Genomic DNA, 72089 nt, shown 5'->3' on the forward strand with positions numbered 1-72089 from the left:
GAGCCTGGGCCCGAGTTCAGAGGGTGACCAGGTGACCAGTGCACAGTGCTTTCAGGTGCACCAGCAGGGGAGAGGAAGAGAGAAAGCAAAAGCAAAAAGGAACGTCTTGAGTGCCTCCAGAACCAGAGGTGATTCTTCTTTGAGAGCAGCGTGGAGGATGTTCCAGAGGGAGGCCCCATCCGAGGAGATAAATCTGCCCCTAACTCTCTGCTTGGAGAAGCGTCTGACCCTCAGAGAGTTGGAGGTGGATGAGTGGAGAGTCTGAGAAGGAAAATATTTTGGAAGAGAGATTTGGAGGTAGCGCAGTCCCAGGCCTCATAAAGCGTTGTGGATGATGCAGAGGGTCTTGAAGTTGATCCTTGCCACCCTGGGGAGCCCGTGAAGAGATTACAGAGCTGGAGATATACGATCCTTGGGCTTGAGGCCAAGGAAAAATCTTGCAGCCCTGTTCTGGATAAGTTGTAAATGTTGAAGAGTAGAAGCAGGAGGATTTAGAAAGGGGCTGTTGTAATAGTCCAGCCTAGAGAGGACCAGAGCTCCGGAGAAAGTGAGCTTCATGGTGAAAGTAAGAAAAGGAAGAAGACCTCTGAGGAGGTACACATCAGAGATGTGAGGAGAGAAGGAGAGGGTGTAGTCAAAGATGGAATCAAAATTATTAGCCTTACAGGAAAGAGCAGGAAGAGAGCCCAGAGTAGGCGACCAGAGAGAAAAAGAGGAAAGGAGGGAGCGAGTGCCCAATGAGGAGGCTCTCAAACTTACTGGCATTAAGGCAGAGATCATTGGCACACACCATTCCTGAATTGTGGCCAGACAGTCTGGTGTTAGAGAAGAAGCTGAGGTGGCTGAGGGGATCATGAAAGGGAGCTGGAAAGAAAGTTGGACTTTAGAGGGTCGGTCGGTGATAAAGGAGGTAAACCAAGCCAGGGCCTGATCAGTAATACCAAGGTTGACACGGAGACGATTGAGCAGGGTGGCATGGTTGACGATATCAAAAGCAGAGGATAGATAAAGGTTCAGGAGAGCAGTTGCCGTGCTTCTGGAAGGTCTGAAGTGAGACTGGTGGTCATGGAGGCAACCAACAGATTCAGTATGTAGATTAAACTTTGAGGTGGCTTTTCCAAGAGTGTAGCCAGGAAAGGATTGATGTAGATCGGGCGATAGTTAGCCGGGAAGGGAGGATCAGATGAGGACTTCTTTAGAAGGGGGTACACAAAAGAGCACTTAAGGGGAGGGAGAAGTTCCAGTTGCAAAGGAGTGCAGAAATCAGCCAAGGCTGGAACAAGGGTGTCAATGGGGTCCTTGAAGGTTCTGGATGAGCACAGGAGAACCTGCTTTGATGAGACTTTCATGGATTGGACTTGTCTAAAAAGATTGTCAGGGGTGAACAGGGGAAAGGAGGAGAAAGTAGGAGGAGAGACGGCCTCAGATGGATCAGGAATGTTAGAGGAGGAAGAGGAGGAAGAGGAGGTAGAGGAATAAAGGGTGGACAGGATGTCCTGAGTTTTAGTGAAATGAGAGGCCAAGGCCATGTGCAGGGCCTGGGAGGGAACAGGAGAGGTAGAGACTGCAGCAGGATTGGCCAGCTCCTTACAGATTTTGAAAAGTTCAGCCAAGCAGAGATGCAGGCTAGGATGTAGGATCTCTTCTTAGAGAAGATATAGAGTTGCTACTGCCTTTGGAGCAGGCAGCAGTCCAGTTTGTCAGAGGGTGCACCCGATGCCCTACACTTCCTCTCCACTGCCCTACACTTGCATTTAAGGGTGATGATGTCGGAATCCTACCAAGAGTTGCACTTGGATTTGGGCTTCAAGCATATCCTTGTGATAGGGGCAGGGACATCCAGAGTGTTACAAGTAGAGAGATGAAGGTTAGAGAGGGCTGTGTCAGGGTGTGAGTCAGCCAAAGGTGGAGAAGAGAATGTAGTGGCAAAAATTCTCAACTGACACACACTTCATGGGTCGGATGACCGAGAAGGTGGGTGGCAGTGCTAGAGTTGACCAAGAGAGAGGAGTGGTGGGTGGGTTAGAGAAGGGGATGTCTGAGGAGATCCAGGATGTGCCCTGCAAAGTGAGTCGGCCAGAGGGAAGGATAGAGAGAAAGAGAGAATCACAGAGGTTGTGAATGAGTCCTGAGGAAGGGCTGGTAGCATCCAGGTGGATGTTGAAGTCTCCAAGGAGGAGAAGTTAAGAGGTAGAGGCAAGGAGCAAGGAGAGGTGGCCTCACTAAGAGAGGAAGAGGGAGACCTCCCAGATGGATGCGGCCTATAGATAGCTGCCACAGTGAAAGAGAGGGCAGGAGAGATAGAAAGCCTGCAGACCAGGCATTCAAAGGAGGAGCAGTGCTGAATTGGAAATATAGAAGCAGGAATCCACTTTGGGAAAATCAAGGTGACACCCCCACCAGGATGGTTGGTTCTGGGTTCATAGAGAATCTTATAGCCATGGGGAAGGAGAGTGTCATAACTTGTGACAGAGCTGGCCATGAACCAAGTCTTGTTGAGACTGAGTACACCCAAATCAAGCTCTTCCAGGAGACGACAGATGTCAGAAAAGTCTTTGGCAGCTGAACAAGAGTTGAGAGTAGAGATGTGGAGCAGGTTGCCACATTTTAAGGAATTCTAGGGAGGGGTACAGGCCAGAGTTACACCCTGTGGAAATGTTGGAGGTGCACAAGGATGGGCAGAGGAGGAAGGAAGAGAAGGCAGGGTAGTCAGAGAGGGAGAAGAGAGCACCAGAGGGGTAGAAGAGGTGGGAGGTAACAGGGTGGCCAGAGAAGCAGCAGGGGAGACATAGAGGTGCCCAGGAAGGAGGTGGCAGAGGAGCCAGAGAGGGTTAGGAAAGTATAGCAGGAGAGGAAAGGAAATTGATAAGGTGCAGGAAGCGTCTATTAAAGAGGAGGTGATTGGCCTGAGGGCCCTGGACCAAGACAGTGCCATTTAAATAGATATTAATGATAGTCTTAGAGGAGTGGAATGAGGCCATGTGGGCCTCCCACTGGGTGCCACTATTAATGGGAGAAGAGGAAAAAGGAGAGAGAACAGAGACCATATGGGGTCCATAGGCCTGGAGAGGGAACGACAAAGAGTATGTTGGTAAGGGTCTTTCTGGAGGAAGCACTGGTATAGGTATAAGCGATAGAGAGGCCTGGGTTGGAGACAAGGATGCCCCTTTTGAGCTTCTTCCTCCCAGACTTAATGAGAGGGATAGGATAGTCGATAGAAAAGCAGTTAAAAAAGATAGGTGAGACAGAGAGCACCATAGAGGGAGTGAAGAGCAAAGATGGGGGTAGGGAGAGGTGAGCTCAAGCAGGGGAGGCGGGAGGGGAGGTCACGCAGGGGGGCAGACCGGAGGGAGGCACAGGGGGGACATGAAAGGGAGGGAGGCACAACAAAGAGCAAGAACAACCAACCTACAAATCAGATGAAGTAGAGAATGCAGATGTAGTACAGAACCAAGGCAAAGTACAAAGCACAACAGGGAACCTGGAAGTTAAGAAAGCGGGTGCAATACAGGACCAAAAGCAAAACACAGAGGTCAGCAGGGAACCTAGAAGTGAAAAATGCACGCAATTGCAACGTGATGCCACAAACCATGGATAGCAACACAATATCATGGAAAAGAATCATGGAAAAGAGACACTCCAAAAAAGAGTTGAAAGAATCATGGGAAAGAGACACTCCGAAAAAGAGTTGAAATCGACGATCATTGAACAAGTGAAATTTTCACCTGGAGGAGGCGACATTAACCTCCTGCTGATGCTACGAGAACAAAACAGGATCTTCAAATTGGTCGTATTGAGGGGATCCCCTGGCAGCATTTACCAACAGCATAGGCATAGGCCTTAACTACAGAAAAATAGGACCAATTTTGTACCTCTGTTTGCTATATGCAGAATAGACCATTGGGGCAACAAGTCTTTCACACCCCAAGGTAGTCAATCAGGCAAAAATATTGATAGACAGTAGATATTTAAGGCGGCTTTCTAAGGACCCAATGGACACTAATCAACAAGACCTGGTCTGTAATGAGAAGGACCAATAGGTAGGATTACGTGCATACAGTGTGAAAAGCCAGAATGATCACAGACAAACCCGTATGAGATAATATCCATAGCACATCCATATATCGTGGTAAACACACTGTTGTATACGGAGACACCCCAAGCCTCTGAACTGGAGACGCTCCTGACCAGCACATCACAAGTGCTGGATGAGGCTGACCAAGAGATCAGGCGGCGGCACAGCTACTGAGAAGCACTCCCCAGATATGATATGATAAGTCATTTATAACAGGCATGCACACAAGTCTTTTAAAGCGCAACAAGACAAGGGAGAGAAGACAGAGGGAGGACAAGACATACCATTTTACTAGGCCTTGTGTCATTTAGATTGTCCAAGTGCAAGAAGGAGAAGTGCAAGGGAAGGGAGGGGGGAGAAGTGCTAGGGAAAGGGATGCAGACAGCAGGTCAGTAATACTCTGAGTAAGTGCAGCACAGGGCAGTGCAGCACTGAGTAAGTGCAAAGGAGGCAAGGGACTGTAGAGGTTCAATGACAGCCCCTAAGTGTGTGGAAATGCACAGGGGCTTTGCAGGGGTGACTGAACAAGGGAGAGCATGGTACCCAGTGAGACGCTGAGGGTAGCCAAGCAACCAGTCGCTGTGGCAGAAAGGTAGGTCAGCAGGGCAGGGAGAGAGAGAAAGCAGAGAAGAGGAGAATTTTGAGCTGCTTCCGTATATTCCAGAGCTTAGTTGCAGATGAGGCGATTAGTGGACTGAGACACACGAAATCAAGGTAAGAGTCAAGAAGACAGATGAGGGCACGTTTTATGTGCAGTTTACAAGCCCTTCCAAAGATAGCGTGAGAATATATATTTAAGTCACAAGCAAGGATCAGTCAGCTTGCATAATCATGGCTAAAAGAAGGGGACCATGTTAAAAGGACTGCTACAAGACAATGGCAAGTTGCGCATTCAGTGCTGCTTACACTTGGAAAACGCCCAGCAGATGTGTTCTTGCCGTCATGAGCACCGTAGACACACAGTATACAGCTAGAGGCTACGGGATTCGAAGTCCTAATACACTACTCAGACAGTGAGTATGTGCCAGATTGGGTTTAAAACAAAAAGGTAAGCTGGCAGGCAATAAGAGCCATGCATAACTTAACACACACCCTTATGGTTTACAATTCATGGCAGAACAGCATAACATGTGTGCTCAGAATTATGTAATATCATAACCTTTCCCAATACTTGTGTGTTGTTCTCTCACCGACACACAGGAAACAAGATCTAGGGCCCCCCCAAAAATTCAGTAGCTTGACAAGATTCCAACAACAGGGAATGGCACCAGTGAACAACAGCACTGGTAGATCTCTATGTAATCTGTGCCGCAACAACAATAAACAAGAATCTTTCTTTTCAAATTACTTTTTAACGGTCGTCTCTCTCCACAAACTCCAGTCTCACCTCTAATTCACTATGAAGCTTATTTAATGTGGTAATGAAACACATGCAGAATGCATTAAGAAGTATGGAGCCCACTAAGTGGTATTAAAAGAGCACTATTTTTGTCTCTGTTTTTGTCTCCTTCAGGGTATGCAATGTCCGGAGCATGAAGTAATCATGCAATGGAACAATGCCAATGGCAAACAGAATAGACAACTAAGGTTGTTCATGATTAATGTGTGAACCGACAGTCCTGAAGAAGGTGGTAACACTCAACTCTATTCCAACGAAACCAGCTGTCCTAACAAACAGGATGTGTTGGCAAAAACACACACCTAGTGAAATTACCGGGATAATATATTTACAAGTGAAGGTTCACCGCACTTGCTTTTTTCTTTTTGCCATAAAGAAAAAAGTTTCTTTTTAAACTCATTTCTTTTAAGTTATTGGTCTAATGGTCGCCAATAGAAATGAAAAATGACTAATTAGGAACCAAGTGTATTTTTAGAACCAGCTCAGATAGGGACAGTACCTCTCTCTGTCTTTCACCTAGATAAGCAGCCGACTACCACAGACTAGGGATAGAACACCCATGAACAGGGACAGTTAGAGTCTGTGCAGGGACAGTTACCTAGTGATACAGGATATCTAAATGAAAGTTAAACGTCCTCTCTCCCCAGTGTTTTCATGATAAAATAGAGCACCAGAGAGGTACCACGCCTTGCCCTACAGCCCTTTTGGTTTGTTTTTATTTTTTTTATCAACCACATCTTTTATCAGTTTGTTGTTCATCTGAATATTGAGTGCATCCAAGGTAATGACTTTGCAAGTAAGGTGATGACTAAGATGTTTGAAAAGGGAATCTGTACATCATCAACCGACCACAGTCTATCAGGGCCAGAGCAATATAACAAGAAAAATGTATGATAATTTAAAGAAATTTGTTTTGGATTCAGGATGCAGTTGGGATGTACAATTACACTGTTTCTGTTGGCTCAGGAATCTGGCCCTATTTCAGCCAACCAAATGTCCCGTTTTGAACTCATGACTGGTAGAAAAATGATATTACCTCAGCATCTGTTATACCAAACACATAGGATAATTCCTCTATTACTAAACTTTTGCAACATCTATTCACATATGCAAATCAAACACATGTGAAGTCTTTGGTTAGTCTGATGACATACTATGAGCTCCAAACCTCACAAAAGAGTGTATGAAGAAGGTGAATGAGTCTATCTTTACAAGTTTCAAAGAAATTAATAAAGGTAAGGATATTATTGCCAATTTGGGATGGAGTCTTTGAAATGATGGACAATATAACTCTGGCACCTGGAAACATAGAATTCAAAAAGCTGACCACATTGAACATCACTGGACACATATTAACCAACTGAAATGTTGCCATCCATAATAAATTAATTAATAGAGGAATCTTCTTAACCTATGTTTGTGGTGACCTCTAATCCAGATTAAATAAGAACAGAAGGAAGAATAAATGGGAGTCTGCATTAGATGGGTCAGTAAGGGTGTTTATGTGAAATGATGAACACTTGCATTATATTACTAAGGTTGGATTATTAATCAATTAAATAAATGATCAAAATGTAGTGTATGATGTCTACCTATTGTGGGATGTATTGACACATTCTGCTATGCTATGCGGCATCACCCTGCCAGTTATGGGGAAAGAAACAGCAACAATGGCAGCAAAACCGTTGTGCATGCCAAAAACCTACAACAACCTACAAAAACCGTGTGCTTCAGCACACAAAAAGAGGGATGCACAACCTGCCACCCATGGTGCATGTTCAGTGGAATGGAGCACACCCTGCAGAAATGTGCCAGTGTGTCCCATGAACAGCAAACAGAGTGCAGAGAGAAAAGCAGCACTTTGCAACGGAAACCCCAAAATGTGTCTACAAATGACATTTGCTTTGTGGCCCAAAACTCCAAAATGCCTATAACACAACACTTTTGAACATTCACAATCTTGCCTGGTGCTAAAATCCATGCATCCAATGAAACATTGTGAAACATACGAAGTCTGAAAACTGACAGCCTCTATGCCAAAATATGGGTGCAGTACCCAGGGCTGCCTGAATGACAGCTGTCAGAGGAGTAATGAGGAAGCTTTAAAATAACCTAAAACTAAAAAGTCTGCTGAATTGGCGAACATAAACAGGATTGTTGCCAAAAAGGAATACAGATTTTAGTTGTGTTTTTGATTCCACAGATTTTAAGGCCAAACAAGAAATGTATTTGCATGTGATGCAGCAAATGTGGCTTTTTCTAAGTTTAAAAGTTGATCAGCTTGGCTGAAGCTGCAAAAAACTGGAAAAGCAGGTTTTTCTCCCAGAAGGAGGGCCTTCCTCTCAGCAGAAAATCACTGGGATGTGTTAATTGCTGGTTAGAACAGAATCTTGTCTACAGAAAGCAAAGGAACAATGACAAAGCTGCAACCCAGGAAATCGGAAGTGTGAAAGGGATTGTAAGTGGCCTCTGGAAGGAACAAGCATGGAGGGGGGTGCCCTAGACAGCAGGGAGGCAAAAAGAGGCAGAGCCAAGTGACCATCTGTTGCTAAACATGAACAAAGAACACATTTTTAAATGACTCATAACTTGCTATTCTAAATGATAAAAAATATAAAAAAAGGACAAAGTTTTTAATTTAATTACTGGCTGCACATGTGAAGAGGCGGCAGCACTGTGTGACATGTTCTGGACAGGAATGGCAAGATATGTGGTTTTATGCAAAATGTATTATTGTTAGAATTGTGAAAATGTACCCGCATATCCCTATGTTAAACACGCACATTTGTGGAAATGTGCATAATAATTTGGAATTGTGTTCATAGAGAAAAGGGTAAAATTCTGTAGAAAGGGGAGACAAGATCTAACCACGGCAGAGTTTTGAAGAATAGCTGCTATGTAACATATGGCATCTTTGTGTGTGATTTGTATGAAGGTGACCAATGTAAAATGTACATTAGTATCAAATTCGATTTTGAGACGAGTGGCTAAAGGGAGGTCTCTGAGGATTGCATAGCAAATCATAAAACATGACATCACCCAGCCTTTATCCAATCACTCAAATTGCAAGGCGGAGATGATGTTTGGTCCAATCCCAGCTCACAGGGGAAAGATTATCTAAGACGGCACACACACACCCTTTGTGACATCATTCTATAGCATAAATAGAGACAGCCGACAACACATAGCGACTCACAGATCCAGCCACTTTCCTGATTCCGGCGAAGCACTCTGATCCAGGTTTCTACATCCAGCTTTAAATACACATCCAGATCCAGATGCCAAATCTCTTGCCAGCAATCGAGACTATTGATTTCCAGCAAGGCCCCACATCCTCAAATATATTCTCTCCACTCAGTAAAGTGCTGTGTTGTGTGAGAAGGCCTTTTGAACCAGTATCCAGAAATTATCTGGCTTGCCACCACTAGGCTTGCCTGAGGAACTCGCCATCCCTGATCCAAATACCCACAGACTGGGAGAGAAGATCCTGTGTCAATCTGGCGACTGGCCTAGAGGATCCAGTCCCGTGCCGGATGTGCTGTCTTTCCTAGACCAGACCCAATCCTGACCAGCGCTGATTGTCCCATTTAAAAACTTATCCTGTGAGTATGAATTGGAAGAGCTGTGGCCCATAGCATATGTACTTTACATAGTTTTATCCCTATCTCAGACCCATCCTATCTTTCATTCAGAACCAGTATTGTTAGGAGTATCTTTGCCTTGTCTTATCTCTATCCAACCCATCCTATCTTTCCTTCAGAACCTGTATTGTTAGAACTATCTTTGTGCTGACCCTTTTCTCAACTGAAGAAGTCGTGTTTCCTTATCAGGTGGGTCACCCTTATCCAGTGACTGTAGTCTCCCTGTGTGGTATTCGCTTCTTCATAGTCATTCTCTAGTGTAAGCATACCCATTTCATTCATCATTTTCAAAAGTGCACTCCTGTTTTCCATTCTTGCGCCTATTTTACAAAAACAACCTGTAGTAAAACCTGCAAATCAGTGTGATTCTCCCATTATGGCGAATATCGCACAATGAAAAGTTTGCCGTGATTTTAAAAATCTGAAAGGTTTACACGTGTAAAATAGCTTTTAACTGCTTCCGACTTGGACCTTAAGATTTCAATTTTTTTGTGCCGACCAAATCATTGCTTGTGCTTGTGTGCAACTGTTCAAAGCGGCTCCTATAGGAACTTATAACAATTTCAGTAATTTTGACCATATTTGGTGTTTTTGCCAGTCCATTCTATAGACAATCTTGAAAACCAGTCTGACAGCTGAAAAGTCAATTCTGTTTTACTCTTGTGTTTGGTGGAGGAAAGTGGGACTGATATTCTGTTTGATTTGTGCCATTGCTGAATACCTGCCCTCTCCTCCCATCTCTTTACATTGCTTATTGGGGGTTGAGGGGTGTTGCAGGGGGAACTTCTAACCATAGTGCTATCTGATCGGAAACCAACACAAAAATATTATTTTCTGTGCTGCATTTGTTTTGCTCATTACTTACTCCTTGTGTATTAAAGATATTATTCAGTATTCTGTCACCCCATTGGTGATTCGTGTTTACCTATTAAAACATATTTTGATTAAATATTAAATACATAAATAAATATTTACCTTTGCAAACCAGCGTGATTCCTGGTTCAGTGGGACCGGGGGGGGGAGGTTCCAGGAGAAGGGTGTGATATGAGAGGTATATTGTTCAGAATATTGAACTTTTAGACAAAAATAAATAAGGATTTCAGTTGTGCACTACATGCTGAGCTTTGACGTGGGTGTGTGACAGATTGAAATCACTTACAGCTTGGGGGCTCGTCCGGGATCCTGAATTAGACATACCACTCGTGACAGTCTAACACAGCGGGCTAGCTGATGGGGTACATACACCTTGTTGGGTTACCATACTGTGCTACACTGTATAAGCATCTTTCAAAAGAAATACTCAAAGGAGTTGGGCCTGTTTGCAAAAGAAAAGTAACCCTGAGAAGCCAGAAGGAAATTCATATTTCCAGAATGGCGACCCCAGTGGAAATCAATATTGCAAGGGAACACGTACAGCACAAATTGTTTGTCAGGGGTGAATGGGTATAACAGGATGAACAGGCATGGCTGTAGGGAATAAAACAAGAAGTCACTGAAACCAACCTTAATATCTGGCAGGACAAGGGGCCATTACATCAAGTACTCAGTGACCTGTACATGACCCCTAACATAAAAGAGGAGCAATGCAAAATTGCCAAAATAGCGGCCTTCCTGTACCTCCACATAGGAGTCATACAGGAAAAGTAAGTAGACCATGTAGACTTCACAAAGAGGCAAGTGGAAGCACTGCAGAAAACCCAGACTAATCTGGACTCTGCAGAGCAAAGGCTCCAGAGTAGCCAAGAAGCTGAAACAGAGGCTAGGCAGTATGCCACCAAACTGAAAGAAGAACTGACACTCTTACTGCAAAATAATGTAGAGCAAAATGCCCAGGTACTGAAACTGCAACAAGAGTGTCAGGAAAGGCTTGACTCTTTAAAACAGAGTCAACAAAAACTGGCGCAGCAATTAACTTTTAACAGAACATATAGTCACCTTAGAAAACCACCTAGAATCCTTAAAAGAGGAAAATAATAAATTAATTATCAAAGACCTAGAACCCCAAACAGAGTTTGATGAGGAGCGCCAGAAAGCTGGTGCCTTTAAAAAACAGAGGGACGACCTGGCTGGACAGAAGGGCACTCTAACTCAGGAATGGGACGCCTTAGGCCAGGAAGTCACCCATTTAAAAACAAAGTTAAAAGGAAATCACCTGGCCCTTCAGGAATCTGGTGAAATCAAAATGGATTATGAAAAGCTGTTAGAGCACACCAGGCGGGTGGAGGAGGCTCTGGGAAAGAATAATCAGACCCGTAAGGACCAAACTCAGGAGGTGAGTCTCCTGCAGCAAAAATTGACCCATTACTCCCAATTCAGGTAGGAAGCACAGAGAGACAATGAGGCTCTCTGTGAAAAAAGAATGACAGGCTCCATAGACAGATAGCCATGCAAGAACAACTCATAGAGACCAGTACAGCCTTAATAGAGGAACAAAAGGGTCAGATTCTGGCATGTCATCAGGGAGTAGGGGCTGAAAGAGATGAGGTAAGATGGGAGTGAGAAACCCCTGAGCATAACCTCAAGAACCCTGGCATCAGGGACTTTAAGCCCTTCAGTTCCATGGACTCTTCCACCCCCATGTCCACTGGCTCATATGAACCAAGGGCCACAGGGATGGTAGACTTCAACACAATGGGACATATGGGACTGACAGGGCAACACCTCCCAGAAATGGATGGGCAGGCATCTATGTACAGGTTCCCAAATACTAGAGCCAGCTTCTCTGATCAGGGAGAATCCAGTCAGGGGAGAATCAGAGAACTGGATCCTCAGAAATATCACCTACCTAGAGATAAGTCAGTAAACGTTGGTGGGGAATTCCATGAAAATAGGCCCATTAAGAGCATCTTAAAAAAAACTCTTCCCAGCTAGGACAGTGGTGAGGGGGGGTACTCAGCCAATCCTGGGAGGAAGGGAGAGTCAGAAGACATTCAGCCAGCCATTCCCAAGCTTGCAGAATCAGGGAGAGCCTAGAATATCAGACAGCCACCTCTGGTAGCAGTGCCACTGAGTCAGAGGATGAGTGGACCATGGTGACCAGAACTAAAAAGGCCAACAAAGTTAAGAGGGCTCTGCTGAAATATCTCCTGAAGCAAATCAAAGCTATTAGGAGCGTCATCACACCCTACCACAAAAATGCCAAACATTCAGTTTGGGAGCACCTCGAATTGTTTGAGCAAATGATGGAGACTTTCCACCTCTGGAAGCAGTATGTCAAGTGGACATTTTCACCTGAATACTCCAGCTTCTTTGCAGGGCTGGAGGATCAGAACCATTCAAGATGGTCCACCTATAGGGCGGCCATCCTAAAGCAACTTTCAATTCATAGAAACCCTCAAGTGGCCCGCAAGGCAGCCTACAACCTGCAATGTGGGGAAGACCAGGCCCCACAAGAATGTGTCCAAGAACTGAAATGTGAATTTGCGCAGACCACCAGGAGTGTGCGCACTGACAGTAGGGAATTTGTCAATACCTTCTTTCATGCTCTCCCTAAATACATTATGACCCAGCTAGTGAGGGACTTTCGGGAGAAAAGATCACTAGACTGGGCCATTGAACAAGCAACTCGCATCTAAGAAGTGCAGAAGCCACTATAAAGTAAAAATACTAACAAAAGCCCAAACAACCAACACCCCTGCTGCTTGCTGCTGCTAAGGTGGAGGAGGTGAAGGTTGCCCTCATGTTGGATCTGAAGATGGGGGCACTAAAAACATCGCTGCACAGAATCCTACCAACCCAAGACCCAAAAGGCCCTCGGGCCAATCCCAAACAGCCCACGTACAAGTGCAACAGACCCATCCTGGGCTATGTGTGGACGCCTCCAGCCCAAGGGTGGGGGGGATCCAACCAGACAGCTGCCAACCCAGGGAACATCCCTCCTCACTTTCCCTAGGAGGGCAGTAATCGTTCAAATGCTGGATTGAATTTCTTTCCCCGGTACCCGCCAAACCTCAACCCCCAAAACAACCCCTCTTTCTTTCCCTACTTTCCTGAGCGCAGACAGCCCAATCCGGGAGAGGGGAGGCCAAGGGTGGAGGGGTACCAAAACTATCCTAACCAAGGGTATTGTGGAGAAGGGATAGTTACCCTTCCCGTGATCAACCAAGGGTAGACCAGAGGACCCTGTACCAGCCAGAGCGGGTGTCCCAACTGGAGCACCAGGTCCATAACATGGCACAGGATCTGGGTCGCATGTTGAGGGCGTAGCAAAACCCTCCCAAGAACATGGCGACTCACAACTCCTCAAATCAAGGGCCTGGTGCTCCCGAACAATGACGAGGGAAGAACCCCGACAACCCACAAGTTCCCAGGGAGAAGGCACAGCGAGAAGGGGGCTTCCTTCCCCACTTGTGAAAAAACCCTGGAAACCCAGGAACTAGAACCAGAATCTCTTGCCCCCGAAAGTCTGCAGCTCCAGAAACAGAGGGTGGGTAGGAGAAATAAAGAACCTAAAAAGGGCAATTTTGTGGAGGAGGTGTGAATCTTCCTATTTGAAGGAGATGGGCCATCAGAGGATTCTGGGAAAAGGATCTTCTCCTTCAGGGATGGGGGAACTCCTCCCAAAGAAAAATGGGTCCCAAGAGATCCTGATCAAGACTAGGTAGATGTGGGGACCGAGTTAAAACCGCCCATCATCAAACCCCAGAATGACCAACAAGAAAATCCCCTTGTTCAAATCAATTCTGGTGACTGCTTCCAAAAAGGGGGCAGGGGGGCAGGCCAGAATCAGAACCAGGGAGCCCAAAACTTCCCAAATATACAATTGCCACCTTTTTCTTACAGGTCCCCAAGATCCCAAACAAAACCCTGCCCAAATCCCCCCTCTGTCAAAATCCAAAGCAAAGAAATTAACCTACCAATTGGCCAAAAATGCACATTATCTTTGCCCCCTTGAGGAAAAGGAGTGAAGATTGTATGCCCCGGTCCAAATACAGGGGCAATGTACATTTTTTGGCACTGGTGGGCACTGGATCTCAAGCCACCCTTCTGTCAAAAGGGCCTTTGATCAGCTGAATTCGGGAAGGGGGAGGAATACCAAATCCCTCTCACCCCTCTTCCTGGAGAACTTCGATGGGAAGGAAATTCCTGTCGAGGGGACTGCGGATTTAGACATTAAAATTGGGCGACACAAGGTGAAGCACCCGGTCATAGTTGTGACTCCAGGGGGCACACCATGTTTACTAGGGAATGACATCCTGCGTAGATTGTCTCCCTCATAGATTGTGTAAACAAGGTCCTCTGGACTAACCGATCAATAAAATTAAACGAGAGTGTCAACCATGTTAGTTTAAATGGCACATGCACATGGTTGAACAAAAACCTGACCAAATTCAATTCCATTTCCAGAACAACCAAATCCCAGACGTGACAGTAATTGCAGCAGGACAACAAACTGGTGATGAGGAGTCCTCTCTATTTCTGAAAATCAACCTTCCTTCCAGTCTAAGGTGGCATTCCACACTGCAAGGGAACACTCTGAAATTCTATACAAATTCACAATCAGAAAATCCTACTCCTATAGTCCAAAATGATGAGAAATCAGCTCAAAGCTTGGCTGATATTCAGAAAATTGGAGAGCAGTTGTTCATCCCTATTCAGTTAAATGAAGGCAAGGACTCTGTTCTCGCCCGAGTATGTGTGAACAACAGTAAGAGCTTCATCAGCTAGGCCATGTTACGCAAACTCCCAAAAGATCCAGCCATTCCCACATTTAAATTGATAGACAAATGGGAAATGGACGTGGAAACACCCAATTCCAAAAATCTCCTGCCTAGCAGGTGTGTGCTCACAATTTCCATAGGTAACAAGAGCATAGTCCATAATTGTTGGGTCATGCGAGATGTCCCTGCTGCGTTTTATTTAGGCAGTGACATTCTCAATCACTTTGCCATTAGTTTAGACCTAATAAACTTCAAAGCCTGGTCCCGATTAGCGGGTAATCCCAAGGACTTTGATGACCCAGAGAAAGCATTTCGGTCAGCTCAACTGCTGCCATATGCCGTTGAAATTCAGATTGGAGAGGAAGCCACCATCTCAGAACCGACCCGACAATTCTCACAGGAAGTAAAAATTAAAAGAGGACAGAAACTAAAAAATCATGATGCCTATGTTCTTCTCAATGCTCATTTCCAACAGCAAGGGTTGGGGGTAAACCCAACACCACTAGTCATTATAGAACACAACACCATTCCAATAGAGGTGGATAACAGCAACCTAACGAGTATCACTCTGGGCGCAGGCACCATTATTGGAATGGCGGTTGATGACCGACATTTTTCCATAGATTTAGGTAACAAACTGTTAGGACCAATCCCCAAGGACTGTTTCAACAGTGATAGCGGAAATGAAACAACCCCAGACAGGATCTTCACCCGGCATGGGGGGAATTTCCTGTTGTGCTCTTCCTGCCCTTATGGCAAGGAAGATGTGACCTGGGACTTCAGGAGGGATGAGGTGATCTTTCAAGTCCACAAGGACTGCCTTCCCCTCCTGAAGCCATCAGTCCAAATCAGTACCAACCCAGGTGGTGGAGGCCACTGAGATAGCCAAACAAGAAGTCTTTCCGGCCTTCAGGAAGATGGTTGAAGAGAGAGTCAAACTAGTTGATGCCTGTGAGACTCTGGAGCAAAAATTGAAACAAGTTTTCTTAGATTTTCAAGATCTCTTTGTGGTGGACTCATAAGATTGTGGTCACACCGACATCCGCACAACAACAATTCCCACAGACCCTGGCATGACTCCAGTGTTTGTGAAGCAATATTGCTTGCCTCTCGCATCAATGGAGTCCCTTACTAAGATAATTAAGAACCTTGAGTCCCGTGGGATAATTCCTCCAGTCCACAGAACCTTCAATAATCTGGTGCTGGGGATTTTGAAACCAAAAGGCCAGTGGAGACTCTGTGCTGACCTAAGGGAGCTCAACAAATGGCTCCATACTTCCCAATGTCCTCTTCCCTACATTGACCAAGGGCTGGCCCAGATCCAGGGGTCGAAGGTATACACTGCCATTGACCTGACCAATAGATACTGGACTGTACCTGTCCGTAGGGAGGACCAATACAAGCTGGCCTTTACCTTCGGGGGGCAGCAGTACACTTGGACCCTAACTCCCTTCAGATACATCAACTCCGGCAATGAATTTAACATCTTTCTGCATAAGGCCAAGCCCGACTAGAGTAAAAGGGTTAACCTGGCCTATGTAGATGATGTCCTAATCAAAAGCTCAACTGTGGAGGAACACATAGTGGAGATCCCTTATTTTCTGACACAGTTGAGGGCTGCCGGAGCAAAACTCTCTTTCAAAAAGGCACATTGGTGCAGAACCTGTGTCAATTTCTTGAGGCATGAGATAACTCCTGAGGGTCTCTGTCCCCAGCAAAAGAAAGTAGAAGCACTCCAGAAAATAAAAGACCCCACAACTCTGTGGGAACTAAGGATCCTACTTGGACTAACTAATTACAGCAGAAAGTTCATTGAGGACTAGGCAGAGATCACGAGGCCCCTGATCCATCTGTTGAAGGGGAGGTCATGTGGGAGTGGGGTCCAGAACAAGCCGAGACAGTTAGACAACTCAAAAGAAGCCTCTCACAAGTGCCTTGCCTAGCTTACCCTGTCAAAAACAAGGAGTTCTTCTTGGAGACAGGGTTCTCAAATACATGCTTGACTGCAGTATTATATCAAAAGCATGACATGGTCAATAAAGTAATCTCCTATGCGAGGAAGACGTTATCCCCTGTAGAGGAAAAATTCAATGATTGTGAGAAGGCACTCCTGGCAACGGCGTCGGCATTGAAGAATTACTGCCCGTTTATCCAGGGGGAACACATCATAGTGGAGACCCCACACCAGCCTTTGCAACATCTTCAAAGTGACAGAATCTGGCCCGGAAATGTGAGTAATTCCCGAATTACTTCCTGGATTGTGTCAATGCAAGGCTTTCCTGTGGAGGTCAGATATGGCCAAAACAAGAAGAGTCCTCTCGCGCAAGGTCTGGCTGACTTGCATGATTGTGCCAGAGAAAACTTTCTCGAGGACGAAAGTCTTAAAATCAAGGACAACATGGAGGCATACCTTAATTCCCCACACAAAGTCCATGAAGAATACAAGTGTGAGGGAATGCCCACTGTCTATGTGGATGGGTGCTCCTACCATGTTGACAACAATGGATAAAAGGAACTTGTGGCTGGTGTAGGGAATGCATGGGTGACTGATTCCCCAGAACCCTCCGCTGGGTACAAGATCGCTCCCCGAAGTAGTCAAGTGGCAGAGTTGATGGCTGTGCAACAAGCCATCCTCACTGCTGTTCAGCACTAACTCCACAAACTGGTCATAATCACTGATTCAGATTACGGACGGAACGGGTTCATCAAGCACCTGGTTAACTGGAAAACCAGAGGCATGCTATGTGCCAATAATAAACCTTTAAAACACGGAAAATTAATACAAAATATTGATGATCTGGTCACCTCGAATGGGATGACCATCTACTGGAAAAAGATCAAGGGTCATTCTAAAGTAGAGGGACCAGACAAAACTGGAAAAGTTCTAGCTGATCAGCTGGCCAAAACCATAGCCATCCAAGGGGATCTACTTGAGATTGAGTCCCTGATGGGGAAAATCCAGGTCACTGCTATCACTAGGTCCCAGACAAATGCTCACAATGAACTCTCAACTGCACAATGGAGTAAGGAGACCGCAGATGCTGATTTTATTACGGCTCAAAAAGGGGATCCAATAATTGATAAGTTTTTTCAACACTTTGAGGCCCTTGAGAACTTTCCCCTGACCGATACTGATTACTTTGGGAAAGAGGACCTCAGAGTGTTGATGAAATGTCCAAAAATGGTCCGAATCCAAGACGGTTTACTGGTGAGGAGATCCATAGCTGGCCATGACCAGTGGGTGGTCCCCACCTCATTCCGAAGTCTGATGCTAAGTCACGCCCATGATGCGACCACAGCCGGTCATTGGGGGTTTCATACGACATTAGAAATATTGCGAGAGGTTGGATACTGGCCACACATGGGGCAGGACCTCGATTAATACTTGAAGGGGTGTCTTGTGTGTGCACAATTTCAGCCAACATCAATCACACACCGTGCTCCCCTCCAAAAGAGGGGGATGCCACTGCCTTGGTCAGATTTGCAAGTTGATTTTATCAGGCCTGTGATTCACTCCTCTAGGGGAACAAGTAAATGATTACCGTAACATGCTTGTTCACTAAATGGGTGGAATGTCTCCCGGCCCCAAATTGCAAGGCAGAAACAGCAGCTGCCCTGATGATCAATAACATCTTCTCACGTGTTGGACTACCCCAAAGGATTGAATCAGACCGAGGTAGACACTTCACTAGTGAGGTGATAACAAAGATGTGGGAGATACTTGGGGTTAAAAGGAAACTACACATTGCCTACCGGGGTCCTCTAGTGGTGGAGATGAGAGGTACAATAAAACTATTGTGAGCATATTAAAAAAGTTTGTGACAGATTCTGGGCCAAGTTGCGTCATTCGATTACCCCTTGTCCTGAAGGCCATCAGATCTACCTCTTCTTCTGCAATAAAAATGTCTCCATTTGAGCTGATGACTGAACGTAGGATGGTGCTACCCCAGCATCTGCATCTACAGAACCCAAGAGCAGACATTGATAAATGCCTCCACAACTCATGAGTATGTTGAAAATCTGAGAAAACACCTTCAACATGCTTTTGCCTACGCTCAGCGGAATCTAGAGAGATCTGCAGACAGTGTGAAGACCCACTATGATCTCAAGACAACTAAAAAGGAATACCAAGTAGGAGACGGGGTCTACTTGTACAATTTCCAAAGAAACCAATCCAAACAGCGCAAATTCCTCCCAACTTGGCAGGGCCCTTTTGAAATTGTGGACAGAATCTCACCAGTCGCCTACAGAATCTGCATCCCCAAGGGCAGTTTGGCAGAAGGGAAAGACAAGTGGGTCCACATAAAGCAGCTGAATAGTTGCCATCCCAGGCATAATTTGCGGCAAATAGAGGAACCAACCGGAAACCCACAGGGGAATAGTGCCAATTATAACCAATGCAAGTGTCTTTCCCACTGCTAACATCCCCAGATGACGTGTTGACACAGTAGTGGGAAAATATCCATAACCATGCTCTGTTCTATTTTCTAGCATCTGGACTAAGAATTATCCAAAGGATTGCAAAGGAGGACCACTCGGGGACCGGGAGGAAAGACCCAAGGAGCCCAGAGTGCCACTCCATACTCCCAACCAGAATCAGCAATACCCCTAACCAGAACCGGCAAGGAGAGCGTGTCGCTTCATCACTGATGGGAGAAGCAGCTGAATTTCTCCACATGGACAAAAGAAAAGAACATCCCAATCTCCTGACTTCCCCTTGACGGGCTGTAAAAATCAAGTCAGGAGGGGGGCTTTGTGGGATGTATTGACCCACTCCGCTATGTTATGCGGCATCACCCTGCCAGTTATGGGGAATGAAACAGCAACAATGGCGGCAAAAACCTTGTGCGTGCCAAAAATACAACAACCTACAAAAACTGTGTGCTTCAGCACACAAAAAGATGGATGCACAACCTACCACCCATGGTGCATGTGCTGTGGAATAGAGCACACTTTGCATAAATGTGCCAGTGGGTCCCATGACCAGCAAACAGATGCAGAGAGAAAAGCAGCACTTTGCTTTTCTCTCTGCATCTCTCTGAGAAAAGCAGCATTTGTAGGCACATGTTGAAACCCCAACATGTGCCTACAAATGACATTTGCTTTGTTGCCCAAAAACTCCAAAATGCCTATAACACAACACTTTTCAACTTTCACAATCGTGCCTGGTGCTAAAAATCCATGCATCAAATGAATGACAGTTGTCGCAGGAGTACTGAGGAAGCTTTAAAATGATCTAAAACTAAAAAGTCTGCTGAATTGGTAAACATAAACAGGATTGCTGCCAAAAAGGAATACAGATTTTAGTTGTGTTTTTGATTCCACAGATATTAAGGCCAAAAAATAAATGTATTTGTATGTGATGCAACAAATGTGGTTTTTGCTAAGTTTAAAAGTTAATCAGCTTGGCTGAAGCTGCAAAAAACTGGAAACGCAGGTTTTTCTCCCAGAAGGAGGGCCTTCCTCTCAGCAGAAACTCACTGGGAGGTGTTAATTGCAGGTTAGAACATAATCTTGTCCACAGAAAGCAAAGGAACAATGACAAGGCTGCAACCCAGGAAATTGGAAGTGTGAAAGGGGTGGTAAATGGCCTCTGGAAGGAACAAGCAAGGAGGGGGATGCCCTGGACTGCAGGGAGACATAAAGAGGCAGAGCCAAGCAACCATCTGTTGCTAAACATGAACAAAGAACACATTTTTAAAAGACTTATAACTTGCTATTCAAAATGGTAAAAAATATAAAAAGGACAGAGTTGTTAATTTAATTTCTGGCTGCACGTGTGAAGAGGCGCCAGAACTGTGTGACATGTTCTGGACAGGAATGGCAAGATATGTGGTTTTATGCAAAATGTATTATTTTTAGAATTGTGAAAATGTACATGTATATCCCTATGTTAAACACGCACATTTGTGGAAATCTGCATAAAAATTGTGAATTGTGGTCATAGCGAAAAGTGCAAAATTCTGCAGAAAGGGGAGACAAGATCCCACCACTGCTGGGGTTTGAGGAATAGCTGCTATGAAAAATATGGCATCTTTGTGTGTGATTTGTATAAAGGTGACCAATGTAAAAATGTACATTAGTATCAAATTTGATTTTGAGACCAGTGGCTAAAGGGAGGTCTCTGAGGATTGTAAAGCAAATCATAACATGTGACATCACCTAGCCTTGATCAAATCACTCAAATTGCAAGGTGGAGATGAAGTTTGGTCCAATCCCAGCTCACAGGGGAAAGCTCAGCTAAGCCGGCACACACACACCCTTTGTGATGTCATTCTATAGCATAAATATAGACCGCTGACAACACATAGGGACTCACAGATCCAGCCACTTTCCTGATTCCCGCGAAGCACTCTGATCCAGCTTTCTACATCCAGCTTTAAATATTCATCCAGATGCAGATGCCAAATCTCTTGCCAGCAATAGAGACTATTGATTTCCAGCAAGGCCCCACATCCTCCAATTTTTTCTCTCCACTCAATAAAACGCGGTGTGGTGTGAGAAGGCCTTCGAACCAGTATCCAGAAATTCTCTGGCTTGCCACCACTAGGCTCGCCTGAGGAACACGCCATACCTGATCCAAATACCCACAGACTGGGAGAGCAGATCCTGTAACGATCCAGTGACCGGCCTAGAGGATCCAGTCCCGTGCTGGATGTGCTATCTTTCCTAGAACAGACCCAATCCTGACCAGAGCTGACGGTCCCATTAAAAAAGGTATCCTGTGAGTATGAATAGGAAGAACTTTGGCCCATAGCATATTTACTTTGCATAGTCTTATCCCTATCTCAGACCAATCCTATCTTTCATTCAGAACCAGTATTGTTAGGAGTATCTTTGCCTTGTCTTATCCCTATCCAACCCATCCTATATTTCCTTCAGAACCTGTATTGTTAGAACTATCTTTGCGCTGACCCTTTTCTCATCTGAAGAAGTCGAGTTTCCTTATCAGGTGGGTCACCCTGATCCAGTGACTGTAATCTCCCTGTGTGGTATTCGCTTCTTCATAGTCATCCTCTATTGTAAGCAAACCCATTTAATTTGTCACTTTCAAAACTGCATTCCTGTTTTCCATTCACGTGCCTATTTTACAAAAACAACCTTTACTAAAATCTCTATAACTCAGTTGTGCACTACATGCTGAGCTTTGACTTGGGCGTTTGCCGGATTTAAATCACTTACACTAACCTACACTACACAACCCTTTTTACACCTCACTCACAATACCACAAAATATAAATTCTTCTACCCTGCTGAAGGGACATTGGGTACAAAGAGGGCATGTGAATAACATGCCTTACCAGGAAATGCTAGAAGTCCCTATAGCATAAAGGAGCCAACAATTTCAGGAAACAACTAATAATTGAATACTTTGGACTTTATCAAAGTTAAACCTTTTTTCCTGGCACACATAGCTGTTAAGAGAACTTTGCAATGCCGGATTGAACCAAATTTCATTGTGCTTCCAAGGACACACGACTGCAAAATCCTCAGATCAAATAGGAAATCTCCCTTTGACAATACTGTTTACCTGTAGCAGGCTTGACACAGAGAATGGTTGGGAGGTTGTAGAGACAAGATAAAATAACTGGGCCATTTAGATTCCAGTGTTCAATCACCAATGAAATAAAACAATGAAGGTTATTTAGGAATCCATGATAATGATAATGTGCATGTGATCCATTCCTAGGTATCCAGATAAGTACACAGTTTAATTATTCATCAGAAGTGAAAAATGCTCTATGAGACATTCAAGGCTACACATTTTGTGTTTTAAAAAAGGTCACACATTTTATGAAGCATGTTCTTAGGGCTATATCATTGTAAACAATTTACCAATAAATCAACTAAATTTGGAAGACTTACCAGACACCTATTAGTATGCTACATTTAATGGGCCCTGCAAGAAAGTTTGATGACCAGAGCAATCCGTTCATCGTTGTAATTGAAACTTTGAAGTCCCAAGTATGAATGTGTACCATTTTCTAAAAAGCAAATATGTTTCAGCTGATGGAAAGTTAAATAAGCTAATAAGCAATTATTTTTCACATGTTTGACCATGAGTTCTATGGTTCAAACACACAAAATACTCCGTTCAAAATGCAATTTGGAATTACATGGCAATTTACGTCACATTTAATAACTTTTGAGCAGTTTATTCCAAATAAATATTCAATGAGGTTCTGAATTAAGATTGATCAACCAAATTTAATTGTCATACAAATTATATTCAGGCATGTTCTTTGTGCAAAATTAACATATATTGATACCACCACCATGCCAGACATGACAAAAATTACACTAACACTGTTAGATTTGGCACATTATCCCTGATCAAATTACATTATGCTGTTCTTCCCTTCACATTGAAATCAAGAGTTAGAACAAAAAGGAATAGTTAATCCAAGAAGAGTGAGAAGGAAAGGGTCAGGTTTGCACTGACAAAACCTACTATAAGTTTATTGTACCAATGGAAACTAGGAGGAGGGCCCTTTTATGTGAGAGATATTGAATGGAACAAATCATAGAATTAGTTCTACATTGTAGTGTTATATGAGGCTAGTCGTCAAATTCGGCCTAGTATAAAAAGTCATAGTTCTATGAAAGAAAGGAGAATTCAAATATGTTCTGGATACCTGCTGACATATACAATTTGGCAAATACATGTCCACTAAAATTGCAGAAGAAGATGAGACATCGGCCCAGAAGGAATTTCCAATTTAAGCAAGAAAGGGATGAGAGCTGGGGACACTGTTACCTGGATCATAAGAGCAGAGGAGGAAAAACAGATGACCTATAAGCTCAATGACTTCCCATCCATAGGGCGGTGGCAGTCCAATGTGTCCTCTCCTCAGACATTCAATAGGCTGTTTTGTGTGACAATATTTAATTTTACTACTAAAGATTAACAGGCCGATTCATGGAATAAATGTGCGCCGAAAATCCCGGCGCAGAGGGGCCAATACGTGCGCTGCGCCTAAAATCAGCGCAAAGCGCAGGGAAACCAGCGCACGTCGATTCATGGAAGTCCCTGCGCAAGAAAAGCAGAGGACGTGCGCGGAAAAAACGCGCGGCGCAGGCCGGCGCACAGGTCAACCAACGTCGTGCGCCACGGCCACTGCGCCATCACTCCGAGCGCAGCGCACAGCTCTAAAGTAGGCGGGACACAGGGTGGGACACTCGGAATGGGGAATAAAATGGGGCACAACACTCGGAATGGGGAAGAATGTGGGCGGCACGGGGAAAGTTTAGGAGGCAAGTGCGCGGAACGCCCACACGCTCGCATACAACACGTATTCATGGAATAGAATAGGGCAAAAAAGCGCACGCTCAAAGCAGCGCACAGGCACAAACAGGCACAAACACGACCGCCACAAGAAAGCAGGTGGTAGCGTCTCTGCGCCTGCAAGAAATGTGCGCTAAAAGGTGCGCCAACAAATAGCACCTATATACAGACATGATCAATGTCCAATACTGTGGCCCTCCAGGACAAATGACGTACAAAGGGGTACCCACAAACACAGACACGCGCAGAGAGAAAAAATAAACGTGTGCGTGCATACCGGGGTGCGCGGTAAGTTGCACACGCGATATGTGCGGCTACGTGGATTCCAGGGGTGCGCGTTAAGTTGCACACGCGATATGGGCGGCTACGTGGATTTCAGGGGTGCGCGGGAAGTTCCACACGCGATATGGCCGGCTACGTGGATTTCAGGGGTGCGCGGGAAGTTCCACACGCGAAATGGCCGGCTACGTGGATTTCAGGGGTGCGCGGGAAGTTCCACACGCGATATGGCCGGCTACGTGGATTGCAGGGGTGCGCGGGAAGTTCCACACGCGATATGGCAGGGTACGTGGATTGCAGGGGTGCGCGGGAAGTTGCACACGCAAAATGGCCGGGTACGTGGATTTCAGGGGTGCGCGGGAAGTTCCACACGCGATATGGCCGGCTACGTGGATTTCAGGGGTGCGCGGGAAGTTGCACACGCGAAATGGCCGGGTACGTGGATATCAGGGGTGCGCGGGAAGTTCCACACGCGAAATGGCCGGCTACGTGGATTTCAGGGGTGCGCGGGAAGTTCCACACGCGATATGGCCGGCTACGTGGATTGCAGGGGTTTGCGGGAAGTTCCACACGCGATATGGCAGGGTACGTGGATTGCAGGGGTGCGCGGGAAGTTGCACACGCGAAATGGCCGGGTACGTGGATTTCAGGGGTGCGCGGGAAGTTCCACACGCGATATGGCCGGCTACGTGGATTTCAGGGGTGCGCGGGAAGTTGCACACGCGAAATGGCCGGGTACATGGATATCAGGGGTGCGCGGGAAGTTGCACACGCGAAATGGCCGGGTACGTGGATATCAGGGGTGCGCGGGAAGTTCCACACGCGATATGGCCGGCTACGTGGATTTCAGGGGTTTGCGGGAAGTTGCACACGCGATATGGGCGGCTACGTGGATTTCAGGGGTTTGCGGGAAGTTCCACACGCGATATGGCCGGCTACGTGGATTCCAGGGGTGCGCGGGAAGTTCCACACGCGATATGGCAGGGAACGTGGATTTCAGGGGTGCGCGGGAAGTTCCACACGCGATATGGCCGGCTACGTGGATTGCAGGGGTGCGCGGGAAGTTGCACACGCGAAATGGCCGGGTACGTGGATTTCAGGGGTGCGCGGGAAGTTCCACACGCGATATGGCCGGGTACGTGGATTCCAGGGGTGCGCGGGAAGTTGCACACGCGATATGGCAGGGTACGTGGATTCCAGGGGTGCGCGGGAAGTTCCACACGCGATATGGCCGGGTACGTGGATTGCAGGAGTGCGCGGGAAGTTCCACACGCGAATTGGCTGTGTGCTCCCAGGCATTACCTGTACACCCTCCACGGCCCCTGCAGGCAGCACACACCACAGGGAACTACCCTGTACAGCTGCTCATGTCTCCCACCACCCCCACCCCCCATCCACCAGGGACACCCTCCACCAGGCCCCCACCCATGTCTCCCACCACCCCCCACCCCCCATCCACCAGGGACACCCTCCACCAGGCCCCCACCCATGTCTCCCACCACCCCCAACCCCCATCCACCAGGGACACCCTCCACCAGGCCCCCACCCATGTCTCCCACCACCCCCCACCCCCCATCCACCAGGGACACCCTCCACCAGGCCCCCACCCATGTCTCCCACCACCCCCAACCCCCATCCACCAGGGACACCCTCCACCAGGCCCCCACCCATGTCTCCCACCACCCCCAACCCCCATCCACCAGGGGCACCCTCCACCAGGCCCCCACCCATGTCTCCCACCACCCCCAACCCCCATCCACCAGGGGCACCCTCCACCAGGCCCCCACCCATGTCTCCCACCACCCCCACCCCCAGCACTGTGGGGAACCTGCCAGCAGGCCCCCACCCATGTCCAACCCATGTCTCCCACCACCCCCAACCCCCCATCCACCAGGGGCACCCTCCACCAGGCCCCCACCCATGTCTCCCACCACCCCCAACCCCCATCCACCAGGGGCACCCTCCACCAGGCCCCCACCCATGTCTCCCACCACCCCCACCCCCAGCACTGTGGGGAACCTGCCAGCAGGCCCCCACCCATGTCCAACCCATGTCTCCCACCACCCCCAACCCCCCATCCACCAGGGGCACCCTCCACCAGGCCCCCACCCATGTCTCCCACCACCCCCAACCCCCATCCACCAGGGACACCCTCCACCAGGCCCCCACCCATGTCTCCCACCACCCCCACCCCCCATCCACCAGGGGCACCCTCCACCAGGCCCCCACCCATGTCTCCCACCACCCCCAACCCCCATCCACCAGGGACACCCTCCACCAGGCCCCCACCCATGTCTCCCACCACCCCCCACCCCCCATCCACCAGGGACACCCTCCACCAGGCCCCCACCCATGTCTCCCACCACCCCCCACCCCCCATCTTCCAGGGACACCCTCCACCAGGCCCCCACCCATGTCTCCCACCACCCCCACCCCCAGCACTGTGGGGAACCTGCCAGCAGGCCCCCACCCATGTCCAACCCATGTCTCCCACCACCCCCAACCCCCCATCCACCAGGGGCACCCTCCACCAGGCCCCCACCCATGTCTCCCACCACCCCCAACCCCCATCCACCAGGGACACCCTCCACCAGGCCCCCACCCATGTCTCCCACCACCCCCAACCCCCATCCACCAGGGACACCCTCCACCAGGCCCCCACCCATGTCTCCCACCACCCCCCACCCCCCATCCACCAGGGACACCCTCCACCAGGCCCCCACCCATGTCCCCCTGGCCCCTGGTCCTGACGATACACAATAATGGCAGTAATGGCCAGCATACCCAGCACAAACACCCAGGCAAGGATTGCATGCACCCACATAGTGAATGCAATCACATGACACAACCCCAAAGGCAAGTATGCAAAAGAACACATGTCTGCCACACACACATACACAATGGGTGCAAGTGAATGTCAAAACCCATATCATGACATGTAAGAAACCAAAGAAAAAATGACACAAGTGTAAGATAATATAAAAATGTATTAAAAAAAATAAATAAGTAAACTAATACAACTATCTGGCAAAGCAAATAAAAGGTCCATGTCCGGGAACAAAAATGAGAAACCAAAAAACAAAGGATAGAAAAATCAATAGATTTTGTCCAAAGCAAACACATGTAGTATGAAATCAAAGAAAAACCATTACGACATGGTGTAAACAATATGAAATTAAAAAAATGTATCTCCCAAAAAATAACAATATATACAGGAATGTTCAAGGGTCCATGAGCCCAACACCACTAATGAAACCTAATACTAACTAATTAAAAAAATATGTACAAAAAAGTGGCCATTGTCCAAGCGGTCCAAAATAATAAAAATAAATAAAGGAAACCTAGCACTAACTAACTAAAAAACTATATACAAAGGCAGCGGGCTAGTCCTGCGGCTCACTTGGTGATGCTGGCCAGGGCATCCTCGAACTCCATGTCAATGTCCTGGAGGCGGGACTCAGTCCTGGCCCCGAGGTCTCGCAGGGACAACCCCATGTGCTCACCAAATTCCCTGCGAGCCTCCTCGAGGCACTCAGCCCGCCTCAATGCCTGATGCATGGAGATCTCCGCCCTGGCCATGGCGAGCCGCTCCTCTTCCGCCCGCTGCCGCTCCGCACCTATCCGCTGGCCAAACTCCTCCCACACGGAACACACCGCCATGCCAGGGTTGCCCTGCCCTCCGGCCGATGCCTGCCCCTCTGATCTTGATGGCCCTGAGCCATGATGCCTCCCACGTCGAGCCCGCTGCTGCCTCCGACGCCACTGCCTCTGCCAGCACGACGGCATCCAGGCTGATGGTAACCATCGACGCCGTCGTGCACGTGCCCTGCCCGATGATGCCGGCACATCTTCCATCTGCTGGGGTCCACTTGCTGTGTCGTCCACCCCTGCTGGACCTCCGACTCCCAACTGCGGCAGGGATGGGATCCCCACCGAGCTGGCTGCATTGGTCGGGGCAGGTCCACAGGGGGCCATGGTGGCATCTGGGCCGGAAGACGGCAAGGAGAACGACCGGTGGATAGCCTGCACAGAGGAGGAGAGGGCCGTCAGATTGGCCAACACATGCAGGAACCCCCCGAACATGGCCGATCCCAATTGGGCCACGTCGGCACGGTGCACTTCGTGATGACGTGCGTGCTCCTCCCGGGAAGCACGCACGGCATCACGAATCACAGCCGTGCGCATCGCGACCCCAATCAGGACCTGCTCCACGCGGCCAGGGGTTCCCACGGCCGCAGGTGGAGGGGAGTCAGTTGACATGGACATCCCCTCTACCTGCGGACGGGCCTGGGACGGGGCATCCCTGCTGGTGCATGGTGGTGCACTCACAGGGTCAGGGACAGCGACATGCACAGGCACCTCCACGGTGACCTGTGCTGCCTCCTGCCCCTGGCCCTGGACTGCACCACTTGCACCAGCAGGGATGCTCCCACCAGGCCCCATGTGTGCACCAGTGTTGGCCTCCTCCTCCTCTGTGCAAACCACCAACCTGGATGGCTCCTCACCGTCTCCCGCCGTAGCAGGCCCCTGTGGGGGCTCACCCACCCCTTCCGCTGCAGCCGTGGGGGCATCCCCGCTGCCTTGCTCCACAGCGCCGTCTCCGCCCTCTTCTTCACTAGCCGCTGCGTAGAGGGAGACAAAGGACACAAGCATCAGGCTACTGTACAATGGTCCCCTAGACAGGAAGCAATAGCAGATGAGCACCCCTGTCAAAGTACACTTCCATCATGTCCCTCCACAACACATGGGTCAGTCCAGGCAAAACACACACAGTAACAGGCATGGTGCATGCCATGCACATTTCCATGCATGTCCAATTGACTCTTGAAACACTCAATGATATGTAACTCACATGCATCATGGCTCATGCATATCACATGCACACACTTCACCTCAGTCACATCCATCTGGCCCCAATCACACCGAACACAGGCAAAACAAGGGTAAGTTGTGTGCGTCACTGATTCTGTGCATTGTCACACACATGTGTCATGCATCCATGGCATGCACAGGTCACAGACATGCAGGTCAGGCACACAGACATGGCTACCATATATGTACCTGGCATCAGCACCCATCCTTCACCCCCATCCATGTCCAGGTACAGAGACTGGCATGCTCTCATGTCCCAAATCTGCATAGTGCTCCCCATGCCGCATTTCAACACATGCAACAACCATGTGGGTCACACATCACTGGTCGCACATGCATTACCATGATGTCCCAGCACACATACATGCATACATGGCCCATGGCACACATACAGGCAAGTATCATAGAACCAGCACACCGCAACATGCCCTGTCTCACACAGTGATGCTTGGACACTTACCGCTCAACTCCAGACGGGTCTCCCTCTCAAGGATCTGGGCGTGGAGCGCTGGGCGTACGCGTTCCAGGACCCTCTTCTGGATGGAACTCATGTGGCCCCGGCCCCCCTCCACGAGGCGCCGGGCCTTCACAATGGTCCTGGACCTCAAGTCCTCCCAGCGCTTCTTGATCTTCAAGACGTTGCGGGTTGCCACCCCCTCCGCGTTGATGGCAACCACACAGTCGGCCCAGATCCTCTCCCGTCCTTCCTTGCTGGCGCGGGACGATCCAAAGAGGGCATCATACTGCCCCAGGACATGCTCCACCAGGACACCAACTTCGGTGGCAGTGAAGCTGGTGCCCCTCTGCCCCTCTGGCCTGGGGTTGCCACTGGTGCCAGATGTAGAAGTGCCCGACATGGCAACCCCAGAGGCAGGTGTGGGTGGGCAACTGGGTCCTGGGGCTGGGCTGTGGAGCGATGTAATCCCAGTTGGGAGTCTTCAGTTCCAGCAGGGGTGGACACAGCAACTGGACCCCTGCAGATGGCTGATGTGCAGGCACCAAATGGCAGGGCACGGTGGCAGCAGGCAGGCAGGCAGGCAGGCAGCAGCAGATAGCACGTGGGAGGCTGCTCAGGGCACTGGGGGGGCAGTAACTCGGCCTTCGGGGCAGGAGCGTGGTGTTCCGTGTGTTTTCGGGTGGCCAGCTTGATACGGAGTGATTTGGCACGTGAAATTCCTGCACGTCAGCGTGAAATCCGAGGAAAGGCCCTTAGCGCGTAAGTGCGTCAGCACGCATACGCGATTCTATTGGACCAGAATCCCTCATCGCGTAAGCGCGTCTGACGTGATCCGCATGGGCGTTCCCCACTCAGCACGTGAAAACGGAGCACACGTGGAAATACTGCACGTCAGAGTGTCATCGCGTGTAATTGGCCAAAAGTGCGCGTACACGCCATTGGCCTATGTACGTGTATTCCATCGTGTGTAATTGGCCAAAAGTGCGCGTACACGCCATTGGCCTATGTACGTGTATTTCATCGCGTGTAATTGGCCAAAAGTGCGCGTACACGCCATTGGCCTAAGTACGTGTATTTCAGGGGTGCGCGGCCACTTACACAAGCAAGTACGTCAGCGCACCTGTATGCCTGCTGCGTGGGAATTTCCACACGCGATTGGAGTGGGAACTCGATTCCAGGGGTGCGAGGCTCACACGCTCGCCTACAACACGCACAAGGCATTAATTTGCGCACTTTTCAATAAACAAGCCAGATGCCAGGATGAACATACCGTTCCTAGCAGCAGTGGCAGTGGGCTACCAAAGGAGGAGGAGGAGGAGAGTCAGGGCCAGAATATTCACACCCAGAACCAGCCTATTCGGGATGCCTGATGACCAGGTGTATGGGAGGTACAGGTTTCCAGCACACATCATACTGGACCTGGTCAGTGAGTGGGAGGATGACCTCACATCACCCACCCTGTGCTCCCAAGCACTCAGCCCCCTGCAGAAGGTCCTGAATGTACTGCACTTCTTGGCCACTGGATCCTTTCAGCGGACAAGTGCCATAGTGGGTGGTGTGTCACAGGCCACGCAGTCACGCTGCCTACACCAGGTCTTGAACATCATCACTGCACGGCCATCAGTCCGCAGGCACATATATCTCCCCAGGACTCATGCAGAAAGGCGGACGTGCATCCAGGAATTCTATGGTGTAGCTCAATTCCCCAAAGTGCTTGGTGCAATTGACTGCACACATGTGGCTCTACGTCCACCCAGGGCAACAGAGCACATCTATAGAAACCGCAAGCACTGGCATTCCATCAACGTGCAAGTTGTATGCAATGCCAAGGGAATAAACACATCAGTATATGCCAACTATCCAGGGTCCACCCACGACAGCTTCATCTACAGAATGTCTACCCTATGCCGGGACCTAGAGGCTGGCCAGCATGGAGATACATGGCTGCTTGGTGAGCATGAATGCCACTGCACATGCATGCATGTCAGATACTGGGTCATGACACAACACCACTAATGATACCCATCACCACCTCCGCAGGGGACAGTGCCTACCCTATCAGCCCCACATGATGACCCCAATCCGGAACCCCACCACGCCACCCCAGGTAAGGTACAACACAGCCCACATTGCAACACGGGGCATAGTGGAGCGCACATTCGGAGTGCTCAAGTCACGCTTTCGCTCCCTTGACCGTTCTGGCGGGCAGCTGTTATATGCTCCCCGAATAGTGTGCAGGATCATAGTGGCAGCATGTGTCCTGCACAACGTTGCAACACGCCGGGGCCTGCCCGTGGACATGGTGGTGCCCCCACATCCACAACCACATGCACGCCCGCTGCGCATGGGAGGGGAAAGGGCACGGGGGAGGCAGCCCGTACGCAACTGGTGGCCAACTTCTTCACCTAGGAATCACAGTGCTGGCTAGTGCACACTGCTCTGGCACATACCATCTGACAATCAATGATGACACTACCTGACAATGTCTGAAAATTACTTGACAATAAACTGTCAGATACACATCAGCCTGAGATTGTTAACATGGAAGTGCCAATATGTGTGCACCTCTAGCTACACATACACCAGCAATGCATCACAACGCAAAGACACAACTCCATCAATCAAATATGCATTGCCACAGGCGATTCACTACATGACAACATTGCCATGTCACCCATTCCCTTCACAGTCCCGCCACTGAGGACACCATGTCATGGTATGTGACAGCAAACAAACTGGCCATCACAACATGACACCAGTGTCACAAATAGCAGTGCCCCAAATGGAACATAGCCGCACTTGAGCAGCTAACCGCCCTGGAGCCACTACTACACACCTGTGTAAGAGTAATTTCAATCAAATTACACACCAACCCACCCTGAAGCCCACCCAAACAAGACACAGTGCATGTAATCAATGGTAGTCTCATTACCTGATTCTGCTGGTATGTCCTCACCGTCCAGATGTACAGTGATGGCGCCATGCAAAAGTGTCAGTGCACATCTACCGACATGTAGTCTGACTCCAGAGAGTATGCCCTTGTGAAGATCTGTGTGAAATACCTGCAAAACATGAGCAACATATGTAAGTAGAGGCACATATCAAACCATCATGCATAGTTAGGTGCAACAACAATGAACACTATGAATGTCTACACAGTATTGACTATGGACTGGCCAACAGCTCATGGGAGTCCAATGTCACCGTGTAATTTGCTGTCACTTGGGCACACCCTTTGCAAGCCCATGGAAACGGAAGCAGGAGGGGTGTGGATGTCTGCTACCCAAGCATCGAAACCAAACTCAGGACAAGCCTGCATGTGCCCAGCCACAATACAGTGTATGCCCAGGTACCCACACAAGGCAACACTCTTGCAAAATAAAAATAAAATTGAGAAAAAATGGCCATGAAAGGGCCGGCGGGGGGGGGGGGGGGCACCTATGAGGTCCGAGGACAGGATGCACGCCACAATCCACCTGTGTGGATCATGGGAAACGAAAACACCCCATAGGCTCGTGGCCCACACGGCTACTCTGTTGTGGGAGATGAGTCGCTATGGCTCTGGCCAGACCCTGCAGCTGACTCTGGAGGTGGGGGAGCTGCCTCAGAAGATGGTGTGACAATGGGAGGCAGCCCACGCAAAGCACGAGTTTGCTCCTCCATGGCTGCAAGCAGGCGGGTCTGGTAGTTCTGGTTCTGGGTTATAATCATGCGGAGGTCCCCATGCAGTAACTCCCGGGATGACCTGACCTCCGCACGAGTTGCCTGCATCTCGGCCGAGAGCGTCCGTGTCAGACGCTCCAGCTGCTCCTCTGTCCTTCTATGGGATGAAGCCTCAAGCTCTAACAGGGTCGACCTGAGGTGACGGAGTTCTTCCCTCAGGCCTTCCCTGTGGCGCTGGGACTCCATGGAAAGTGATTCCCGCAGAGTCGCCAGTGCCGCCCGCCTGTCCATGTTGGACGCCAACATATCCTCCCTGTGTGCCTGGCAGATGGACTCTGTAGCCTGCTCCAGTCGCTCCATCAGCCTTTCTGGGGGGACAATGGAAGTGGCCACCCTATCCATGGCCTGTGCAATCATCTCGGATGATGCTGCCTGTTGGGTGGCCATACCGTAGATGGATTGCTCCCAAACGGTATTGCCAGGTGGCATACGGCCACCACGTTGACGGGCACCACACCTGCCTGGGGCAAGGCGGACTGCGCCTTGCTGTGCCGGCAAGGCCTCAGGCTGCAGGACTGCATTCCCTCTCTGACCTGCAGCCCCAGGAACAGGATCAGAGATTGTGTGGTGTGGCCCTGCATCCGTAACCACCGGAGGCTGATCTGCCGACACTGACATCCCCATTGAGGGCAATGGCCCGGCTGCAGGTGGGTCGGACAGAGGAGATTCTCTCCCAAGAACACTCACCTGCGACTGCACATAGGTGTCATCCTCCGAGTCTACACCTGAATACTGCTCGGGGGAGGAACCCCCAGAGACACCCCTCGACAGCACGACCTGCAGCACTTGTGGGTTTTCACCCACAAACACACCACGTCCCTCACTTGTGGTAGGTCGGCCCGGGTTGCCCTCCTGGGACGGCTCAACCACCACATCCCCAGCATCAACAAGTGCTTCGTCCCCTGCAAAGACATGAAAGAGAAAAATGGAAACAGGCATTAGCACCATGGCATGCAACAAGGGCTGATGAACAACAGAGGCAGTAGTTCTACGACACATGTCCCACATGACTGGGAGACCTCCTATGCATTCACCATCACTGGGTCTGTAGGGGAGGCTCAGGGCATACAATGTACAGATTGGAGAGCAACGCCTGCTCACCATGCTGCCTAGCACGGCCATCACACATTGGCCGGTGATTGCCATGTCGAAGGCACATGCCATCACACACATGGCATGTGACATAGCCACCAAGTGAAGAGGGAGAGGAGGGCTACTTTTTTGGATTTCAACCACTCTGGTCATGACATTGCATCGTCACATCAATAAGTATACATGTTGTACATGGATCTGCTAGTCCAAATTGGCCACGATGCACAGTGCCTTGTCTACATCAACAAAATGCAGTAAACAATGTGATTCCACCTCCCCATCACCTGTAAAGGATTCATATTGCATTCGTGAAGCACCGGTCCAGAAATGTATGAAGGTACAGCGGAGCACTGAGGGGTGGTGGGGCAGAAGGGGATGCCAGTCAACAATCCTACTGGTGCTGGTGTCATTCATGTCACGCAAGTGCAGGGGTGGGTGGCAAAATGAAGTGCAAGGGGAAGTGGCGGCTGGAAGTGCTGTACAAGGTAAGTAGGACTTGACGTCAAGGGCAGATGGTGTTAGGCGCAGACAAGTGCTGGGGGGGTGGCCTATAGGGGTACAGAGACAATCATGCAGTGCTGTGGGCTCGGAGGGGACAGGGGAGGTACACACTGCATCTGGCTCGGCAAGGTCCTTGCAGATTTATATGTGTCCTGCAGAGTTGTCACATGCCGCAGATATGTGCCCTTGGATTGGGGATCTCATCTTGGTGAAAAGGGTGAGGCGCTATTGCCTTTGGAGCATGTGGCAGGCCAGTTTGCCAGAGGATGGCCATGATGCAGGACATTCCCTCTCTGCCACCCGGCACCTGTGGTTTGGGTTCACAAGATCCGAGTCATGGCAGGACTCTGCATTGGCATGGGGCTTCAGACAGGTGGTCATGACCGTGGCAAAGACATCCAGTGTACCTGACATGGAGTGGAGCATGGAGTGGGCCCTGTCAGGATGGGAGTGAGCCTAAGGGGGAGCTGGATGGGGGGGAGATTTTGGCAGCATGAGCCTCGACTGACACACACTTCATGGGTCGGAATACCAAGAAGGTGTGTGACAGTGGTGAGGGTGGCTTTGCCTGTGGGGTGGTGAGGGTGAGCTGGGAGGAGAGGAGAATGTGATCACTCCAGGAGAGAGGAGTGCAGAGATGGACGGAGAGGGGAAAGTCAGATGAGATCAGAGCATCAAGAGTGTGCCCTGCAGAATGAGTAGGGACAGACGGGAGTCTAGAGGGTGAGAGGGAGTTGCTGAGGTCACAGAAAGGTCACGTGGGGGCGTCAACAAGCATGCAGGTGGATGCGTACAGCACCAAGGATGAGGATTTCTGTGTCTGGGGACATGAGTGAGGAGGAGAGGTGAGGACACTCAGAAAGGAAGTAGTACATTTGACCAGTTTTCCCAGACACAGTACGCACTGTTTGAGAATGTCAAGGTGTGGTGGAGAGAGACGTCACACAAGCCATTCCTGAGTGGAGTAGGTCTAAGTAGGAGTGACAGTGGCAGGAATACCCTCAGGGAAGCCAAGGGCACACCCCCCCTGCACAGTAGTGGCGGGCCAAGGAGAGGGTCTCCTGAACATCAGGTAGGAGTGTGTGAAGGATGCAGACAGAGCTGGCCGTCAGACATGTTTCCATGAGACCAAGGATGTCAAGGTGCATAACCTCATGTAAGTGACAGATATCGGAGGAATGCCTGATGCAGCCGCAGTGAAAGGAGTGTAATTGTGGAGGAGGTTGACAGCCTTGTAGGACTTACGGGGAGTGCTAGAGATCAGAGGTGCAGCATGTGTAGGAGTTGGAGTGGGAGGCGGAGAAGGTTCATGGGAGGGTGCAGGGAGGCAGTGCAGGATTGATGAGGAGAGAGGAGGGGGGACAGCAGGAGAGGTAAGGAAGTTGATGAGATGTGGGTAGCATTTCTCAAGGAGATTGAGGTTGGCCTAAGGGCCTTGGACTGAGACGCTCCCATTACCATGCACATCAATAGTGGCCTCTGAGGATTGGAAGGAGGCCAGGAGTACACCCCAACGGGTCCCACCATTGATGGTGGAAGAGGAGCAAGGAGAGAGGACAGGGACCATGAGAAGGGTCTATGGGACAGGCAAAGGCATGTATGAGCAGATGTCAGTGAGAGTTAGCTTTGAGTAGGCTCAGATGCACTGGTCAGCAATAGGGTGGGTCGCATTGGAGGGCAGGGTGCCCTCATTTGACTTTTGGCAAGCAGGTGTCGTGAGTAGGGCACGATGGTCTGAACTGTAGAAGTCATGGAAGATAGACCATGAAGAGCAGCATGGAGTGTGAGGGAATGGGGCTCGAAACAAGACGGTACCAAAGCCCACAGGTAGGAGGTGGATGTCAAGGCAACATCCACAGTATGACAGCATGTTGGTTGGCATTTATATACAGAGGACGCATTAGCATGTGGTATCATTGCATGTCAGGCATGTGAAGATGAAACTTGAATGGCTGGGGGAAAGTATAGGAATGGTATGTAAGACATCAGATGAATAGACAGGGGAGTATGAGCAACAATGTAGTGACAAAATGACAATTCAAGGGCAACTTCCATGGTGTCGGGCCATATCTGCACTGTTGCCAGTAGGGATAGTGCTGTGGGCAGATGGTGTTGCACTGAACATACTGGATGAGGCACATGGGTGCCACTATCAACTCTGCCACACACCCCCTTGACAGGCACCCAACATGAATGCTTCACACACACACCATGCACATGGATAATACACACATGCATGTGCACTCACCGGATGATGCCTCGTAATCAGGGAGGTCTCCCACACCTTGGAGTTGTCCCTCGGTGACGTAGGATCCAGCTACGGACTCGTGTGGTGTGAGTTCTATTTCCTGTGCTGGGGACCCACCTCCAGTCACCAAGGTTGCGGCATGACTTGAGGCCAGCTTATCCTTTGCCCTGCGCTTAAGGTCATTCCAGCGCTTCTGGCAATCACTAGCTGTGCGCCTCACTACTCCAAGGGCACTTATTCTGTCAGCAATGGTCTGCCAGTGTGCCTGGCGTCTGGCATGTGTGGTCTTGGACCCTGCAACGATGACCATTTCCCTATCATGATCTGACACATACTGAACAAGTGCATTCAGTTCGGCGTCTGTGAAGCTTGGCTTCCTTGATGGGCCGGACTGTGCAGCCGTGCCTGGGGCATCAGCCTGTGCCGGACGTGCACTCTTCCTCTTGCGCTTGGAAGGGGGTGGGGATCCAGAGTGTCCTACGCCGCTGTGGACACTAGGGGCAGGAGCTGTGGTGGACTCAGTACTGGGTGTGTGGGATTGCCCACTCAGCATGGGAGTAGGTGCAGGCATTGGGGGTAGTGGGATGGGGTCAGGCCTGATCTGAGGTGCATGAACTAGGACCGACACAGTCTTGGCAGGGTGTATGAGAGGTGGGGTGGATGGAGCCACACCCTGGCTACGGGGGCCAGCAGATGACCTATCTGGCATAGATGCGCGTGCCCTGATGACACCAATGTGCACCGGTGCACGTGCAGTGGACCTGCTGACCTGGATGTCAGCGATGGGATCACCCTCAGACAGGTCTGGTGCCACAATGGCCTGGTCCGACAAGGGCTGATCAGGGTTGGTATCAGCCACATGACTCTCAACTGGGGGGGGGGGGGGCATGGGTGTCCCTGACTGGTCCTCCAGACTGGGGGGGACAGGGGCACCCTGCAAGTCACAACCACGTCCCCTAGTGGATCCTCCACGGCCACCACGTGTGGCTCGGCCACCTTTGCCACCCTTACGGCTTGCACGCCTCCCAACCATGGCACTGATGGTATTGTGCGTATGGGAGTCGGTGTGCACAATTGTCCTGGGCAATTGGGTGTCAAAGGGGTTGGGTACCAGATGGTATTCGTACCCTAGTGCAGTGGCAAGGCTATATGACACCCCTGGGGAAAGATGACGGGTCACGCAACGCACAGGCACCCCAAAAAAGTTAAGGAACGTGCACAATACCCCTCCTAGACCACGTGTGCTGATGGAAAACCCTGCACTACGCTGTGGCATCCAGTAACACAATGAACGTATGCGTGTCACACGCAGCCTAGAATGACCTCTGAAGGGGTAGGCTACACACGGGGCAAGCACAGAAGTTAGATACGTGCGTGACTCACCGTCTGCCAGGTAAAAGAGCGTGAAAAATGAGCGCGTTTGGTTGGCAACACCCCCGCCAAAAGAAGATGTGTACGCTGTCTGAGGAGACAGGACAACAGTAGAAGGGGACACTGTTTGAGGGAACAGGCCCAGGTAAACCAGTACAAGAGGAAAAAGAGAAAAAGCTGTCAGAGGTAACAGGGAGTACGAACTGGAAACGCCGTGAAGTAAATCGCGTGTGAAACGACAAGAAGTACAGAATTCACCCACTCGCTCTCCACGAAAAGCACGTACAAGGAAATGGTGTTCAACACTACCTTTTATACAGGCCCACACGTACAGCGTCACTTACGGCGTGTACGTGCTTGGCCCATGTTCACCAATCACACGCTTTGTCACTTCTGCGTGTGGATCCTTTTTCACCAATCACACGCTTTGACACTCCTGCGTGTAGCTCACTTTTCACCAATCACACGCTTTGTCACTCCTGCGTGTAGATCCATTTTCACCAATCACACGCTTTGACACTGCACGTGCAGGTAACTATTGACGCACATATGCTGGTGACGGGTTTTCGCGCGATTCGCTGAGTGTGGGGTTTTCACGTGCAAAATCACTCCCTATCAGGCTGTCCACGCGTTCAAACACGAAAGACCACGCTCCTGGCCAGGAGGCCAAATTAAAGTCCCCCAGAGCCCTGAGCACGCTCCCACCTGCCATCTGCTGCTGCCTGACTGCCTGCTGGCCACGTGCCCCACAGTGCTGGTGGGTGGGGGTGGTGGGAGACATGGGTGGGGGCCTGGTGGAGGGTGCCCCTGGTGGATGGGGGGTGGGGGTGGTGGGAGACATGGGTGGGGGCCTGATGGCAGGTGCCCCTGCACTGCTGGGGGGTGGGGGTGGTGGGAGACATGGGTGGGGGCCTGGTGGAGGGTGCCCCTGGTGGATGGGGGTGCAGGGGGACATGATCAGGTGTGCAGGGTAGTCCACTGTTTTGTGGGCTGCCTGCAGGGGCCGTGGAGGGTGTACAGGGTACACCTGTGAGGGCCCACCCAGCCTATTCGCATGTGATAATTCCCACGCACCCCTGTGATACACGTACCCTGGCCAATCGCGTGTTGAACTTCCCGCTACCCCTGTAATACACGCACCCTGGCTGTTCGCGTGTGATAATTCCCGCGTACCCCTGTGATACACGTTCCCTGGCCTATCGCGTGTTCTACTTCACGCGTCCCCCTGTAATACACGTTCCCTGGCCAATCGCGTGTTGAACTTCCCGCTACCCCTGTAATACACGCGCCCTGCCTGTTCGCGTGTGATGATTCCCGCGTACCCCTGTAATTCACGTTCCCTGCCTAGTCGCGTGTAGTACTTCCCGCGTACTCCTGATTTGAAGATTGCCCGCTTTGCTTTCCTTGTTTGCCTGCCCTGTGAAGTGGTCCAGGGTTAGCGCAGCCCTTAGCGATGATTTAGCGATTTTGATGGCTTTTCCTTGCGCGAGGGCGTTCTTGGGGGCGTTACTGGCGCTGCTGCAGGCTCGCTGCGATTCTCTGCGCCACGGCTGGTTTGGGAGCTTGTAATCCATGAATACGCTGTGCGCGGAAATCTGTTTTAGCGCACGTGCCTGGCGCAGACTATCGCAGGCGCACGCTGTGCGCCAGCCGCGTGCGCTACTTGTGCGCTGGATTCTATGAATTAGCCTGTAAGTGAACTCATGCCCCACTGTGTATTTCAAATAGATGGAATCCTAGGGGTTGGGGGGTGTCATTTTCTCCCTCTCCAGACAAATTAAACAAACATTTCCCGGGTGTGTTTTTAGAATACAGAATCTCTCCTGGAATCTGTGAATTTGTAAATTGATTTTGCTGATTTGGCAAAGGAATCAAAAGGTATGATACCCTTTGAAATGTCTTATATATAGATGTCAATATGTAGAATATTGTATCAGATGCGTAAATATAGAGCAGAGCTCTGTCAAGGAATTTCAATTCAGGAGCTATATTTAAAGTCATTCCTTCTCTACTTCCCAAAACTCCAAAAAGAAGGCAAAGCTAAGTGTAATTTCTCTGACACATATTCTTAATTTGAAATCTCAAATCCTTTTGTGTTTCTCTTCATATGTTCTGAATAGGAAGCCCTTTCATTCCTAGAAAATAAAGTGAAGATATGTGTTTAAATTAGAATCCCCAAACCATACATTGATCATAAGAGAATGTGATATTTGTCTTTTTTTGATAAGTATTGTCCCGTGTTGATTCTACTCGGCTGTGCTTAGGTTTTTAAATGTGTTTCGTTCTGTCCTAACAAAAGTGTTTGTTGGTGAATTGTAAAGTACATATCTGAGATGATTATCAGAAAATGCCATTTCTCTCTAATTATATGCATTGATGTTGAGAAAATAAGCAAAGCAAACTTGATGACCACTGCAACAAAAGAACGCAGGTTGGAGTGGAGACTTTATTAAATAGACATCCCTTACAAAAGGCACCTTGCAGTAGGGGAAGAGGCACGTCGGGAGGACAGATGCAGAAAGAGTAGGGGAACATGGTATATCAGGGAAAAAACAAGTAACAGAGGAGAGGTTTGCATGAAATAATAAATGACAGGCTTCAGAAGGTGACATAAAACGCAGGGGCAACAAGCCTGTTGTTTTACAGATCTGTGTAGACTCTCTGTTCTGAAGCTTAATGAGATTTGGCTACAGCAGACAGCATATAATGGGGCTAACAAATGTATGATTCCTGTGACAGCAGCGAGTCTAAGGGGATACAGATCAGCTTCAGCATGGTACTGCATATATGTTCTGTGTGTACTGATCAAATAAGCACTCTGTGTATTTTCTAAAGGAAATTCCCTATGCACAGATATGTGGCCTGAAGGTCTGGACAATATTGTGTCAGCCATTTAGTTTAATTAAATGTGTAATTGCATAGACACTTGTTTGGACATTTCTTAAATGTTGGCACTGACTGTACTTTGTTGTTTTTGATGCTTCCATGATGTCTCATATCGTCCTGAAGAGTATAGTATGCCATCGGCCCACAGTCATGCTGCCTTGGGAGACAAAGAAGTTCTGTTGGTGTCATTGAGACTTGTAATTTCTGGCAATATTTCCTGGCCACCTTGCAACTAAACGAGATTCCTTGTTCCTGAAGAGACCGATATACACCAAGATACACTGCATGTTCTGTATCTAATAGGAGCAGCAGGTAGTATATTTGCAGAACTGTCCCATTTCATCATTTCATGATGGCACCATGCATACATGGAGAACTGGTGGAGTGGGCACCACCCAATGTTAAAGAATAGTGCATATAACTAATTACATTATAAGGAGCACAACATTAACCCAAACGGCACACTTTGGAAAGCCATTCACAAAGAAACCAGAATATCGTGCTCTGGTGCTCTGTGCTCACAGAGTTAGTTATAGAAAAAAGCATATTGATTACATAATCAAGCAAAAGCAAGAATGAGAGAAAATTATATTTAGTGAAGAAAATGATTTTAGTAATCAAATCATACCCAAGCTTGTTTATATTTGAAGCAGACAAATCGTAATAGCCAATGCTTTTCAGCAAGGGCCTTCATTGGGGCGAATCTATAACAAAGGCAAATAAACAATATAATGATCCATATGTACAATGTGAGACAAACTAAAAGTATGCATTATTAGGGGGTAATTCATAGAATTTAGCACGCAAGTTGCGCACACGGCTGGCGCACAGAGTGCGTGTGCGGCAGTCTGCGCCAGCCGCGTGCGCCAAAACCCATTTTAGCGCACAGCGTATTTATGGATACTAACATGCATAATCAGCCGTGGCGCAGAGTGGTGCAGCAACCCTGCAGCAGTGCCAGTTATGCCTCCAACACCCGCCCCATGCGCCAAAAACATTGCACAAATCCAGTACATGGCGCAAAGGCCAGTGGACCAGCATGCAGCCCCCCAGCCACGAAATCACACTCCCGGAATACACGTACCCCGCTCGCGCAAGGCCAATCGTGTGTAAATCTCAACGAGCAACCCTCGGAATACACGTACCCCGCTCGCCCCAGGCCAATCGTGTGTAGAAATCCATGCGCACCACTTGGAATACACGTACCCCGCTCGCGCCAGTCCAATCGCGTATAAAACTCAAGGTGCACCTTCAGAATACACATACCCCACTCGCGCCAGGTCAATCGCGTGAAGAAATCCACACGCACCCCTCGGAATACACGTATCCCACTCGCGCCAGGCCACTCACGTGTAGAAATCCATGCGCACCCCTCGGAATACACGTACCCCCCTCGTGCCAGGCCAATAGCGTGTAAAACTCAATGTGCACCCCCGGAATACGCATACCCCGCTCGCGCCAGGAAAATCGCTTGGAGAAAGAATCCATGTGGTGTGGGCTGCCTGAGGGGCATGCCCAGGGGTGGATGGGCTGCCTGCAGACCATGGGGCGGGTGGATGGGATGCATGCTTGGATTCAAGGGGGTGCACATGGTTTTCTACACGCGATTTCGCTGCTGGGAGCGGGGTACGTGTATTCCGAGGGGTGAGCATGGAGTTTTACACGTTATTTGGCAGTGTGGACCCTCCTGGGTGTGCCCCTCGCCATGCCCTGCAGGCAGCCCACACCACAGGGGACCACCCTACACCCCTGGGCATGCCCCACAGACAGCCCATCACCCCAGACCATGACCCGCAGGCAGGCCAAATGGCATCATGCACTTGGGAGCCCCAACACATGAACATTTAGTGATTTCCGGGCCAGGGCATCATCGAACTCCACGTCGATGTTTCGGAGGCAGGCCTGTTCCCTGGCCTCGAGGTCTTGCAGGGATGCAGCCATGGAATCCCTCAACTCCCTGCAAGTTTCCTAGAGGCCCTCCGCCCGCCTCAAAGCCTGGTGCATGGAGTTCTCCGCCCTGACCATCCTGAGCCATGCCCTCTCCGCCCGCCACCTCTCTGCATCTATTTGCCGGCCCAACTGCTACCACACGGAAGTTACTCCCAGTCCGGGGTCCTCCTGCCCCTCGGCCGATGCCTGCCCCCGGGGTATTGATGGCCCTGAGCCATGATCCCTCCACGCTGAGCCTGATGCTGCCTCCGACGCAACTGCCTCTGCCACATCAACAGCATCCGGGCTGATGGAATCCCCTGGCGCCGTCGTGCACGTACCATGCCCGATGATGCTAGCACATCCACCATCCGCTGGGGTCCAGTTGGTGGGGTGGCCACCCCTGCCAGACCCCCGACTCCCGACTGCGGCAGGGATGGGATTCCACCAGGCTGGCTGTGTTGGTTGGGGAAGGTCCACAGGGGGCCCTGGTGGTATCTGGGCCAGAAGACGGCACGGAGAACGACGGGCATATAGTGTGCACAGAGGAGGAGAGGGCCGCAAGACTGGCCGACACATGGAAGAAACCCCCGACCCCGGTCCCTCCCAACTGGGCCAGGTTGGCACACAGCTCTTCGTGATGATGTGCTGGTCCCCCCAGGAAGCACGCATGTCATCACGAATGTCACGTGTGCGAAATGTGACACCAATCAGGACAACTCAATCCAGTCATGGGTCCCCTTGTCCACAGGTAGAGGAGTGCCAGATGACTTGGACCTCCCCCCTACCTGCGGATGGGCCTGGGACGGGGCATCCCTACTGGTGCATGGTGATGCAGTCACAGTGTCAGGGACAGTGAAATGCACAGGCCCCTCTGCAGCGACCTGTGCTGCCTCCTGCCCCTGCCCCTGGACTGCACCACTTGCACCAGTGGTACCACCCCCACCAGGCCCCATGTGCGGCTCTCTAGCGGCCTCCTCCTCCTCTGTACACATCACCAACCTGGATGGCTCTGCACAGTCTTCTGCCATCGCAGGCCCCTGTGGGGGCTCACCCACCCCTTCCGCTGCAGCCGTAGTGGCGGACGTGGCACCAGTCCCCTCGCTCCCAGATGATGGAATTTCCTGGGAGGGTGACTGGGCCTTGCGTCGCCGGCCGGTAGAGGCATCCCTGCCACTTTCCTCCACAGCGCCGTCTCCGCCCTCTTCTTCACTCGCCGCTGTGTAAAGGAAGACATTGAACACAAGCATCAGGGTACTGTGCAATAGTCCCCTATACAGAAAGCAATAGCACATGAGTGGCACTGTCAAATGTCACTTCCACCATGTCTCCCAACAAGACATGGGTCAGTGCAGGCAACACACATGCAGGAACCGGCAGAGCACATGCAACAAACATTTGCATCCATGTCCACGGCACCGTAGAAACATCCAATGGTGGGCTGAAACACACATGCATCATGGGACATGTGGATCACATGCACACGCATCACCGGAGGGTCATGCATCTGGCCCCGTATACCCACAGACACAGTGGATACAAGGATGACTAGGCTGTATCAGTGAATCAACACATTGTCAAGGACATGTGTCATGCATCCATGGTGCACACACTACTCAGACACATGGACATGTACATCATGCATTTCCATGACAGCAGCACACATCTCTCACACCCCAAACATGTCAATGTACAGACACAGGCATGCATACATGTGTGCATTCCGCATGCTGCTCCGCATGATGCATTGTGACAGATACACCATCCATGTGGGTCACGCCTGACTAGACTCACATGCAGCACCATCAAGTCCCTGCACACACACATCCAAACATGACCCATGCCACACATGCAGCCAAGTAGCCAACTACCAGCACACTGGAACATGCACTGTTTTAAAGGTGAATGCATGGCCACACACCGCTCGACTCCAGACCGGCCTGCATCCTGAGGATCTGGTGGTGAAGCACTGGGTGAATGCGCTCCAGGGCCCTCATCTGCTGGGTGGTAAGCTAGCCCCACTGCATCCGCTGCTTCCAAGAGGCACGGGCCTTCTTGAGGATCCTGGACTTGTAGTCCTCCCAGCGCTTCTGGACGTGTTTGAAGTCACGGGGTGCCACCCCCTCCGCTTTGATTGCACCCACTATGTCCTTCCAGATCTGTCTTCTGTCCTTCCTTGTCAGCACACAATGGTGTGAAGAGGACATCATAATACCCCAGAACTTGCTCCACCAGGATACCAACTTCCTTTTCACTGAAGCTGGTAGCCCTCTGCCTCTCTGCTGGAGGGGTGCCACTTGTGCTGGAATGTGTTGTGCCGGACATGGCAAGCCCCGAGGCAGGTGTGGGTGGGCAACTGGGTCCTGGGGCTGTGGAGTGATGGAACACCTGTTCCAGCAGGGGTGGTCACAGCAACTGGACCCCTGCAGATGGCAGACAGATGTGCAGGCACCAAATGGCAGGGCACGGTGGCAGCAGGCAGGCAGGCAGCAGCAGATTTCTCGTGAGAGGCTGCTCAGGGCTCTGGGGGGCAGTAAATCGGCCTTCTGGGCAGGAGAGGGGTCTTCCGTGTGTTGTCGTGTGCCCATCTTCATATGGAGTGATTTGGCACGTGAAAAACAGCAGCTTTGCGTGAATTCCGTAAGCGTGTAGGTGATGTAACGTGCGCGTGGGCGTTTCCCTCGGCACGGGTTGAAGGTCCCACGTGGGTTTCCATCGCTCTGTACGTGCTTTTCGTGGAAAGCGGTGCGTGTGTTTTCCAGACGGGGTTCACACGCGATTACTTCACAGCGGCTACAGTGCATACTTCTTCTTTTGGCGTGAGTGTTGGCTACGTGTTCTTCTTCTACACGCAAGGCAGACGGTGAGTCGCACACACTATTTTTCCTACTGCAGGTGTCCGTGTTAGTCGTGTACCCCTTTTTGTCGGGCATACTAGCCTGCGTGTTGATCACGTATGCATTTTTTGTGTTCCTGGCTGCCACAACATAAGCATACTGCATGTGTTTTTTTTACACGCACGTGGTCTACAAGGGTCGCATATCTCTTTTTCTTGCTTTTTTGGGATGCCTGAGTGTTGTGTGACACGTCATTTCTCCTAGGGGGCCACAGAATGGGACATTCATTGTAGCTGTATATACGTGTTTGTTGTTTGTGCTCCCTTTTATACAGCGTGGGGACACTTCCGCCTGCATTCGTGTGGCAAACGTGTTTAGGCATGTGCATGTCTTTTGGCGTGCACGTGCTTCCTCTATTCGATTCCATGAATATGAGTAGTTCGCGATCGTGTGGGCGTTCCGTGTATTTCCTAGCAGTACTTCCCCAGTTACGCCCACATTTTCACGCGTTGTTCCCCATTCTGCGTGTTCCACCACATATTCCGCCCACTTTTGGTGTGTGCGCTACACGTTGTGCGCTTTCACTGTGCGCATCGCGCACGGCATTCAGGATGTTGCAGTGACGTGTGCGCCCGTGTGCGCCACGCACGGATTTGGCACACATCCCGGCGAAAACACGTGCAGGGCCTTCCATGAATCGCATGCTTGCTTTTTCACGCTTGCGCCAGCTTGCACCATGGATTTCGGCGTGCATTTATTCCATGAATTGGCCCCTTAGTCTCTTCAACTAAAGTGGTACCTGTCAATATATATATGCTTGGGTCATCAGAGTCTGGAATTAAACATACATGTTGTCATGAACACTATATATTCACCAAAAATAGATAAGCCAAAAATCATAATGATGTAATTAAAACATCACATAGAGAACCCATGGTAAAAGCTGAAGTGTGTACTACCTCATATAGTAGAAACAGACCAAAATGAGGCCTAGAAAACAACCAAAAAACAAGGATGAGATAGGGAAGAAAATGATAAAATGAGCATTGTCAGGAAATTAAGTGGAAAGTGTGAGAACCTGAAGGTACTCTCAGATATACTCCCCACAGAGCTTCTGTTAAGGTGGCCAGGGAAGGGCCATCTGTCTTGGATCCTAACCTTAGGGGTGGACTAGTGAGGGAGGATCACCTGGGCAGAGGGTCCTTGGGATTGGGGAGAGAGTGCCAGAGGGCGAGACACGGTATCCCCCCTTTTCTGACAGTGACATAATTTACCTTCCTTCAACTTTTGTAGGATATTCTCATTCTTACCCTACTCCTCCCCCTAAATTGAAGGCCAGTACTGGGAAGAAGAAGATCATCCCAAGAGTAATGCAGGTGTCCTATGAAGAGTACTGTACTCACCTGAAAACACTTGAAGAGGCACAGGTGTATAAAACAGGTGAAACAGCAGCATAAGCATCAGGAAGGCCAGCACAGCTCATGGAAAACCGGAGAAGAACAGGACGCTTAAACGCTAGAGGAAGACCCTGTGCAGTGAAGTGTCAATGCGTGGCGCGGGAGCCATGTCTCCAGGAAGTCGAAGTATGAGAGCAAGAAGGGAGCTGTGAAGTTGATTGTCTCTTTCATATGGCCAAGAAATGCTTGTTCCCCTGGATGAAGGAATCCTTCAGGTTTATCTGAGAGGAAGGTGATAAGACCCTGACCTCAAGTCTCAGAAAGCAGCTGACTACAAACAAGAATGCATCAACCAGTGAGTTTCAAAGAGTTGTTCAGAATCCCAATGAGCGTAAGCATAGCTAAGACATGTTTTATTTGTTTTTATTTTTATTTTGTGTTTTAGTTCACATTTTTACTTTTCACACATTAACACTAGACATACAGTTAAAACATAATTCATTACATAAAACTTGATTCATATGATTATTAAAAATCCAAGACAGATGCAAACAAGTCTAAAACCCTTAACAGTATTGAAATTTCATTTGTATTTAAAATCCTGATTCAAATGTCATTTTCAAAACCCTGCCAATCAAGGATAATTTTCTTTTCCCATCAAAGTGACAGGGCATACTATACACAGATGTTTTAGAGATTCATCCTCAGTCAGACATGTAAGAGGATTCAATTCAGCACTACAGCCAAGTTAACGCCTAGTCTAGAATACTGAATGAAAACCCTTATTGATATATCTTTAGGTCCAGTTCATGCGTTCTGGATGACTACCCTTGTATAACACCCCTCTCTTGGAATCCCCCTGACCCCACTGAGCCAAGAAGTAATTCTGTTTTGCAAGTTTAAAAGGTTTATTTGATAAATTAAAATATATATCACACTTTTTAATAAATTAATAATTGAATATCACACTTAATCTGATATGGTAAATATTAACAACGGAGAATCTGGCACTAGCACACTTCTTTAATCACTAATGAGTTGACATGAAATGGATAAGGTAGCACACTGGTAAATAGGAACAAAAGTATAATGTGGTAGAGGATGCTTTATGTAGGCTCAGGTGGATGCAATATTCAATGAATGCAGTACAGAAAATACGCAATATGATTTCAACCAAACAATGTAATCACTTTTCTCTGGCTACTCCCCTCCCCCCCTTGATGCAAGGCAAGGAAATGGAAGGAAAACACACAGTTCTCAGAAATGCAATCAACTGTAATTCAGTTCAATCCAGCAAGCTTAAACAGAAGTTTGAAAACACAGGCAAATGCTTTGATAGGTGCTAGCAATGAATGAGAAATATGCTGGAAACGCTCTTAATTCCCTTTTAGAGGTTCAGGATGAGTGGTATCTAGTTAATATTAGTCCAGGCTCACACTAGCAATGATGCAGGGATAGTTAGCAGGTTAAACGAATTTCTGGCAAATGAAATCAGGCAGCAGCAGTTTTTTTACATGTGAAGAAATTGCAAATCGCGGCAAAATTCGCGGATGCGCCGAGCGCTATTACAAAGGAACCGCAAGGACTATCTCTACCGTTTTGGGGTCCTAGGAAAGCCTGGGATCTCAGCTTCCAAATGAAAGTTATTGCAAGTCTCTAGCCCAAACGGTTGCGGAGATATGAGTAATTTAGTAAAGGTCGTTTTTGGTTTTGTAAATTTTAAACGCACACTTTTTCAAAATGACAAATTTTACTAGAAATGACAGGTGACAGATAGGAGGCAGTTCTACTTAGGTTAAATAGATTGAATTAGATGAATTTAAACTAAGAGATGTGTTCTGAGTTTTGCTAAGTACTCACAAGAGATTTTGAACAGGAAAGCGACTTGGTCACGATCTTCAGTCTGGTCAGGTCTTTCCGGATTCTGCTCACAGCGCCTGGTCTGGTCTCGGCTAGGCACAGCACTGCTTTCTCTCTGGTCTGGTCTCTGCTAGGCACAGCACTGCTTTCTCTCTGGTCTGGTCTCTGCTAGGCACAGCACTGCTTTCTCTCTGGTCTGGTCTCTGCTTTTATCTGTTTCTTGAGAATGGGTGTGTGTGTTGCATCACTAGACTTGCCCCTCTCATTCGTCATTGGTCAGGCTTCCATTCCTCCGCTTGATTGGCAAACTGAACTGTGAGTCAGATTGATGTCATTTTATGATCTCTTGAAACAACCTCCCTTATCATCTGTGCACCCAAATATATATATGATCAAAATCCATACTTCAGAGTTACACAGTTGTTTGAAATTACATATACATGGTGTGGCTGAATTTAGCCATGTCTATGTCCAAATCTGCTCATTCTCGGAGCTTGCATTCAAAGAGTGTACATAATTGACTTTTTAACTGCTTTTTCAATTTCCGACATGGACCCAACTTTACATACATGTGTGCAGGGGGTAGGGACATTAACTGATGAAGTTTCAGATTTTTAACATGCACACATTTAGAGTAATATCCACTTTTCCGCTAAAACCCCCCTGAACATACCACCGGTTCCTACCACGTCTTAAACTGTGGGCAGAAAAATCACAAGAATTATGGTATCATTTATAAAATTTTCACATGTCCGCACTATGAATTATCCCCCTTTTTATAAAACCATATCCTTGCTGCAGGGGTGTGTCTTTTCAGGTCACATGGTACAGAAACCAGTCTTTCCAGTTTCTGCCAAGCCAGCTTGCTTCTCACAGGCAGTGCCCCTCCCAGCTTCTCCAGGAGGAAGCCACTTTTTACGACGTCTGTAATAAAAACCTTTGCCTGAGTGGAGAGGGCTTTGTTCACTCTCTGGCAGAGCACAGGAAATTCAATTATCAGATGGATGGCATATCCTTAGTGTGGGCAGCAAAAGGAACATTGGCCTGGGAACATAGTTGTGACTCAAGTTTCACTCCTGATGGGATCCGTTGCTAGGCAAAATCAAGTTCCTTAAGCCAGACCTTCAGCTAACTTTTTGTTGCTTTTAAAATAACTTGTAATTTTACACATGCAGCTAGAATGCTGATTCTAAGTGCAAAACTATGACATTTCAACAGTTACAAAGGCATGTGACACCAAACATAGGTCACTCATTTAATTTAACATTTTCGATTTTGGTGGTTTTAAATCCAGTTGCAGTTAGGCTTAAGCTGCTGACTCCATAGCATTTTTGTTATAAGCATTGTTTTTGGGCTCTTCATTTCCCAGATTTTGTAGGCACACAAAACTCCATTCTGCCAAATGTCTGCTGGTGTTCAGTGAATACTTTGCACATGTTGCAAGGTTTGAAATAGGCATTTTGCTTGCCTTCAGAAAAACACACAGTGGGTTTTAAAACGCCGGCTTTTGGATAGTGGTGAGTACTGGTACTGCACCCATTTTTGGGATTTTCTTGGATTAATGCATTCTAAACAGGAATGGTTCTTACATGGTAGTAAATCCTTGCTTAACATTGTTTTGATGGGGCTCCTTACAGTAAGATGGTTATGTGGAACCCCACAAAAAGGGTTGAATCTTTAAAGTGGTCCAATGAGTCACGATTTCAGCAACTTTTTGACATCAGTAAAAGTGGATTTTGTTAACAAAGACCTTTCTTTACCCTGGTGGGTGGCAAGTTAGGTAACCATTTTGGTGTGCGCACAACTGCGCAGCTTTCCTGGATTTCGGCGCACATGTGGGTTTTCCGCCATCTTGAATTTCCTAAGCCCACAGCACCAAATGTTGTAGCAGGGTAGCTTAAACGTGGGTCAGGACACCCTACAAGCCCCCCCCACGTGACTGCACTTTGAGTTTGGGTCGATGGGGAGTCGCGTGCCCAAGGGTTTTGACCCACGCACCGGTCTGTCCGCATAATCTTCTTCCTCTTCTGTAGATGGCACAGTTCAGCATCTTCTTCTCCATCCGGTCAGATCGATCAGTTCTCCTCGCCGGTCCTGATGGGAAGATTGGGCGGTACCCCGGGCCCGTTGTGTCTTTGCTCCCGGTCTCCGGATCGTCCTTCTTGGTCATCCTTCATGGTTTCATCTCTCCTAGGATGATAAAGGAAGAGCGGCAATATCTACTCATAGACGATTTTTTTTTCCACCACTGTTGAGATAGTGGGGCAGCATATGCATTTCATCGTAACGAAATATTACATTCTTATTTTGAAAAAAAAAACAGCATCACTAGAGACAGTTTCATGTAAATCACAATATTTTAGAGACTAGATGTGGTAGGTTTTATGATTGGAACTGAATTAGTCTGATACAGTACCCGCTAGGATTCCAGAGGATTCCTCCAGTTGTTGCAGAGTGTGCCTGGGATGGCAACATTTCAACTGGTTTATGTGGACCCACTTGTCTTCCCCCTCTGCCGAACCACCTTTGGGGATGCGGATCTTGTAGGCCACAGGGGAGATCATATCGACGATCTCAAAGGGTCCCTTCCATGTAGGCAAAAATTTGCGCTGCTTGGCCTGGTTCCTTTGGAAGTTGTATAGATAGACCCGGTCTCCCACCTGATATTCCTTCCTGGAAGTTTTCAGGTCATAATGGGTCTTCATGCTATCAGTCGATCTTTCTAGATTCCGCTGAGCATAAGCAAATGCATGTTGGAGGTGTTTCCTTAAATTCTCTACATACTCATGAGTAGTGGAGGCATTTATCAGTGTCTGCTCTTGGGTCCTGTAGAGCAAATGCTGCGGAAGCACCATCTTGCGCCCAGTCATCAACTCAAATGGTGACATTTTGGTTGCAGATGAAGGGGTAGATCTGATGGCCATTAGGACCAGAGGTAATCGGATATCCCAACTTGGCCCAGAATCTGCCACAAACTTCTTTAATATGCTCACAATTGTCCGGTTATATCTCTCTACTGCCCCAGAAGAAGCTGGTCTATAAGCAATATGCAGCTTTCTCTTGACCCCCAGTATCTCCCACATCTTTGTCATTACTTCACTGGTGAAGTGGCTACCTCTGTCTGACTCAATCCTTTGAGGTAGACCAAAACGGGAAAAGATGTGGTTAATCATCAAGGCCGCTGCAGTTTCTGCCTTGCAATTTGGGGCTGGGAGACATTCCACCCACTTGGTAAACAAGCATGTCAAGGTCAACATGTACTTATTCCCCCTAGCCGAGCGAATCACAGGGCCTACAAAGTCGATTTGTAAATCTGACCATGGCAGTGTCATTCCCCTCTTTTGTAAAGGCGCCCGGTGTGTGAGGGATGTCGGCTGAAATTGTGCACACACAAGACAACCCTTCAAATATTGGTTGAGGTCCTGGCCCATGTGTGGCCAGTATGCAACCTCTCTTAAGATTTCCAATGTTGTGTGAAACCCCCTATGACCGGCGGTGGCCGCATCATGGGCGTGACTTAACATCAGGCTTCGGAATGAGGTAGGAACCACCCACTGATCGTGGCCAGCTTTGGATTTCCTTACCAGCAAACCGTCTTGGATTCGGAACATTTTTGGACATTTCATCAACACTCTTAGGTCCTCTTTCCCAATGTAATCGGTATCCGTCAGGGGAAAGTTCTCAGGGTCCTCAAGGTGCTGGTAAAATTTACCAATAATTGGATCCCCCTTTTGAGCTGTAATCAAATCAGCATCAGGGGTCTCCTTACTCCATTGTGCAATTGAAAGGTCGTTGTGAGCATTTGCCTGGGACCTAGTGATGGCAGTGACCTGGATTTCCCCCAACAGGGACTCAATCTCAATTAGATCCCCTTGGATGGCTCCGGTTTTGGCCAGCTGATCAGCTAAGTCATTTCCAGTTTTGTCTGGTCCCTCTACTTTGGAATGACCCTTGATCTTTTTCCAATAGATGGTCATCCCATTCGATGTTACCAGATCATCAATGTTTTGGATCAACTTCCCATGTTTCAAGGGTTTGTTGTTAGCACATAACATGCCTCTGGTTTTCCAATTAACCAGGTGCTCCACGAACCCGTTCCGTACATAATCCGAATCTGTGATTATGACCAGTTCGTGGAGTTGATGCTGGAGAGCAGTGAGGATGGCCTGATGCACAGCCATCAATTCTGCCACCTGACTACTTCGGGGACCAATTTTGTATCCAGCGGAGGGTTCTGGGGACTCATTCACCCATGCATTCCCTACGCCAGCCACCAGTTCTTTCTCCCCGTTGGTGTCAACATGGTAAGAGCATCCATCCACATAGACAGTGGGCATTCCCTCACACTTGTCTTCTTCAAAGCCTTTGTGGGGGGAATTAAGGTATGCCTCCATGTTGTCCTTTATTTTTAGACTTTCGTCCTCGAGACAGTTTTCTCTGGCACAATCATGCAAGTCAGCCAGACCTTGCGCGAGGGGACTCTTCTTGTTTTGGCCATATCTGACCTCCACAGGAAAGCCTTGCATTGACAGAATCCAGGAAGTAATTCGGGAATTACTCACATTTCCGGCCCGGATTCTGTCACTTTGGAGATATTGCAGAGGCTGGTGTGGAGTCTCCACTATGATGTGTTCCCCCTGGATAAACGGGCGGTAATTCTTCAATGCCCACACCGTTGCCAGGAGTGCCTTCTCACAATCGTTGAATTTTTCCTCCACAGAGGATAAAGTTTTGCTCGCATAGGAGATTACTTTATTGACCTTGTCATGCTTTTGATATAATACTGCCGTCAAGCACGTATTAGAGAACCCCGTCTCCAGGAAGAACTCCTTGTTTCTGACAGGGTAAGCTAGGCAAGGCGCTTGTGAGAGGCTTCTTTTGAGTTGTTTTACTGCCTCGGCTTGTTCTGGACCCCATTCCCACTTGACCCCCCCCTTCAGGAGATGAATCAGGGGTCTGGTGATCTCTGCGTAGCCCTCAATGAACTTTCTGCTGTAATTAGTCAGTCCAAGGAGGCTCCTTAGTTCCCGCAGAGTTGTGGGGTCTTTCAGTTTCTGAAGTGCTTCCACTTTCTTTTCCTGGGGACAGAGACCCTGAGGAGTAATCTCATGCCCCAAGAAATTAACACGGGTTCTACACCACTGTGCTTTCTGAAAGGAAAGTTTTGCTCCGGCGGCCCTCAACTGTGTCAGAACATAACGGATCTCTGCTATGTGTTCCTCCACAGATGAACTTTTGATGAGGACATCATCTACATAAGCCAGGTTACCCCTCGTACCCAGGTCGGGCATGGCCTTATGTAGGAAAATATTGAACTCATTACCGGAGTTAAGGTATCCGAAGGGAGTCCGGGTCCATGTGTACTGCTGGCCCCCAAAGGTAAAAGCCAGCTTGTATTGGTCCTCCCTACTGACAGGCACAGTCCAGTATCCATTGGTCAGGTCTATTGCAGTGAATACCTGTGACCCCTGGATCTGGGCCAGCCCTTGGTCAATGTAGGGCAGAGGCCATCGGGAAGTATGGACCCGTTTGTTGAGCTCCCTGAGGTCAGCGCAGAGTCTCCACTGGCCGTTTGGCTTCAATATTCCCAGCACCGGATTATTGAAGGTGCTGTGGACTGGACGGATTATTCCCCGGGACTCAAGGTTCTTAATTATTTCAGTAAGGGACTCCATTGATGCGAGAGGCAAGCGATATTGCTTCACAAACACTGGAGTCATGCCAGGGTCCGTGGGGATTGTTGTTGTGTGGATGTCAGTGCGACCACAGTCATATGAGTCTACCGCAAAGAGATCTTGGAAATCCAAGAAAACTTGTTTCAACTTTTGCTTTTGTTCCAGAGTCACACAGGCATCAGCTAGGTTGACTCTCTCTTCCACCATCTGCCTGAAGCCTGGAAAGACTTCTGGTTTGGCTATTTCAGCGGCCTCCTCCAGCTGGGTGGAGAAGTCCCTGGTCAGAGTGCTGATTTGGACCGGAGGCTTCAGGTGGGAAAGGCAGCCCTCATGTACCTGGAAAATCACCTCATCCCTCCTGAAGTCACAAGTCACATCTTCCTTACCATAAGGGCAAGAAGTGTACACCAGGAAGTTCCCCCCATGCCGGGTAAAAATCCTGTCTGGTGTTGTATTGTCATCACTGTCACTGTCAACGCAGTCCTTGGGGATTGGCCCTAACAGTTCATTTACAAGATCAATGGAGAAATGTCGGTCATCAACCGCCATTCCAATAATGGTGCCTGCGGCTAGAGTAATACTCTTTAAGTCGCTGTTATCCACCTCTATTGGAATGGTGTCATGTTCTATGTTGACTAATGGTGTTGGGTTTACCCCCAACCCTTGCTGTTGGAGAGAAGCATTTAGATGTATGTAAGCATCAGGGTTTTTCAACTCTTGTCCCCTTTTAACTTTCACTTCCAGGGAGAATTGTCGGGTCCTTTCTGGGATGGTGACTTTCTTCTTTAACCTGAATTTCAACTGCATAAGGTAGCAATTGAGCTGACCTAAATGCTTTTTCTGGATCATCAAAGCCCATGGGATTATCCGCTAATCGGGACCAAGCTTTGAAGTTTATTAGGTCCAAACTAATGGCAAAGCGATTGAGAATGTCACTGCCTAAGTAAAAGGCGGCAGTGACGTCTCGCACGACCCAACAATTATGGACTATGCTCTTGTTGCCAATGGAGATTTTGAGCATACACCTGCTTGGCAGGAGATGTTTGGAGTCAGGTGCTTCCAGGTCCATTTCCCATTTGTCTATCTGTTTGAAGGTGGGAATGGCTGGATCTTTTGGGAGTTGGCGGAACATGGCTTCGCTGATGAAGCTCTTACCGTTGTTCACACACACTCGAGCGAGAACAGAGTCCTTCCCATCATTTAACTGAACAGGGATGAACAACTGCTCTCCAATTTGCTGAATATCAGCCAGGCTTTGAGCTGATTTCACATCTTTCTGGACTATAGGAGTGGGGGTTTCTGATTGTGGATTAGTATAGAATTTCAGAGTGTTTCCTTCCAGCGTGGAATACCACTTTAGACTGGAAGGAAGGTTGATTTTCAGAAATAGAGAGGACCCCCCATCACCAGTCTGTTGTCCTACTGCTATTACCGTCACGTCTGGAATTTGGTTGTTCTGGAAGTGAAATTCTACTTGGTCAGATTTTTGTTCAACCATGTGGCATGTGCCGTTTAAACTAACATGGTTGACACTCTGTTTTAATTTTATGGGTCGGCTAGTCTGAGTCCAGAGGACCTTGTTTACGCAATCTATTAGGGGTGACAACCTTCTCAGGAGGTCATTCCCTAGTAAACAAGGGGTGCCCTCTGGGGTCACAACTATGACCGGGTGTTTCAACTTATGTCGCCCGATCTTAATGTCCAAGTCTGCCGTCCCCTCGACGGGAATTTCCTTCCCGTCAAAGTTCTGCAGTTGTCCAGGAAGAGAGGTGAGAGGAATTTGGTAATTCTCTCCCCTTCCTGCATTCAGTTCGTCAAAGGCCCTTCTGGACAGAAGGGTAGCTTGAGATCCAGTGTCCACCAGTGCTGAGATTGTACCCTGCCCCTGTACTTGTACCGGGGCATAATATCTTCCCTCCTTCTCCTCAAGGGGGCACAGATAATGTACATTTTTGGACAACTGGTGGGCTAATTTTCTGGTTTTGGACATCGCTAGCGAGGAGATTTGGGCAGAATTCTGTGGAGAGTCTTGGGAATCTGAAAGAAAAAATTTGCAACTGGAGATCAGAGCCATTGTGGGTTCCCCTGGCTCCGTTTCTGGGCCGCCCCCCCCTTTTTGGAGGCAGTCGCCAGGATGGGTTTGAACCAGGGGATTTTCTTGCTGTTGGTTCTGGGATGAGATGGTGGGCGGCGGTAGCTCAGTCTCCACATCTCCCCAGTCTGGATTTGCATCCCTAGGGACCCATTTTTCTTTGGGAGGAGTTCCCCCCTCTCTGAAGGAGAAGATCCTTTTCCCAGGATCCTCTGAGGATCCCTCTCCCTCAAATTGGAAGATCTGTACCTCCTCCTCAAACTGAGTCTGTTTGGGTCTTTTGTTTCTCCTACCCCCCCTCTGCTCCTTAGGAGGCAGACTTTCAGGGGCAAGAGATTTTGTTTCCGGTTCCTGGGTTTCCAGGGGCTGTTTACAAGTGAGGAAGGAAGCTTCCTCCAAGGCTTTACACCCCCCTTCCCTTTGTGCCTCCTCCCTGGGAACCGGTGATTTATCGGGGTGCTGCCCCCGTCATTGTTCTGGAGCACCAGGTCCAGAGTTGGGTGCGTTCTGCGCCGGCATGCTGATCTGAGGGTTCTGCTGTGCCCTCAGTATATGACCCATATCCCGCGCCATGTTTTGAACCTGGCGCTCTAACTGGGAAACCCGCTCAGGCTGATACGGGGCCCTGTTTTCTCCCCTGGGCTGATCCCGGGAAGGGTAGCTGTCCCTCCTCTGGTAGTACCCCTGGTTGGGAAGATTTTGGTACCCCTCCACCCTTGGCCTCCCCTCTCCCGGATTCAGTGGTCTGGGCTCAGGGAATTGAGGAAAGAAGGATGGATGATTTTGGGGTTGGAAGTCGGGTGGATATCTGGGGAAAAAGTTCTGCCCAGGGTTTGGTAAATTTCTGCCCTCCTGTGGGAAGTTTGGAGGGAAGTTCCCTGGGTTAGGTGCTTGGCTGGATCCCCCCCCTTGGGCTGGAGGAGTCCACACATAACCCAGGATGGGTCTGTTACCTTTGTAGCGAGGACTTACATAGTCAGGAGAGCGAGGGACCCCATTTGTGGGGCTGCCTCCCTGGCTCCCTGTCTGCGACTGGCCCGAGGACCTTCTGGGCCTAGCATTATTAGGTGCAGGTAGGTTTTTAGGCCCCCCCATCTCCAAATCCAAAACGGGGGTGACCTTTACCTCTGCCACCTTGGCAGCAGCAGGGGTGCTGTTGGCTTTGGGGTTTTTCTGGGCATTGCTTTTATTTTCTATGGGCTTCTGCACCTCATAGATGCGGGTAGCCTGTTCAATGACCCAGTCTAAAGATCTTTTCTCGTGAAAATCCCTCACGAGCTGGGTCATGATATATTTGGGCAAGGCATGGAAAAACGTGTTTATAAATTCACGGCTATCCGTGCGCACCCTTCTTGTGGTCTGTGCAAAAGCCCGCTTTAACTCCTGCACAAATTCTTGTGGGGCCTGATCCTCCCCACATTGCAAATTGTAGGCTGCCTTGCGAGCCTCTTGAGGATTTCTGTGAACAGAAAAATGTTTCAGGATGGCCGCCTTATAGGTGGACCATCTTAAATGATTTTGGTCCTCCAGCCCCGCAAAGAAACTGGAGTATTCCGGGGAGAAGGTCCACTTTACATATTGAATGCAGCTTTGGCTGTCCTTCAAATGGAAAGTCTCCATCATTTGTTCAAACAACTCTAAGTGCTCCCAAACAGAATACTTAGCGTTCTTATGGTAAGGCGTGATGACGCTCCTGATCGCCTTAATCTGCTTTAAGGGGTCCTTGAGCAAGGCCCTTTTTGCCTTATTGGCCTTTTTGGTTCGGGTAACCCTTGTCCATTCTTCGTCGGACTCAGAGGCACTGCTCCCAGAGGTTCCCGTCTGTTCTTCCAGGTTTTCCCGGATTCTGTGAGCCTGGGAATGGCTGGCAGAATGTGGGGACCTGGTCTCCTGTGTCCTGCGCAGTTCAGAGGAGTCTTCAGATTCCTCCTTGCTGTCAGGATTTGATGGGTACCCCCTCCACTGACCTAACTGGGCAGAGGTTTTCAGGATGCCCTTAATGGGCCTACTCTCCTGGGGTTCCCCACTGAACTGTATTGTACTTGGGTGCCCATACCCGGATGCCCACCCCTCCATTCCTGGATGGTACTGGCCTATGAGCCCCATGCTTCTGGCTGGATAGTAATCTGCCATCCCTGTGGCCCTGTGCTCATGTGCGCCAGGGGACATGGGGGTGGCAGAGTCCAGGGACTGAGAGGTATGAGGGCCTCTGGTACTAGGGCTCCTGAGGTTATGCTCTGGAGTTTCCATTTCCCAGCGAACCTCATCTCTATCCGCCCCTGCTCCCTGTTGCAATGCAAGAGCCTGCATTTGTGCCTTCAGTTCCTCAGTTAAGGCCTTACTCGACTCTATCAGTCTCTCCTGCATCGCTACCTGCTGTTGGAGCCTATCATTGTGTTGACAGAGGGCCTCATTTTCCCTCTGTGCTTCCTGGTTGGTCCTGGAGAACTGGGCCAGTCTTTGCTGCAGGAGGGTTACCTCCTGAGCTGTGTCCCTATTGGCCTGCTCCTTTCTTGCTAGAGCATCCTCCACCCTCCTGGTGTGCTCTAGCAAGTTCTGGTTTTCTTTTTGGAGGTCACCCAGTCCCTGGTGGGCCAGGTGATTTTCTTCCATTTTCCTTTTTAAATGGCAGACTTCCTGGCCTAAGGCGTCTCTTTCCTGACTAAGAGCCTGCATTTGTGCCGCCAGGTCGTCCCTTTGCCTTTGGAAGGCACCAGCTTTCTGGCGCTCCTGATCAAACTCTGCCTGGGTATCCAGGTCTTTCAGGATCAGTTTATTGCTCTCCTCTTTCTCTCTGTCTAGTTGGATTTGCAGGGTGGCTACCTGCTCTGTGCATGCCCTGTTGAAATTGATCTGTTGCTCCAGCTTTTTCTGGCTCTGCAGTAAGGAGTCCAAACTGTCTTGGTGCTCCTGCTGCAGGGCCAGAAATCTAGTATCCTGTTCTGACTTTTCCTTTTGCAGCACATCCATATCCTCCTTTATTTTAGTAATGTACAGTCTGCTGTCATTTTCTGACTCCTGGCTCCTCTGCAGCCTCTGCTCAGAAGAGTCCAGATCAGATTGGACCTTCTGTAATGCCATCTGTTGCCTATTTTCCAGATTTTGGCTTTCAGCACATCTATCCTGCATGTCTCCCATATATAGGTACAGGTATGCTGCTATCCTGGCGATCTTATTGTGTTCCTCTTTGGCTTTAGGAGCCATATATAGTTCACTCAGGGCCACATGTAAGGGACCCTGATCTCTATATATATCTGACCCTGTTTCAGTGACCTGTTGTGTGATGGCCTGCAACCACACATCCTGGCCCTGTTCGGTCCATTCACCTCTCACAAATAGCTTATGCAAGAGGTGCTCTCTGGCTATTTTCATGTCTACAAAGGTCGTCATTCTAGAGATTGGTCTCTGTCCTGACTTACAGAAGTTAGTGTTTTATTTTTGCAGAACAGAAATTTTCTTGGAGTGTCCCTTTTGAGGAATGCTTCACAGCGTAATGCAGCGTGGTGATCCGACCGGGTGTATGTATCCCGTCAGTTAGCACACTGTATTAAGCTGCACAACTGGTAAATCTAACCCAACGTCTCGGCTCGAGCCCCCACTTTGTAAGAGGATTCAATTCAGCACTACAGCCAAGTTAACGCCTAGTCTAGAATACTGAATGAAAACCCTTATTGATATATCTTTAGGTCCAGTTCATGCGTTCTGGATGACTACCCTTGTATAACACCCCTCTCTTGGAATCCCCCTGACCCCACTGAGCCAAGAAGTAATTCTGTTTTGCAAGTTTAAAAGGTTTATTTGATAAATTAAAATATATATCACACTTTTTAATAAATTAATAATTGAATATCACACTTAATCTGATATGGTAAATATTAACAACGGAGAATCTGGCACTAGCACACTTCTTTAATCACTAATGAGTTGACATGAAATGGATAAGGTAGCACACTGGTAAATAGGAACAAAAGTATAATGTGGTAGAGGATGCTTTATGTAGGCTCAGGTGGATGCAATATTCAATGAATGCAGTACAGAAAATACGCAATATGATTTCAACCAAACAATGTAATCACTTTTCTCTGGCTACTCCCCTCCCCCCCTTGATGCAAGGCAAGGAAATGGAAGGAAAACACACAGTTCTCAGAAATGCAATCAACTGTAATTCAGTTCAATCCAGCAAGCTTAAACAGAAGTTTGAAAACACAGGCAAATGCTTTGATAGGTGCTAGCAATGAATGAGAAATATGCTGGAAACGCTCTTAATTCCCTTTTAGAGGTTCAGGATGAGTGGTATCTAGTTAATATTAGTCCAGGCTCACACTAGCAATGATGCAGGGATAGTTAGCAGGTTAAACGAATTTCTGGCAAATGAAATCAGGCAGCAGCAGTTTTTTTACATGTGAAGAAATTGCAAATCGCGGCAAAATTCGCGGATGCGCCGAGCGCTATTACAAAGGAACCGCAAGGACTATCTCTACCGTTTTGGGGTCCTAGGAAAGCCTGGGATCTCAGCTTCCAAATGAAAGTTATTGCAAGTCTCTAGCCCAAATGGTTGCGGAGATATGAGTAATTTAGTAAAGGTCGTTTTTGGTTTTGTAAATTTTAAACGCACACTTTTTCAAAATGACAAATTTTACTAGAAATGACAGGTGACAGATAGGAGGCAGTTCTACTTAGGTTAAATAGATTGAATTAGATGAATTTAAACTAAGAGATGTGTTCTGAGTTTTGCTAAGTACTCACAAGAGATTTTGAACAGGAAAGCGACTTGGTCACGATCTTCAGTCTGGTCAGGTCTTTCCGGATTCTGCTCACAGCGCCTGGTCTGGTCTCGGCTAGGCACAGCACTGCTTTCTCTCTGGTCTGGTCTCTGCTAGGCACAGCACTGCTTTCTCTCTGGTCTGGTCTCTGCTAGGCACAGCACTGCTTTCTCTCTGGTCTGGTCTCTGCTTTTATCTGTTTCTTGAGAATGGGTGTGTGTGTTGCATCACTAGACTTGCCCCTCTCATTCGTCATTGGTCAGGCTTCCATTCCTCCGCTTGATTGGCAAACTGAACTGTGAGTCAGATTGATGTCATTTTATGATCTCTTGAAACAACCTCCCTTATCATCTGTGCACCCAAATATATATATGATCAAAATCCATACTTCAGAGTTACACAGTTGTTTGAAATTACATATACATGGTGTGGCTGAATTTAGCCATGTCTATGTCCAAATCTGCTCATTCTCGGAGCTTGCATTCAAAGAGTGTACATAATTGACTTTTTAACTGCTTTTTCAATTTCCGACATGGACCCAACTTTACATACATGTGTGCAGGGGGTAGGGACATTAACTGATGAAGTTTCAGATTTTTAACATGCACACATTTAGAGTAATATCCACTTTTCCGCTAAAACCCCCCTGAACATACCACCGGTTCCTACCACGTCTTAAACTGTGGGCAGAAAAATCACAAGAATTATGGTATCATTTATAAAATTTTCACATGTCCGCACTATGAATGATCCCCCTTTTTATAAAACCATATCCTTGCTGCAGGGGTGTGTCTTTTCAGGTCACATGGTACAGAAACCAGTCTTTCCAGTTTCTGCCAAGCCAGCTTGCTTCTCACAGGCAGTGCCCCTCCCAGCTTCTCCAGGAGGAAGCCACTTTTTACGACGTCTGTAATAAAAACCTTTGCCTGAGTGGAGAGGGCTTTGTTCACTCTCTGGCAGAGCACAGGAAATTCAATTATCAGATAGATGGCATATCCTTAGTGTGGGCAGCAAAAGGAACATTGGCCTGGGAACATAGTTGTGACTCAAGTTTCACTCCTGATGGGATCCGTTGCTAGGCAAAATCAAGTTCCTTAAGCCAGACCTTCAGCTAACTTTTTGTTGCTTTTAAAATAACTTGTAATTTTACACATGCAGCTAGAATGCTGATTCTAAGTGCAAAACTATGACATTTCAACAGTTACAAAGGCATGTGACACCAAACATAGGTCACTCATTTAATTTAACATTTTCGATTTTGGTGGTTTTAAATCCAGTTGCAGTTAGGCTTAAGCTGCTGACTCCATAGCATTTTTGTTATAAGCATTGTTTTTGGGCTCTTCATTTCCCAGATTTTGTAGGCACACAAAACTCCATTCTGCCAAATGTCTGCTGGTGTTCAGTGAATACTTTGCACATGTTGCAAGGTTTGAAATAGGCATTTTGCTTGCCTTCAGAAAAACACACAGTGGGTTTTAAAACGCCGGCTTTTGGATAGTGGTGAGTACTGGTACTGCACCCATTTTTGGGATTTTCTTGGATTAATGCATTCTAAACAGGAATGGTTCTTACATGGTAGTAAATCCTTGCTTAACATTGTTTTGATGGGGCTCCTTACAGTAAGATGGTTATGTGGAACCCCACAAAAAGGGTTGAATCTTTAAAGTGGTCCAATGAGTCACGATTTCAGCAACTTTTTGACATCAGTAAAAGTGGATTTTGTTAACAAAGACCTTTCTTTACCCTGGTGGGTGGCAAGTTAGGTAACCATTTTGGTGTGCGCACAACTGCGCAGCTTTCCTGGATTTCGGCGCACATGTGGGTTTTCCGCCATCTTGAATTTCCTAAGCCCACAGCACCAAATGTTGTAGCAGGGTAGCTTAAACGTGGGTCAGGACACCCTACAGACAATAGTGGCACAAATGAGATCCCCTTGGTACATTCCCCTTTATACTCAAGACCCTTGTTGGAAGAAGATTTTACAATTTATCATGAGCGCTCACGTGCTGTTGGCAAATTTCCGAAAGCCTCCATATGAATTTGTCTGAATTGCAAAAGCACTACATTGTATCAGGAGTGCTCACATGCAGCCGGCACCTCTTCAAAAGCCTGCAATTGAAATAAACTATTAAGGCGTGAAGCCAAGAGGGGTCAGCGAAGTGGGAGCAAAATACTGAATGAGCCTATAGGTTATTGTGACATTTTCAGCTTAAATGCATTTCCAAGGTGGCAGGAAGTGGGGCAAGGCATACTGGTTGTGTGACCTGTAATGGGTGGGCTGTTTGGCTCATAAACTGCGCCTGGACCAGGGAGGTCCCGGCCCACCCAGAAGGAGGATAATTCTTGGTGATGGGAACCCCTGAGCCCTTTGACATTTGTGTTATGAACGAATGTGGGAAGCTTAGGGAAGAGCCCTCAACGCCCTTGGAACTTTGCTTGTGGAAGAGCCCTAAGCTCCTTTTGAACCTGTGTTTATCGTACATCCAGCTTGGGGAAGAGTCCTGAGCTCCCTTGGAACTGTGTTCATTGTGCATCTAGATTGGGGAAGGTTCCTGAGCTGTCTTGGAACTATATTCATTGTGCAGATGAACTTAAAGAGTCGGGAAGAGCCCTAATCTCCTTTAGAACTTTGTTTATTGTGCATCAGAACTTGAAACTTGGGGATGGGGAGCCCAAGCCTCTTGAGAACATTGTCCCTTTGAACTGTATCCTGAATGTGAAAAGGGGAGCTAGAGATTTCTCCAGTCTTTTACTTTAAAGCACTATTTTGAATTAGAATATCCCTGTACAACCTTAAGGTCTTGAATGTGAGAGCAAGCATAGGTTGTGACACAGACAGACTTTTGGTTTTGGACTTTTAGACACTGACGTTCCCTAGTTTTTTTAAGTAGGGCAATCCCCACCATAGTTATAGGGCATGTTAGACGTTATATCCATCCTGATAATTTATTAAAGGTTTTTGAAACTGTTACATTTGTTGTCTTTGTCATTTCTTGATACCATGCCTGTCTCACAAAAGGAAACTTACCAACTCCCACCATGTGGGAGTATGTAAAGTTCAGCACAATTGTTAGCCATGCAGCAAAATCGCTGGACCGCTACAGTCACAGGAATACTTAAAAGGGTAGAAAAAGAGTAGATATCGCTCGCCCAGGTCACTGCAGGGAAAAGAAAAAATAATGCTCTGTACTACGAATGAAAAAGACCGAAAAAGAGGTAATACATTGTAAACAAAGAGGGTAAGTATACTACTGTAAAGAATAATAAAATTATTGAAACACATATAAAATAATATATGATTGTGTAAACATGGACCATCCAAATAGATTACCTGATCCCAAGTAAATATGTCAGAATATAAATACAGATGATGGAAAATGATAAGCAAGTATCCTCTAATTTGAACAACAGCAGAGTAAGGATGAAAAACAGTAAATAAATGAAATCCTGCAAAATACAAAAAATAAAAATAAAAAAGACAAGTGAAAGAGAGGAATTGACAAACATTTCTTCTGCTTGCAGCCTACACGTGGAAGGAGGCTGCTCCACAGAGGACACTTTTGGTGGGCAGCTGCTGCTCGGCCTGCCCCCCCTGCCCAGAGCCACGCCTATGTTTGATTCTGCCTTGCTCAGCCATGCCCTACCACCCTCCCCTCAGGCCTCCCTCATTCCATCCCTCTGCCCTCCCTCCATATAGAGATATTGTTGTTTTGTGCCACCACTCTGCATTTGTCTTCACAGGGATACTGTTTTAAGCTTGCATTTTTCATTTTGCTGTTGCATTGTGCCGCCTCTCTGTGTTTCTCTCCTCAGGGATATTGTTGTGAGCTTGCATTATTGCATTTTGCTGTTGTTTTGTCCACCACTCTGCATTTCTCTTTACAGGGATAGTGTTGTTGACTTGTATATGTTAATGTTGCTATTGTCGTGTGCTAACACTCAGCATTTTTCTCCATAGGGATATTGTTGTGAGCTTGCATTCTTGATTTTCTCTTTTGTTCTGTGCCACCACTCTGCATATTTCCCCACAGGGATATTGTTTTATTATTGTACTTTACCACAAGGGAACATAGCTATATACCTCACCGGGCACAGCCGCCCACCAGCATACATCTGCAATAATCACTACTCGACTTCACAGAGCACATCGCCACTGTCAATACAATGCAGCTGAATTTCACAGGAGTTTTCTGTCCAGTTGGACACATAATCAGTCACCTTGACTTGCCTACTCTCCTGACAGCCTATCACTTTACCCATCCTCTATCCAGATCTTGGGTCGCTCTCAGGGCCTTAGCCATCCCTACCTACTTTTGTGCAGGCTAAAAATGCACAAACACATTCTAGAATCCTCATTCACATCTCACATCTTGGACCTTGGTCCTCCAAGGGCGTTCAGCCCAAAGCACTCTGAGGCTATAGCAATGGCAGGAGGAGCTATACAAATGCCATATAATATACTAATGCCAAATATAAAATAAAAACAAAAAATATAACTGTGTAATAAATGTGTCTATACAAATGAAAAATGTGGATAAATACACTGATCCCAAGAGAGTATATCAGATAAGAGTTGACTCCAATATAAACAATTGCAACGTAAACTTATATTGAAACCAGTAGCCGTTTTGATAAGCTAAAGGATTAAAGGGCACCATTTGGATAGTCCATTTTAAATACAAGTAATAGTATACAAGAATAATATGGTACTGACAAAAACAAGGTACATGTGCATATGTGGAGAAAATACAGTGACTCACAAATCCCACAAGTAAATTAAGAGAAGTACATGGAGTTAAAAGAAACATGTCAAATTGCATTCCTCATTCATGCCCCTTGGAAACAAACAATCTAAACAGTCGATTCAGTAGACTTCCCTGGAATTCAATGTGTTGTGTGTATCTTCGTGACGCGTGATAGGGATGACTTTCAGAATCTGGAACCGGATTGTGACACTTGGTGACATTGCTCAAAGAAATGTCTTGCTACTGCTAAAATGAACATGTGGGTCCTGATGTTCAACCTGTGTTCATTCCATCAAGTGTTAGCAGCCCACTTAGACTATCCCACACAGTATGTGCCATATGGGCATTTGATAGCATAGATAATACATGATGCATTGCAAGTAGCATAATCGTTATGAGAAATGTGTTCATCTGTTCTGGGATGGTATACCACATCGCCTTTAATTACATTATTACAATTGATACATTATAAACATGGGAAAGTACCTATGTGTTTGTTAACAGTGCCCCTCTTCTTCTTTGGGACCATATGTGTTAATCAATAGATTCCTCAGACTATTGCTTCGTGAAATGTAAAAACAGCTGGAGAACAGAACAATCTGTTCAGTCTGCTATGTATTAATCTGTATTGATAATTTGCCAAAGTTTGAGAATAATGATTTTCATGTTGTTCCTCTGTAGAGAGAATTTAGAATCATCTACCAAATCTGGACTGCACTCTGTCTTGTTGCAATTTAGGGTTGTTTCTCTAGTAGTAGTTTATACTTTGTCCCTGCATGGGGTAAGCTCATTGCAATGAGAACCACCCTTAATGAATTTAGAGATCACGTTGTCGAGTTCCAGTCTGTTCTGTTCCTCATCACTATAATTTTTAACCTAAGCAGTTGATTCTATGGAAGATTCCAAATGAGGTTTTGTGAGTGGACGCTTTGGTGATGATACATGTTGTATCTTTCAGTGTGTTTTTGATATAGATAGCCATCACTACAGGGTGTAACCATAACATCCAGAAGGTGGACCGATGGAGTCCCAGCTTCAACTGTAAATGGAATGCTTTTGTCAGTAAAATTGAGATATACAATGAAATAATGAAGGGATGTGAGGGGCCCCTTCAGATTGCAAATACTTCATCCATGTAGCATCCCTAAAAACCCGGATACTTATTCCAGATTGGGTGTTCCAATATGCGATATGCTTTAAATCTTTACATAACTGTGTTGATACACCCGTGGAGGTACCAGTGTTTTGCAAACAATATTGATTCTTGTAACAAAAAGAGGTATTTTGGGAAATTAATTCTAAAAGAATCATAATAGATTTCTTTGCTGCACCAATTGGTCCATGCATAAATGGCTCATCGATATACAGTGCAATAATTCAGCCAATTCATTCGTTTTTCTGCCCAAGTTAGCTTTCATCTGTATCAGGCAATCCTTTATGAACACTGTCTTCCTGGGATGATCATACAGTTTTTTTTCTTGTAAATTGTATTGGTATTAGATTGGAATTATGTCAATTAATGTTCTTACTGATCTCTCTGTAATGGCTAGTCCCATCACTCCAGCGGTGAGTGAAAAGCTTAAGGAATGTTATGGTGCTGGGCTCAACATCTGGCAGATCCACCAATGGCTACTAAGTCTCAGAATTTCTATGACGCTGTCCGCAATCTGCTACCATAGCGGTAAAAACCCATACAGAGAAGAGAATCATCAAGCATTTGAGTACTTATGATCGCGCCACAGGGGGAGGTGGAATTCTGTATAAGTATATGTTCAAGTGTGTAGTCTGTGCCAGATAATCATCAACATTTAGTTGTATGCCCTTAACACAGTGCATGCTTTGACATGTAGTCACTGTGAAATATGAGCCCACAGTGAGCTTTTTTGCACTTAACACAGTGTATGTTGGGATGTGTAGTTACTGCCAGATATGTGCCCACATTGTTTTTAATGCAGTACATTCAGGGACATTAAGTCACTGCTAGACATGCACCCATAGTTCCTTTTGTTCTATTAACACAGTATATGTGTAATGTTGAATATGTGCACAGCAAGTTTTGTCCTTAGTGTAATTCATATATATATTTTCTTTTAATATGTGTACAGTACTCCTCTTTAGTTCAAAGCACTTTCCTCCCTAGGTTAATGTTACCATTGAACAGTAAATCAACTGTTTCTTTTATCTTTTTAGGGGATATTAATGTATGGCTACATGATATTCAGGATTGCAGAGCTGCATCTTTTAACCAGGTACTCTTAGATCTTGGTTTCATACAGGCTATTTCAGAACCCACACATAAGAGCGGTCATATTTTAGACTGGGTATGCACACATGGTATCTCAGTCAAATTGCTTGATATCTTACCATTTATTTTATTTTTATTTGTAAAGTGCTAATCAAGGGGCATGGGAGCGCTAACAGGACAAACAAAACAGAAGGTTCCCCAGCAGATGACTGGCTCATCAAGGGAAAGCATAAATAAGAAAATCAAACAAAGAGCAAAGTCTTCAATCCATGTTTGACTCAATCAAAAGAGGTACATGCCCTAATATCATGGTGTAGAGCGTGATGTTCTGGGTGACTGAGATCCAATACTTTGTACGTAGGCGCTGGTCTGTGGTTCCTTATTATCCAATAAGTTTCAATTACCACACACGTTGGGTGTTTGCAACATATGTTGTTTTATTGTTTCACCAGTAATTTAGACATGGGTTGTCACACTTGTGACAAACGTATCCTCTGCTCAATATTTTCATATGGTACAGAGTATGTGATTTACTTCTATTAGTTTGGTGCTGACACGTGTTTCAACCTAAAATGTCTTTTTCAAGGCATGCAAAATTGTAAGGTTGGTCCTAAATAGGCATAGGTGTGTCTCTCTTACAATCCTGTGTACTGGGTAGTACCTCTTCCTGGTTGGGTGTCCTCTTTCTCTCTGGTCTTGCGGTGATCAGCTGTTGATTTACTAGTTTACTGGTGAAACAATAAAAGAACAAATGTTGGAAACACCCAAAGTGTGTGTTAATTGAAACTTATTGGATACTAATGAACCAAAGACCATCGCCTACACACTAAGTATTGGATCTCAGTCCCCCAGAACAACACTTGCTAAAACTAGGGCATTAGGAGTTTTGTCCCCCTGAGATCCACAAACAGGCGGCAGGCAACGAGAAGAAGTAGCAATGAATATACTAGCGCAGGACCCACAGTTCCAAAAAGCTCTAAAATGCACTCCAATTATCATGGTGTATAGTGTTTCAGCATTTAGGAGCAATATACTGAAATGCTCCCTGGTTGAACATGGTCAGCGTAGCTATGGGAACGCACAGAAAGTGGGAATTATTACATTGCAGAACTCTACGATCTGGCAGCCAAGATAGTATGTTTGAAAGATAAATGGGGATAAGGCTATATAAGAACTTATGTTTTAGGGAGAGCAGGAGAAATATAATCCTGGCATGAACTGACAGCCAGTGAAGCCCTCTCCTAGCTTCCGAGATGTGAGCTCCTTTGCCTAGAAATTCTACTGCCCGAACTACTCTGTTTTGGATACTTATGATATTCTCTTTCTGCTTTTGACCTTGAATTTAACTCTTTGAGTTAACCACCTGTATGAGCTTGTGGCTAGGTGGAATTTATGCTAAGTTACTCTGATAAACATTAAACCTTTTTTGGTTTCTATTAGCACTAAGCTGTCTGACTGCTCATTACCGGAGCATTAGGCTATAATCTTATTTTATCCTCAGCCTTAGACTCCATTCTACCCATGAGGACGTGCAAATTCCATCTTATGGCTAGATTTTCACAAACATGGTATACGCAGGAACGTTGTACTTTGCGGGGTCAAAAGAATAAGATGTATTGTTGTTGGCAAAAGCCTCCATCTTTTACTGATAGCAAATCTTATGTCTCTGACGCTAGGATATATAAGAGCTCAGTTGTTCTAACTAGACAACAGCACTTAAAATTGCATCAACTAGGCTACCAGCTCCCTCAAATTCTAAAATAATTGTTTAAACTTTTTAGAGAATTGCAGAAACCGGATGTTAAGACTCCAGGTTCTGTGACTATAGATCAAGATTTGTGTGTCAGCATCACACAGGCTCTCTTGCAGAAATAAATATTAAGCCGAAGATGGTGCTACCACCCCTTTCTGATTCTTTGACTTCTATTAGCCTTGCCCCAATCCACTTTGATTTTATGTAAATGACTATGGCTGAGGTGAAGAAATTGGTTCTGCCTTTGAAACCAACATATTGCCCCAAAGATCCCTGTCCATCGAGGATCATTAAAAACTGTATTACCCTCCTCAATCCTTTCATCACTAACTTTGTGACTGCTTTGTTTTTGTCACCTTCTGTGGCCTGCCTGTATCAAACCTGTGCGGATTAGGCCATGTTAAAAACAATAGCACTGGATCCTAACGTTGCCACGAATTACAGATCAAGAACCAGCATTCCTTTTTTGTTAAAGATTTTGGATCGGCTGCCTACCTTCAGTTACAAGCTTATCCAAAGAACACAACCTCCTTTGAATAAGTCAATCATGTTTTAGAGCTCACCATGAGACAAAATCTGCTTTAATAGATCTAGAGGCAACTATAACTCAGGTCATGGACGAGGCTAAAATGTCTCTTCTTATTTTACATAATCTATCGGCGGCCTTTCATCTCATTGATTTTAATATTTTATACAACAGAGTTCAGTATAGCGCTCATCTCTCAAAAAAGGCATCTGATTGGGTCCATTCATTTTTATCCGGAAGACTGGCAAGTGTTTTTCACAAAACCTGTATGGTCCCACCCGTTGAGCACACCTACAAAGCTCCTTAAGGTTCTTGCCTGTCATCTACTCTTTTTAATCTTATTATGAAACCATTACTTATTTCAGATGAGCAGGATATTTTATATGCAAATTATGCAGATGACACTCACAGTTTCATTCAGCTTACGGGTGACTACCTCACTGACGCTAAGAGAGTTACCAATGTATTTCCTCTCATTCAGGGCTGAACGGCCCGTAACTCGCTAGCACTGAATAACGCAGAAACCGAGCTGCTTACAGTTGGTACTCGACACAATGGACCTCATTACAACTGTGGCAGTACATTGACAACGTCGCTGGTAGTGCTACCGGCACTGTTGTTACCGTACCGCCACATTAAGAGTTCTGCTGGAGGGTGCCCTTGCAGCCACCTGGTCTGACCAGGTGGCCATACCGGCACCTGCGAGCTTAACTAGATGGTAGCAACGGTACCGTTATGAATGGTACCGCTGCTACCATCCTCCCCATTCCCATAGAG

Source organism: Ambystoma mexicanum, chromosome 1q (genome assembly GCF_040938575.1).
Source record: "Ambystoma mexicanum isolate Mex_15411 chromosome 1q, UKY_AmexF1_1, whole genome shotgun sequence".
Classification (NCBI taxonomy): Eukaryota; Metazoa; Chordata; class Amphibia; order Caudata; family Ambystomatidae; genus Ambystoma; species Ambystoma mexicanum.